This window comes from Tauraco erythrolophus, chromosome 6 (genome assembly GCF_009769465.1).
Source record: "Tauraco erythrolophus isolate bTauEry1 chromosome 6, bTauEry1.pri, whole genome shotgun sequence".
Classification (NCBI taxonomy): Eukaryota; Metazoa; Chordata; class Aves; order Musophagiformes; family Musophagidae; genus Tauraco; species Tauraco erythrolophus.
In genome coordinates, this window is record NC_141470.1 from 29,600,916 (window position 1) to 29,669,208 (window position 68,293).

The 68,293-nt window shown below is 47.1% G+C and overlaps 3 protein-coding genes and 1 long non-coding RNA gene across 4 annotated transcripts; 3 read left to right on the plus strand and 1 right to left on the minus strand.

Moving 5' to 3' along the window:
- Positions 1–4,716: 4,716 nt before the first annotated feature.
- On the plus strand, positions 4,717–16,135 carry ZFYVE19 (zinc finger FYVE-type containing 19). Its single transcript, XM_086614059.1, has 11 exons — positions 4,717–4,804; positions 5,322–5,443; positions 7,257–7,310; positions 7,838–7,998; positions 9,231–9,376; positions 10,274–10,388; positions 10,943–11,152; positions 11,659–11,738; positions 12,468–12,578; positions 14,074–14,216; positions 15,606–16,135. Exons 1-11 carry the CDS (start codon positions 4,751–4,753, stop codon positions 15,676–15,678), a joined length of 1,269 nt encoding a protein of 422 aa, XP_086470185.1. The 5' UTR covers positions 4,717–4,750; the 3' UTR covers positions 15,679–16,135.
- Positions 16,136–20,935: 4,800 nt separating this feature from the next.
- Positions 20,936–27,759, minus strand: PPP1R14D (protein phosphatase 1 regulatory inhibitor subunit 14D). The gene is made up of 4 exons (XM_009988274.2): positions 27,577–27,759; positions 23,303–23,398; positions 23,057–23,089; positions 20,936–21,166 (listed from the first exon to the last, which is right to left on the minus strand). The coding sequence occupies exons 1-4, from the start codon at positions 27,757–27,759 to the stop codon at positions 21,098–21,100; spliced, it is 381 nt and encodes a 126-aa protein (XP_009986576.1). The 3' UTR covers positions 20,936–21,097.
- LOC147528592 (uncharacterized) lies at positions 20,937–29,042 on the plus strand. The gene is made up of 3 exons (XR_015222223.1): positions 20,937–20,956; positions 27,097–27,285; positions 28,934–29,042. It is a non-coding gene; the product is annotated as an uncharacterized LOC147528592 (long non-coding RNA).
- Positions 29,043–37,452: 8,410 nt separating this feature from the next.
- On the plus strand, positions 37,453–55,547 carry SPINT1 (serine peptidase inhibitor, Kunitz type 1). The gene is made up of 10 exons (XM_009988275.2): positions 37,453–37,891; positions 46,485–46,636; positions 48,101–48,239; positions 49,348–49,518; positions 50,216–50,242; positions 51,209–51,334; positions 52,274–52,324; positions 53,046–53,216; positions 53,943–53,999; positions 55,152–55,547. Exons 1-10 carry the CDS (start codon positions 37,468–37,470, stop codon positions 55,346–55,348), a joined length of 1,515 nt encoding a protein of 504 aa, XP_009986577.2. The 5' UTR covers positions 37,453–37,467; the 3' UTR covers positions 55,349–55,547.
- The last annotated feature ends 12,746 nt before the right edge of the window (positions 55,548–68,293 follow it).

Here is a 68,293-nt window from a genome sequence, read left to right on the forward strand (position 1 = left end):
ATATACACATCTATTCCCATATATGCACATACCTCATGACACAAACAGGTATTTGACACTGTCCTGCACAACATCCTTGTCTCTAAATTGGAGAGACATGGATTTCATGGATAGACCACTCAGTGGATAAGGAATTGGCTGGATGGTCGCACTCAAAGAGTTGCGGGTTGGTATTTGGACTGACGCTGTTTAACATCTTTGTCGGCGACATGGACAGTGGGATTGAGTGCATCTTCAGCAAGTTTTCAGGTGACACCAAGCTGTGTGGTGTGGCTGACATGCTGGAGGGAAGGGGTGCCATCCAGAGGGACCTTGACAGGCTGGAGAGGTGAGCCTGTGCGAACCTCATGAAGTTCAACAAGGCCAAGTGCAAGGTCCTGCACATGGGTCAGGGCAATCCCAAGCACAAGTACAGGCTGGGCAGAGAATGGATTGAGAGCAGCCCTGAGGAAAAGGACTTGGGAGTGCTGGTGGATGAGAAGCTCAACATGAGCCGGCAATGTGCGCTTGCAGCCCAGAAAGCCAACCGTGTCCTGGGCTGCATCAAAAGCAGCATGGCCAGCAGGTCCAGGGAGGTGATTCTGCCCCTCTACTCAGCTCTCATGGACCCCACCTGGAATACTGCATTCAGCTCTGGGGTCCCCAATACAAGAAGGACATGGAGCTGCTGGAGCAGGTCCAGAGGAGGGCCATGAGGATGATCTGAGGGCTGAAGCACCTCTCCTATGAAGACAGGCTGAAAGAATTGGGATTGTTAATCCTGGAGAAGACACCGGGGGGACCTTCTAGCAGCCTTCCAGTACTTAAAGGGGGCCTACAAGAAAGCTGGAGAGGGACTTTTTACAACGGCATGTAGTGATAGGACAAGGGGTAATGGATTTAAACTGAAAGAAGGTAGATTTAGATTAGACCTAAGGAAGAACTTCACTCTGAAGATGGTGGAAACACTGGAACAGGTTGCCCAGAGAAGTTGTGGATGCCCCATCCCTGGAAGTGTTCAAGGCCAGGTTGGATGAGGCTTTGAGCAACCTGATCTAGTGGAAGGTGCCCCTACACATGGCAGGGGGTTTGGAACTAGATGATCTTTGAGATTTCTTTCAACCCAAACCATTCTACGATTCTATGATTACCTTAATTGCATGCAAAAATAGATTTGTGCTGAGAGAGATCCACTTCCACAAGCCTGTGCATGTGGAAGAGACAAAAGTGTTTGTGTCCATATATTCCAATCTTACCTGCTTTGGGACCATCCAGGTTCCTATCTGGGAAGCATATCAGGGCCTTTGAATAGGATGCTTTTGTAATCTATAAGAACCAGAAGAGAGATCTGTCAGTTACTGCTGTAGGAAAAAAAAAACAGCCTGGAATAAAGCACTACAGAAACACACAAAAAATGTACTTCTCAGAGATTTTCTTTGTGTTTAATTTAAAACACATTTCCCTTACAGAAGTAAATAACTGTGGTTGTGATGACACTTACTTGCATGACTAGAACCCCAATGCCTGACAGAAAATGAGGGCAGCTTTTGGCATGCTGATAGCAAAGTCAGTCCCTCATCTAGAAAAAAATTAGCCTACTGAAACAGCAAAAGAGTACTGAAACACTGTTTTCAGTTTCACTATGGTGATGATCTGCCCTGTTTATCACACTGAACTGCAAGGAGAAGCCTGGGAGATTTAGTAGGCAGATGGCCACATTTTGAATTAATTTGAAATTTTTCAGACCAAAAGTTTTACTCCTAGATACATTCCACTGTAGTAATCAAGCCCCAAGATTATCAAGGCCAAGTCCAATACACTGGGGCACAGTTTCGCAGCAGGTTAGAGAAGAACACAGGATTTGCAGCTCTAACTATGTAGGACAGAGAACATACAACTTCCTGTGCAACAACTGAGTTTGGCAAGGAGAAGACATATGAACCAAAGACCATTTAATCTCTCCTACACTTCGAACAGAAATTGAAAACCTTACGGGCTAAGCCATCACATCGTTTTTTGGTAGTCAGAGTTCCTTTTATCATGGGAAACGTGCAGGCAAGAGAAGAAATAAAGAAAAGCTGCTGCTGTTCAGTTGCCAAGTGGCCTTCTGGTGCAGGAGCTGAAAGAACTGCGGGGGCCGGGCCCCCTCTGGTGGACACCAGGAGGAAAACGTGAATGTGCCTCGTTCCTCTTCTCCAGTCACCAGGGAGGGAGGTCGTCTCCTCCCACGGTCACAACTCCCAGTTCCATCTGGCAAATTCAGCCGAGGCCTTTCTGAATAGGTACGTTCAATTTCTTTAACTGTCTTGCTCCCTCCCGCGCACCTCTACTGGTGGTGATCGCTCATATGAAGTTTTTTTGGGTCACTGCTTGCATTTTGTATTAAAGAGCAGCACTCCAAATTGCACCTGTCAATTGGTAGGTTGCACTGTAACATTGATTGAAATTTCCTCTTTTCCCACTGACCAGCTCAATAGTGAAGATAACATCAAATCAAGTCTTTTATTTCGGTAAATTCTGGTTTATATTTGTCTCGATTCCCTGCTTTATGCCTACAGTACCTGGAATTTCCAGATCATCTCTAATACAATTGCTGGACAGGTGCAAAGTTTAGCTTCCAAGTTTTATATAGTTTTTTATATAACTTGTCTTTCTAAAGTTATTTACCATTAAAAAACCCAAAAGCTTGAGAGGGGAAACCCCAATTTTTTTCCTTTAAGTTTAGCTTTGTTTGGATATTCATGAGTCTTACTTCCTTGAACAGATCAGTCAGTTTCTTAGTTTAATTGTGTAGGTCTTTACAGTGTGGACTCATCTAGTAAACTGGAAAGAATGCAAATGTAATCGCAAACCCATGCAATTAACAAGATGACTCATGGGAACCAGTGGTACCCAGAACTACACTCAGTAAGTTTTTTTTGCAAACACTGTTAGACATTCACTTCTGAAGGAATGCAAACAAACACTGTCTGAAGTTTTCATAGAATCATAGAATAGTTTGGGTTGGAAGTGACCTTAAAGATCATCTAGTTCCAAGCCCCCCTGCCATGGGCAGGGACACCACTACACCAGGTTGCCCAAAGCCTCATCCAACCTGGCCTTGAACACCTCCAGGGATGGGGCAGCCATAACTTCTCTGGGCAACCTGTGCCAGTGCCTCATCACCCTCAGAATGAAGAATTTCTTCCTTATATCTAATAAAAATCTACTCTCTTTCAGTTTAAAGCCATTGCCCCTTGTCCTATCACTACATGCCCTTGTAAAAAGACCCTCTCCAGCTTTCTTGTAGATTCCCTTTAAGTACTGGAAGGCTGCAATAAGATCACCCCGGAGCCTTCTCTTCTCCAGGCTGAACAACCCCAACTCTCAACCTTTCCTTATAGGAGAGGTGCTTCAGCCCTCAGATCATCCTCATGGCCCTCCTCTGGACCCGCTCCAGCAGCTCCATGTCCTTCTTGTATTGGGGACCCCAGAGCTGAATGCAGTATTCCAGGTGGGGTTCACGAGAGCAGAGTAGAGGGGCAGAATCACCTCCCTCGACCTGCTGGCCACACTTCTTTGAATGCAGCCTAGGACATGGTTGGCTTTCTGGGCTGACAGTGCACATTGCCGGCTCATGTTGAGCTCCTCATCAACCAACGCCTCCAAGTCCTTTTCCTCAGGGCTGCTCTCAGTCCATTCTCCGCTCAGCCTGTACTTGTGCTTGGGATTGCCCTGACCCACGTGCAGGACCTCACGCTTGGCCTTGCTGAACTTCATGAGGTTCGTATTGGCTGGGAATAACTGGAGTTTTGCAGTTCAGCTGATTTAAAGCTCTTCTGAATCAGGATCTCACCACAGGTTTAAGAAAAAACAGAGCAACATGAACGCAACCCCGTCAGCATCAGCAAATACACTTTTTTGTCAATGTTACTAACATCCAACGACAGCTAATGGGCAAAAATGCAACACCCTGCTAAGTACATCTGGTGTAGCGGGAGTGTGGCACACATCGGTGTACAAGGCAGCGATGCCACCCAGAACTGCTGTAAGCAATTGCTTAACGACATAAGCAAAAACCAGTGGAGCACCCAGCCTGCCGCTCCTCCCTCTCCCACTTCAAAAGCGACAGTGTGACTTTCGCTACGGTGGGAACGGCGAACACCAGAGAGACCTACCCCGGGGCAAGGGGGTCCCTGATGGGCGGGGTAGCTGAGGCAGCCCACCCCGTGGCGCCGGGCCGGCCGCCCTGTGTGCCATCCCGGCGAGGAGGGGCGCAGGGGAGAGGCGCTGCCAAACCGCCCTTCCTCCCCGACCCGCCGCAGGGCGTACGGGGCTAACCACTCCGCCACCATCGTCCAGACGCCGGCTGTCCCCTCCGGCCCGCCCGCCGGCGCGCTGCCTGCCGGGAAATGGAGTCTTCCCGCGCCCCGACCGCGCCGTCCCGCGCTGCCGGCAGGGCGGCGGCACCAGACTACAGGTACCACAATGCATCGCGCGGAAGAACCGGATGTTTTTGGGTCCCGGGCAGCGACGAGTGGCTCCCGGCAGGCGCGGCGCCGGGCGACGGTGCGTGGTCTTGGGCAGTGTAGTTCATCCGCGAAGGGCCGCTTGGCGGCTGGGGACGGGAGGGCGGCTCGAAGGACTACAACTCCCGTCGGGCCCTGCGCCACGCCGGGGCGGGGCGGGGAGGGGAGGGACGTGGTGTCGCGCGGTGCCGACCTGGCGTAGGAGGGGGAGGAGGGCAGAGGGCTCGTCCTCGCCGGTACTGGCGGCGCGCTCCGGTAGCGGCATGGCCAGCCGGTGCTACGGGTGCGCGTCCAAGTTCTCTGTCTTCAAGAAAGAGGCAAGTCCGGCTGAGGGGGTTTCAGGACCGGCCGGTCCCGCGGGTGCCTCCGCCGCAGAGCGAGGGTCTGAGCGGGGAACCGGGGAAGTGCCTCGCCCGGCGCCGAGGCGTGCTTCCCGGCCAGCAGCGCAGCGTTGCTGACCATGCTTACTGAGCTCTTGTGGAGCCTGCCGAAAAAAAAAAAAAAATCGTCATTGGATGTTATTCCTCTTATCCAATATTTGGTCGTCTTGTCAGAGAATTCACACATTCACGCTTTATTGTGCTATGGGATGAAGTGGTCTCTCTGCTTCCAGCAGGGGTGATGTGGTGATGCTCAAAGGCTCTTGAGAGCCTCCGTATCTTCAGCAGCAGCTAATGATACAGTTCTCTTAAAAAATCAGCATAACCCCAGCGTTGTTTTTAGTGCACCTTGGCATGGGCAGTGTTCCTGCATGCAGCCCGCCAGAGCCATGGGGTGCGTATGGTGACTATAGGTGACGAAGCCTTGTCCTGCCCCTGTCTTGTGTCTCTGCAGTGTGGGTGCAAGAACTGCGGACGGTCGTTCTGCTCAGGCTGCCTTAGCTTCAGTGCTGTTGTTCCCCGCTGTGGAAGCATTCAGCAGAAGGTGTGCAAGCAGTGTCATGGAAAACTAACTGGGTAAGACAGGAGTGTTTCTTCACCTAAAGACAGTGTCCTGCTTTGTTTCTTCATTTTGCATCCCGGTGTTGCATTGCAGATTTCTACGTGAGAGCTGTGCACGCACACTGCCTGTACGCCGCAGTTTCAAGCCAGGCCATTACTGAACTGCTCTTACATGAGCTGTGCAGTCCAGAGTAATCAGGATTTATGAGGCTGTTCTCTATGGTGACAGAGTAGTCTGAAAGAACTAGGTTTAAATCCTAATGGATGGACACTGAATGCCTGTGGATATCTTAGCTGCACAAGACCAAGTTAAGCCCCACCATGTTTTTGCCCAGAAATCTACGCCTCTTTGAAAGCACTGGCAGTCTTTTCAGATGTGTGGTTGTGAAATGACCTGGCAATAAGATGGTCAAAATGTCATTACTTCTGTGGCCAAACGGTGACACAAATCGTCATTGGTGAGGGGTCTCTGCTATGTGTAGGCTGAAGACTTAAAATTTTGTAGCATAAAATTGGTTTTCTTTTAAAAGAGAAAAAAAATATTTGCAAACATAACATGTAGATTGCCTGTTAAAAAAAAAATGTAATTCAGTAGCAGTATGGTTTATACATATGAACAAGTAACACTAGAGCGCAAGTGTACACCAGAACCTCTCCCAATCAATTCTTCTGTGTCCTCTTCCTTCACTTGCATTTCTCTTACCTCTCTTTGCCACTTCTCTCCTATGGCAAGGAATTTTCACCAGCAAGTGGGGAATTTTCTGGCTCTGCAGGTGTCTAAAGGAGAAGAGCCTCTCGTTAGCCAGAGGTCTTCATTTCAGAAACCGTGGCTTGTAAAAACAGTGTGAGCTATTAATGGTGAAAATACAGTGTTCGATATTTCAGTTTTGAAATTTTCTGATTTCCCTTTACAACTCCAAAGCCAGTAAGAAAACAGGGCAGCCTTTTTCCATGTTTTTTTTTGTGGTTTTTTTTTCCTCATCTGTTTAATATCAGTATTATAGAGTTACAGCAGAAAAAAAGTCCTCCCTGCCTGGATAGCAGGTAGATAATACAAGTAGACTGCAGCTCTGTAAGTTGTGTGTATTGTTGTTCTTCATGCAAATAGCTTTCAGAATTGAAACCTTAGAACTGGAAGACAGTCCAACAATGTTGCATTCATTCATTACTATACAGGCCTCAGTGCAAATGTGTTTGTAGCTGTGACTTCTAAGAATAAATAAAATATGCTAACTACCTTAAATAAGTGTGTAGTTTAGCTGCTCAACCTAAATTAGCAAATTAGAAGATAGTTACACAAAACCTATTTGTGGCGTGCAGTGTTCAAGTGTGCTAGATGTCGTTATGATACTGATGGTTATATAATAATTCTTGTAACATTTTATTCAGCCTATGCATTATATAATTCTGTGTTTGTTGCATGCCGTGGCTCCTTTCAGAGTGCTCTGCTGTAGGGAAGCTAATTACACTGGGAGTCTTACCTAACTATTCTCTATCTGGTCTCTGAACTGGGAGGTGCAGGCTGTGGGAGGCAAAGGTATTTCAGCCCCTCCTCCTTTGGATCACTGGTGACTGTATTAAATCACATTTTGTCCAAATGGAAAACAACTGGACCAAAGGACTAGAAATTAAGTCCCTGCTGTCCCAGGCAGCTATATTATCTTAATCCCTTCCATAAACTGATCACTCTCCATATTAATGAGGTTGTGAAAGGGGCTGTACCAGGAGGTCGAGAAATGTATACTGATTCCTCTTGAGTTGAGAGACTAGATAGTAGAAGCATTGCCGATATCTTGAGTGCAGAGAAATCATTGCTTTTGTCTTCCAGGGAGGGATCTCAAAGCAGTTCAGCAAAATGGTCACCACCAGAAAACTACAAAAAGTGAGTTGCACTTGCCAGCCAGACAGTTGTTTCTGCTGTAGGGTAGCCTTTCAGGCCCTCACTCCTCTTCCCCTATAGAGACCAGCAAAAGTGGTAATTGTGATGTGGATATTTGCTTTTTCAGAATTAGATTAAGGATGGGGCTTTTGTTTTGTTGTTTAGATTGTTCATTTGTTTGATTGGGGGGGCAAGGGGTGTGCTTTTTCGAATAGACTTCTGAACAGCCACCTGTCTACGTTTATCTTTGACAGTTGTTGGGTTGGCTTGGAAACAGGAATCTAGTGGTGAAATGCTCCTTGTCTCCTTGGAAATAGTGCCAGGTGTGCTACTCCTATGAGTTAAGGTTTTCCTTACTCTTGGGAGTACCTCATTGTGTCTATATGGGAGAGCCTGGTACAGGAGGGAGTGGTTTCTGTTCGGTTCTACAATGACATTCTTCAAATAGCCTGTTTGGTTCACAGAGGATGTTTTCATATTTCAGGGTTTAAACCGCTCTTCTCAATTTACATGTCTTTTTTCCATCGCAGGCGTGTAGCAGCTTTTGAGGCTAAGCAAAACCAGCTGAAAGAACAACAGAAGGCAGCTGGAAAACCCCCAGGTCAAGTAGACTCCAGATACCAGGGTCTCTCAAAAGAGGACAGAGCTATTGCAGAGAGACTGGAGAGGCTCAGGGAGGAAAGGAAACCGAGTGAGTTTTGGGGGATACTGGAGATACCTTGGGTGGGAACACTGCTACTTTGGAAACATGAAACCTGGAGAGAGAGGGAAGTGCTGGGCTTTCAGAGCCTGCCTTTTTAGGGAATTGAAGGGTTAGAATTGGACAGAGCATCCACATCCTCTGCCACAATGGCCAGATTCTACAATGATTTTAATTCATGTTCCAGTTTCTTTTTGCTTCTCCAGGTTTCCCTTGAAACTGCTTCTCATGTTTTGGGGCAATATCTTACCTGTAAATTCACTTTCTCATTTTCCCTTGTTTGGGATAAAATCCTGTGTCAAGCCCAATAAGAGCAGAATGAAATGAGGGTCTTTGGCCAAACTATTTTGCAGAAGGTTTTCTGTGGGTCATTGTTCTGGGCAACAGGAGTGCCAGTCTCTCTGGGATTATGTTCTGGCCAGCCTTGCCTCACAGAGGAGAAAAAAGACTCTTATCCCAGTCTACAGCTGTCAGGTTCTGGGACAGCCTTGTGATGCTTGTGGAAGAAGAAACTATTCTAAAAAAAATTGTATATGATCTCTAAAAGGGAAAGAACACACTGCAAAGTGATTACCTGATTATCATAGAATCATAGAATCATTTAGGTTGGAAAAGACCTTTAAGATCATCAAGTCCAACAGTAAACCTGACACTGCCAAGACCACCACTAAACCATGGTCTCTAAGCGGCACATCTACACGTCATTTAAATACCTACGAGGATGGTGACTCAACCGCTTCCCTGGGCAGCCTGTTTCAATGCTTGATAACCCTTTCAGTGAAGAAATTTTTCCTAATATCCAATCTAAGCCTCCCCTGATGCAACTTGATGCCATTTCCTCTCATCCTGTTATGTGGTGGGGAAGGGTTTCAGTCCAATACGCCTAGGATCACATTAAGAGATGTGGGAGCAATGGACTGTACTGCCTAAATGACGCTTATTTGTCTGCCTGTCTCTAGTATCCCAGGTATCCTAATAATCGCCTTACGGCTGGGAAATAAACTGTGAAGGAGACAAGGACTCAGAAGAAAAAGATAGCAGTTAGCATTAGGGTGCTCTCCAAGTTACTGCAATATGACCCATCATTCATGTCAGGGGCTGAGAGAGGTTTTTGCTCAGGTTTTCAGAGTCTGAAAGAAATACATTTCTAAGAAAAAAAAATATGAAGCCTTTTGTTTTCAATAACAGAGTAATCTCCTCCCTTGGCTTATTCTGAACTGCAGAGTCCATCCCTACTCAGGCTGAGATTGAAGCTAGGCTGGCTGCCCTGAAGGAGGACTGCCGGGGACCTGTTCCATCCACACAGGAAATGGAGGACCGGTTGGCTGTCCTGCAGGGGAGAGATCCTCCTTCCCAGGCTCCCAGACCTGTAAGCTCCCTCAGCTCTTCAGTCAGCAATGTATTCTGAGCTGACATGGTAACTGGTGTCCTGCATGTTAGCTGTTCTTCCTTCTTCAGCTTTTTTGTTTCCAGGTGTCTCCCTTCATAGATCTCCATTTCCTGTTTGTGTCATTGCTCCAGAAGCAAATGGCCAGCCTTTACCAGTTCAGTGCTTGAGTTTGAATGCAGTATGTTTCTTTATGTCAAATGTAGTTCATGTGTTTATTTTTAATATTAGATGCTAAGCTTTTTTCTCTCAATCCATTTGTATATCTAAGTGGTCTGATATTTTTTCAGAGCTGTTTGTCTGTGTTTGGGGCTTATCAGCCCTATGTTCTAATTGTATTTTGTTACTGCATCCCAGCTGGGCAAAATCCTGTAAATTATTCCAGCAATGGAAGCACAGAGTGGTTAGTCTGAGATTGCAGACGAATGAGTTGGACATATGCCTTCAAAACCTACATGAATGATTGTGTCCCTGAGAAATTGTTTTTTCCTGCTCCGTTTTTGGAAGTGCTGCACAGCCAGCTGTTGTCATAGGCCTCAGCGGGGCTGCTGGCCGGCACTGTTGAGAATGATGCTTTATTTACATTGGAGGTAGTGGCATAGCTGGGGTTGGGAGCCAGCAGCATGTGCTCCTATACATTCGGCACTACTTTGCCTTGTTTGGGAGACTGCTTTGAGAGCTGTGCGCATTCAGCACCTCTGAGAATGAAGCCCTGAAAGTCTTACACCAGATAACTGTAAGCCGAGACTCTCAAGATCAATGGATGCTTTTTTTTATGCTGCTTCCACCTAGAGGTATCTTGGTTACCAAACTTTTCATTTGATTGAGTATGCCACTTTCCTCCCGTTTGCCTTTTACTATGCCCTCCTTGTTTCTCAGGTACACCAGCCTCCTGATACCAGAAGTCTGGTACAGCAAACAGATGACCTCTTAACTCAACTGTCTGAGGAAGTTGCCATTGATGAGCGTTACAGACCAAGAGTCCAGCCTCAAGGTATCTATTTTGGCTTCCAAAGATCTGTTTCTAACAACATATGTGCTATTGTAAGAAGGAAATATGTGCCTCCCTGTCTAGCTTACAGATGAGCTGAGTGTCTAGTTTGTCCTTATCTCCCCCCTTACAACTCCCGAATTGACCAAGAGGAGCAGTCTGACTCCATACTGAGTCTCATTGTCTTTGCTTGGGAGATGGATCCTTCTTCTCAGGGTTGTATTACTTGGATAGCTCCTCTCTGTTTCTCTAAGGTGACCCTTCCCTGAGGAGGAGCTGTTGCTACTCCCAACACACCTGTGCTCTGTTACAAAACATCAGAATCTGGGATGCCGTTATCTTCCTAGCTGTGGTGCTTTCTCTGTAATTTCACTATAAGCCACAGATTAGCTCACTTCATGTACAGTGCGGATCCCACTGTGGCACGCCTTCTGCCTTTATTACCCAGATTAATGGAGAGCAACAAGCTGCTCTCATACCATTGCTTTAGTCGTGTTGTCTGTGCCCAAGGAACATTGCTGCTGAGTCACCAGCATGTTCTATGTGCCTGTTTGCAGCTGTTAGTAGCCAAAGTTTGAATGATCTCAATCGGGAAAGTGAAGATTGTGTTTGCCCTGCAAATCTGGACCCAAAGCAGCTAGAAGAAGAGAAGAATAAACTTCTGGCAGAAGCTGCTGTTGAGCTGCGGGAAGAGAACACTAGGCAGGAAAAAATACTACAAGTTGCCAGGAGATTGGCAGCACTCAGAGGCGAGGACCCAAAGAAAGGTGAGTAGCCAAGTAACAGTGCCAAGAGAGGAACCAAGTTCCTGTGTCAGAGTGATTTTTTTTTTTTCTGAGACGCATTAATCCGTTTAGTTCCTCTGTTCTGCAAGAAACAGACTGAGATCTGGTTCTGTCTGTAAACTTGTACAGGTTGGTTCGTCGTGAAATCAGTATGGAAGGTCTTAGTTGATGGTAAAAGCCGGATCTGTGAGGTCAGACTGCTTTGTCTTGCACCCTTCTTTGAGATAATTCTAGCATGCTCTAGTGAGGTTAACAAAGCTTTTAAAAGCAAAGCTCTGGTTTTGGTGGGGCTTTTTCCTTCCCTCTTCCAATATTAAAAAAAACCAGTAATGCCCTTTTTGAGGAGTCCCCACCTGAAAAGGATCTGCCTTTTTCAAAACCAGAATGCCAAAACCAGCTCATACCACAAAGGATAGTCTCTGCCACATAAGTGGGCGCAAGGTTTGAGGCAGGCATGGGTTACAGTCTCCTGTCTCTTGCTCCTGCAGTTACGCTGGAAACCTATAAACTCCCTGACAGTGATGAAGAAGTGGCTGAGGAGGAAGCCATTCGCAGAGTGCTAAAACAGGTCAGAAGTGGCAACTGTGGCCTTCTTTATCCTTCTGTCAATTATTCTCAGTGTTCATGTTACCTGGTGAGTGTGCAAAGGATGTGTTTCTGTTCCTGGGCAGAGTTTCATTCCTTCCCCTCCCAGTGCTTTTCCAATACTAGCTCCTATGGGCCGTTCAGCCACAGGCAATTGACAACATTACTTCTAGTCTGCCACATTGTCTTTCTCATTCATGCTTAGTGTCTCTTGTAGTGTGTGTCTCCTCTCCAACCCAACTCTACTGGTACGTCCTTACTTCTTGTTTCATCCTTTCCCCCACCCAGCTAGAACATGGATGATGAGATGTGTGTTGTTTAGCACAGCTTATGCCTAGATTTTTCTCTAAAATGTCTGTGAGTTGTCCTGCAGGCAGACATGGGCTTTCTGTGCTTGAGTTTCTGCCTGATTACAGACCCCAAACATACGATTAGCGTGATGTTGAGAGTCTGCTGATAGCTGCACTGCAAAGCAGAGTGTGTAAACTGAAGGCCCGGGCTGCTACACTAATGGTTCACAACGTACACACAGTGTTCAGAGTGCAAACAGAGCAAGCTCATATCTGTCTGTCTGGGTAACACCAGATGTATTCAGACTTGTGAACTCCTGTTACTGCATGAAAGCAAGGAGAAGGGCAGGATGTTTAGAGCCTAGAATGAAGCTCCCAACTGTATTTGAAACAAGAGGCTTCTTGCTTTCTATTGTTACCAGCTCACAGAGGAAGCAGCCCTGGATGAAGCAAGTGGATTCAACATTCCTCCGGATCAGACCACCCAACCAGGACCCTCACAACAGAACCTGCATAAGAAAGCAAAGCAAAAGGTTAGTGAGCTGGTCAGGATCTCCTGAAATGACATGTTCCAGGGTATCAAGAGAGTACAGTTCTGCAGCAAAAGTTTGCTGTATCCTAGGCTTGATGTACAAGAAAACAACCAACCAGCTTCTCCAGAGTGGACAAGCTGAGTGGCTTCTGCAAGGCTGACCAGCCCTGAGCACAGCTGTGACTCATCCTTGTGCTTTTAAAAGGAATTGCTCCCTCGAATATAATTCCTTTCAGGCTGGCTTTCTGCTGAACAGGATGGTGTCCTCTAAATCCAGAGAAGTGAGCATAGACCTCGCAAGATGGATATTTGAGAAGGGGTTTTTAACTCACCGATATAATTAGACCAAGATGGCCAGGGTCTAGTACTATACAGGCTGAACCAGGGTAAGTAGGAGGTTTGCCAGTGCTTTCAGCATGTGCAGAATAGAACCCCTAGATAGTAATCGACTGTCTATGTTCTCATATAACATCAGAGGAAGGAATTAGTAACAAGATATCCTATGCTCAGAATGGATTCCAGCCATATGGAAATACATAGACCTTCTGTAATGTACATTACAAGAATTAAATGGACCTGTGTCTCACAGGCACTGACAGGTCTGTTCCCAGTGGAAGAAATTATTTAATTGTAAGCATTATTGAAAACATCCATCTCATAGGTATGCCACCTCGTGCTTCTGGGATTACTGATGTAAAAGATAGCACCATCTTATTGCTGTTGTGTTAGGAAGCTGCCTTTGCCAGCATCCAGACGCTGTGTGCCAGTGTGTGTATAGCTATTCAGTTCCACAAGAGTTCTCTGTAAAGCAGATGGAGATGATAGATGGCCTTATGAATAGATTTTAGATTATTATTTCAGAAGATATTTTTGGTCCAACTTCAGGATCAATAGCAGGGGCCTTTTGGCAAATCACTTCCTTTGTCTCTCAGTTTTCTTTCTATAACAGAGAGAAAACAACCCCCCCACCTCCCCACTGCTTTCCCTTCCCATAACTGCTTTCAGCAAAACTGCTTGATCACTTGCCTTTACAGCAGGGATTGTCAGTCACTTGGTATTACTGTGGTGCCTGCCAGAAGATCGGGGCTTCATGCCCTTAACACAGTATGGACAATGTTGGTGTATGTCACTGTAGACACTAAATGAGGGTGCATACCTGTTTACCTTCCACGCAGCATAGATTCATGAGCAAACAATAGGGAGTGCCTTGGGTTTTTCTTTAACAATCTAGATCCATATGGAGCCTGTCCTTGGGAGCAAGTTCACCTCACAGACATAGGATCTGTGGAAGGTGTCCCTGCCTGTGGCAGTAGGGTTGGAACTAGATGATCTTTAAGGTCCCTTCCAACCCAAACCATTCTGTCATTCTATGATCAGCAGAGAGTGAACTACGGACCATGTGACATGTCACTGTGGCTGTCATGCATTACAATGAAAGTCCTGTATTGTCTCTGCTGGGGTTTGAATTCTGTGTCTCTGTTTTCTTTGTGAATCAGAGCCAGACTCCGACCACCACAGCTCTTGCCAGAGCAGATGACAGTGATGAGGATGAGTTACCCTGGTGCTGTATCTGCAATGAAGATGCCACTTTGCGCTGTCACGGCTGCGACGGGGACCTCTACTGCCAGCGCTGTTTCCGGTAAGGCTCACAATTCCTTTTTGTCTGAGAGGCGAGTCACAGGTGAGCTTGGCCGCTTTTGTTTGTTCTTCCTTTTGAGTGAAAAAGCAGGTAGTAGAAGGAAGGATTTGAGGAACCCGGATTTGACCCGAATGCTAGTCATTACGGAAATACTTCATGCAATCAGTAGTTATCCCAGGCTTCAGGGACTAAACTGGTCCTAAGCAGAAATGTTCTGTCTGTACTGCTCCAATGCATGTTTGGACACATTGTCTGAGGGTTCTCTGAAGCAGCTGATGTGCTGCATTGAGTGGGATGGGGTAAGCGAGACCATTGTTTAGCAACTCCTATGGCTTGTTAATGACATTGGTGGATGATCTGGGCTGGATTCCAATAAAAGGGGAGATCAGATAGTATAAATTCCTGAGGCTTTTCTTAGGTTGAGATTCTGCAGTCTTAAACCATATAAAAAAAATCTTTGTTGAAATATGTATGGGCAAACCTTTTTTCCTCAGTCAGGCCTTGCAGCAGCTATAATCTTGGTTCTTAGACATCTGTAGCTTGATTTTTGACAAAAAAGTTGCATGTCTCAGATTTGGAGGGTTAATTCCTTTGAATACGAAACTACACAGCTTGTGTGGCTTCTCTTTTTCATGCCTTAAAAGTATTGGGTAGTTGGCTGGGTTCTCAGATGACTGTTGGATGACGTTTAGACAGCAGGATGCTAAGAATCTGGTTGGAACAGTAAAAGATGCTTTTGTGTATATTCTCTCATTTCCTGCAAATATTTTTGTAGAGAGATGGAAATGGAGTAGGGGAGAACATATGAAAGTGGTAAGAAAACATATGACTGGCAGTGTTAGATGATTAAAAACAAAACAGACAGACAAAAGTATCAGACAGCAAATATCAGTAAAGGCAGAATCAGCAGACTGGCAGGTGACTGAGTGTATTAGTTGCATGCTGCAGATGCAAGCTTGTGGCTCACTCAACACTACCTGCTTCTGAGCATTTTGGCCACAACAGTTCTTTTTCAGACTTGTGTGGAGCAGACTGTCATTTTGACTGTTGTCATAGGAGTTGCCAATGTGCCTGGGAATCACAGACATGGTGCTGAAAATGAGCCACCAGTTACATCAATCTCTCAAAGAGGGAAAGAAACAGAGGGACCTATTGTCTTTTCACATACCAGCATGCAAGGATGAGCAGACCCTTCCACAAAGCACCTCAGAGGTTTCTGTTACAAGCAAATATCTTAAGTAGTCCACATGGCTGCCAGTCAGGTCCTCACAGCTAATCCTTGGCATGGGTTTCTAGTTAAGGGCTGCCGGGGACATCTGGTGCAGTGGCTAAGGGTGAGTTCTCTGCCTGGGTATTTACTTCTGACTGCACTTTGTGTTTGCTTCTCAGGGAAGGCCATGATGAGTTTGACCTGAAGGACCACCACACCTCCCACTATCATCTTCCTTGCAAACAGAAGTGATCATGCTCTCCACGGGCAGAAAAGGAGATGGAGAATGGGAAAACAGAGGAGTCAGCCAGATGGGAAGAGTGAATATGCAGCCAAAACGGGTGATGTTTTGGACAGTTAAAGGATGTGCTCTAATCTAAGAGAGGCTTGGAGGGCATGTGACTTTGTCCTCACAAATACAACTAGAGAAGCGCAGGGTTTGCTGTGCATTCTTGGGGATAAACGAGGCCTTGATGTGAGGAGGTGGATACGAGTCTATAAATACATGCGGTAAGGCAATGCAGGTAGCAGTAAAGATAATGTGTGTTTAAGGCAGTACTGACTGGTTGATAAGTAACCTCCTGCTTTTGCTAACAACTTACACACTGGTTCAACAGGCAGCAAAGCACTTTGCACTAAGAAAACTGTCTACATCGTGATCACGTGTGTGATGAGAACTTCAAAAGCAAAATAAAAACTATTTATGGAGGCCTGTGGTTAAAGTCTGTCCTGGAAATGCCTGATAGTCCTTTACAAAGTGTTGCCCTCTTGTAATGGTGTCTTAGTCCTAATGTCAAGTGGCTTAGGGAAAGAAATGAAGGATCATGAAGTCATAAAAAATGTTCTAGTGGTCTGGCTGGACAAGGTGCTGGGGCTATCCTGCCTTGATGAGCAGTGTTGCTCACATACTTGAAATGAAGGCTGCTTGTAAAGGTAATCTGCTATTGTTGATGCACAGCTTTGTGATCTGCAGTGGCTGTGCAGAGGTTCCATGTGGTCTGTAAGAGCAGAATGTTAGTCTGGAAGAGTTGTGTGTTAGTCTGAACTAACTTGTGAGTTAAGGTTTAGCTCTGCTAATTCTTTGGTCCTCTGGTAGGATAAAGATGTTACCTGTGTGATGCTCTTTATCTGGCTGTGAGAGAAGCTCAGTTTAATGTGCTCACATCCCTCCCTGGAGACAGTCCAGATGCAAGTTGCACTTGCCAGTGACCAAAGCACCCAGAATTGCTTCAAATACTCGACTAAACTTGCCTTACATTGGCTCTAATATCCCATCAGGATGAGCTCTTTCCAGGACTATAATGTGACTTCTGAGACAGCTCTCTAAAATTGGCAAATTCCAATGGCAAAAAAATCAAGGATTTGCCTTTGACAGGGAGTTTCCAGTGAATCTTGCCTGTCTGGTTCGACAGTGCCGCTCCCAGCTGTCTGCCCTGCCCCTGTGCTAAGGTCACTGCCTCTGTAGGTGACTTGACAAAACAGTGTTTGCCTGCACCTGAACCACCCCTTGTTGGAGCACAGTGAATAAATTAAACTATTGCTGCAGATCATTTTGTGCTAACACACTGGACGGGATCAGGCCCTTTAACAGAAACCTGTGTCAGACAATGTGGAATAGTAATACTGCAAGTTAACGCACCAAAAATTGCAAGTGTATTCAGCAGTGCCATCAAAACCCTTTGTTAGGAAGAGGCAGCAAAATCTGACTCTTGTGGAGGATCTTCTTTCTCCTAGCAGTCCTTGGTTCACCAATTCCTGTCTCTTTGGGACAGGTAGATAGGAAAACTACTTGAATGTACAGGAGAAGATGCAAATACCTGTTGTTGTATCTCTTCTAAGACTGACCCACTCCTTTGGGCTTCAGCCTGTGTTCCTTCCAAGCAGTTAATAAACATTTTAATTCTTGCTTTACAGCTGTTTTTTTTTTTTTTTTTTAGTGTTTTAGTATGAGCTGGTGCATCACTTACATTTTGAATGCTTTATCAGCCACAATCAAACTTTGAGCTCCTCGTGCAGTTAGGCAGCGCAGCCAGTGTCTTGTAAGCTGAGCCCTGTTCACATCAGTAGTAAAGGAGCAGGTCACAGCCGGAAGTTTACAGTTTACCTAGTTTCCCAGATTGGTTTCTGTGGGGTCATCCCAAGGAATCCAGAAAAGCACCCAGCCCAACACCTGAAATAGAACTTAGTCATACATGGAAGACTCTCTTCAGTCATACACACACATGCTGATGCTTTCCCCGCACCACTAATGGACATTTTTGTGGCTGCTGAGCTTTCTGCATGTAATTGGCTGTTTTAGTGGCAGCCCAATCACTTTCCTCTGAAAAGCCATTCCCACTGTAGCTGTTGCCTTGGTGACTCCGTGTAAGAAGGGTAGAAGGGGTATCTAGATGAGCTGTCTGCAGGAAGCAAATCTAGCTGAATCTGTTATTGTGAAAGAGGAATGCTGCGTGACCTTTAAGTGGGCAGTGCACTTTTAACTGTGTTTCTTACTCCCTGTCCTTGTCTTTGAAAAGGTGCTGGTAAATGAGTAAAGATACTGGTAAACAATCAGTTCCTGACAGGCCAGATCAACTTCAGTCATAGCCATTCAAGGACTGAAGAAAGCTTGGTATCTTCAAGGAAGAGAATCAGCTTCTTTGCTTCTGTATTTGTAGCATGTCATGAGGGCAAGAAGACTTTCTTTCTGTCTGAAAATATTTTTGTATGTGAACTATCAAATGCAGGCTCTATCTCAAAAAGAATTCAAAATAACACCACCACAAGACTGAACTCAGATTAGCTTACAAAGAGAGGTCTCAGCTTAGTTAAACTGTGTTATTTTGTATTTGCTGTGGTTCATGAGCATGCACCTACGTTGTCTCAAGTGCTGTTAACATGGTCACGTGCCTAAATGTAGCAGCCACCATATTTTTAAAGGTACTATAACTGTTGATCATAGCTAAGGGGAAATTGCATTAAAGGTTATTTTGTACACCTTCATAAACCTTCAATTAGAAAAGCACGTGAACTTTCATACACTCTGAGTTATCTTGGTATAATCAAGAGGGCAAAGTTCCTTTAAATAAACATTCTCGCATAGTATCTGCACACCAAACATTACAGCCTTATGCTAGTGATAGTGCTGAGAAACAGCAAAGTTAACTGGAAGCTGTGTTTTTTTTAAAAAAAAAAATTTAGTCTACCCTTATGGTCTAGGCTGAAAACAGCAAAAAAAAAAAAACAACACAAAAACCAAGTATGATTTACTACTTTTAAGAACTAAACAAAAACAATGCTCTAATTGCCTTACGTTGCTTTTTCTTTTGCAACAGTGAGCTGACAAATCATCTAGCAGTGGCCACATCTTGCTTTGTTCCCCATGATCACACTGTGCTCACTTGAAGTGCTCTCATGTGGTAGGGATATCCTTATGTATCAGAACCAACTGCACATCATAGGGGCTGCAGCTTACTCCTTTACTGCTACTTGCAGTAGGAGTTTGACAAAGACAACTTCTGTCGAACAGAGTTTCAAGAACATGCTTTTTCCTAGGTTGTACCAATGTCTGCCTCAAGGCACAGACAAAAATTCTCTATGCATCACTCCGTATTGAGGAAATACAGAACAATGCCCAGGGTAAAGAAGAATCTATCACTTGGGCCAGAGGAGAGGCATCTCACGTCTTTTTGCTGTCACAGCCCAGCAGAATAAAACAAAGCCTCTTGGTAGGGTGTATAATTAATCTGGAATCCTATGCACTACTGTGCTGCAGCTAGTTACAGTCTTAGGTTAGGACACTCAGCTCCTGGCCTGTCCACCTAGATCTTCCACCTGAACTTCTATTTGAACCTAGTCTGTTTTTAACAGTGCTCAGAGCTCTTTGTCAGTGTGCGGCTCTCCTTTCTCAAGGAGTGTGTTACGTGAGTCTTAGCAGGTGTCAATCCATAAGCAATGCCAGATCTACAGGCAGTGTAGCTCTGGATTTAATTTTGTGGTTGTTATTTTACTTACAAAGTTGAGATTTCAGGAGGGCAGGCATGTCCTATTAGCCCCTTACTAAGCCAAAAATGGCATGTCCCTACAATAGATATATACAGACTTGATAAAGAAAGACCATTTCTCCAACCTAGTGGATGAGCCTCTTGGAACAGCCTTAGGACAAGGTATGAGCCACATGGCTTGCTAACTTCCAGGAGGCTGTTGCATACAAGAACAGCATGCAAAGGGAAGCAAGCCCTTTCAATCACAGTTATGACAGCTTTGATTTTGTCCTTTCTGAGATATATGCACAGCCTACAGCTGTTTCACTGACACTTCTGCTGGAAAGAAGTGAAAGGTAATAGTCATCACCTTGTTACTGATGAAGATGAAAAAACTAATGCATTTAAGATATTACTGGTCCAGCCCAAATCTTGTTTGTCGTTGTTAGCTAACATGCACATCACTTTTGTTCCAGAGTTGGCCCCTTCTGTCCCTGTCTGACAAAACATGACTCAAAAGCTAGCTTGAACATACTCATTGGTACATAGGAGCCCCTCTGGATGTGACTCAGCAATTCATCTCTTGTGTTTGAGTGGCAGGCCTGCGAGCGTAGGGGCAGGACATAATGTGAGAGTCTGCTCTGCCTAAGCAATCAGCCTCCATTTGCCGTCTTATTTTCTATACACACGTGTCAAGTTACTTGACTTGCTGAGAGGCTGGATGTAGTTTCCTCTGTATTTTTCCAGCCATTAGTTGTAGCCAGAAAAGTTTGTGCAGCAAGACAATACATCCTACTTCACTTCTCATTTGTGAGACCTACTTGTCTGCAAAAGACTCACTCTGAGGAGCTTCCTGCAGAGAAATTGGGAACAGGTATTTTTTTCAATTCAGTTTTTCTTTACTGTCTAAAAAGAGACAAGGCAAGCAGTGCACAGCTGGTTTTCTCTGTTTAATATACAAAAGAATTTTTCCAATATCTTTTTAAATGATGAGAAAATCATTCCCAGACTGTACTCATTTAGAAGACGCTTCTGAATCATTAAGTCCTAAATTCCACAAAAAGGAAAATCAGTCTCTCTTCCATTAGCGTTAGCAGCTGTTTCACTAACTTCCCCTTAAGTAGACCAGGTGCACTCAAACATTTTCCTTCCATCCTACTGTATATTTTCTGTCCAACCTTCATGAATAGCAGAGGCTTCATAAGACTTACGAAGTACATGCAGTGCTGTAGTCAGGTGCAGCAGTAACAGGCAGGAGATCACAGCTGGGTCCCAGCCAGACTGAGACAGGGCGCAGCTTAATGGTAACTGATTTTCCATGTCGGTGAATGAGTGATAACCAATGCCTTGTTTTCCTTGCAGTGGACGGAAAGAAAGAAGTCTTGATCAGCTCCTGAGAACTGTATTCAGTGCTCCTCAGCCAGCATGGAAATTCCTAGAAGAAACTAAAGGCAGGACATCTTGTCCTGCTCCCCAGGTTAACATGCCCTTTAAGAATCAGGAAGATGTACAATCTAGCTTCCTGTTGTGTGCATAGATCTGGAAGGAGTGGAGACTTCAAACCACTGGTACAAAGTTCATAAACTTGGTGATGTTTCTCAGTAACATAAGTCTTAAACATGTTCTGAAGTGGTGTTGCTGATCCTGGTTTTTGTGGGGAAGATACACATTTCCTCATGACCAAAGCTGGGTGTTCCATGGGGACACGGTCATTTCTTCTGAGGATTGGTGACTCTCCGGAGACCTTTCAATCGACTAAGCAATTCTGTAATGAAGTCCTACAATGAGAATTGGTTGAAGAAGGATGTCATGTTAATTCCAGTGCTCACCAGCCCCAAGAGTACTATGGCACTTGCATTATCCCCACATTTGCCTTCATGATGTTGAGCAGAAACCAGACCATCTTGACAGATATTGAACAAACCTGTCTTTTAGCTTAGGAAAGGAGACCTTTTGATGGATGAGAAGGGTCTAAAGCCCCTCTGCCTCCCTTCCCCTGGCTCCCGCTGGAGCAGCTGTGTTTACTTTCTCCACAGGAGCCAGCCTGCCCCTCTTCATCCCAAATGCCTGCTTCTTCCACCTTGAGATGACCTCAGGATGCTGTTGTCCTCTGCTAGGTTCCACTGCTTCCTGTTGCCAACATAACCTCCTGCCCACTTCTGCTGTCCTCCCAATCTAGGGCAAAGCAAGCCGTCCCTCTTGTTGAACCTGAAAAGCTCCATACAGTGGATTGCAAACCATCTCGGAGCTGTGCCAATTCTACAAGGAAGTGGCTGGCAGAGAAGAGGTGGAGCAAAACACACTTAAGACTAATGATAACCTGGAGCAGGGGTTGAGGACAGGCAGAGCAGATAGATGGGCAGGTAATGGAGATAAACTCCGACTACTTTGCTGACACAGGCAAGGACTATGAACTAAACTGGACCATCCGGTTGTTCCGAGCAGAAATCAATGTGACTAGTGCAAACTTTACCCTCTGCATGACAAGTAACATCACCATAAAGGAGCACGCGGCCTTTCTTTACCCAGAGAGTGAGCTACATGTCCTTGTAATTAGGTAAGAGCACTGGAAGTATTGCAGCTTGTTACCATAGATGCTGTGTGGAAGCCCATCTTCCTCGCTTGGGTGATCAGAGGTTGCCAGCTGCAGCACAGTCTGGGATCATGCCTAGGATCATACATGCCTTTTCAGTCAGTCTCTTCAGAGGAAACCAGTTTGTTTCCTCTATCTACTTTCTGCAAATAGGTTTCTGGGATCTTTCAAGGGGACTGGATTCAAGATCACCAAGGTGAAAGTACATATTTTTGCCAATGGGGCAGCAGTATCTCTTTGTAGTTAGCAAGTACCATGCTGTCTGCAAGACACTTTCATGGCTCATAAAAGAGTTTGCTCTACTGATTCAAGTTACCTGTCTGGGAATGTGGGGTTTTTACCTAAGATCTGAAATTTAGACACTCTGAAAACTATTTCCCTATTGCCAGCCTTGTCTACTGAACCCCTGCTGGGAGACTACCTGTGATGATTGCTACACCCAAGTTTAATTTCAATGATAGTTGTGCATCCACCTCATTTTCTGTATGTTCATCACTGTACAGCTATGTAGGTTTAACAAGATGTGGAGGCTGATGAATGATGAATGATGTCTAAGCACAGTGTCCACATGCAAGGCATGTGGCTGAAGCAGCAATAGGGGACCCCATTTTGCACAGGTACGCAGTTCAGTGAAGGCAATTGCTGTGTGATGATGCTCCACTCCTTTGGACATTGTGACCAAAGCTTGTGGGATTTCTTTAACTCTTTAACTCGAAACCAGTACTTGTAAAGTTCACATGGGAAAAAACACGTGTAGGACTAACTCACGTGGCAACTGCTCAGGCCTCAGCCTGGTCAGCTTAGGATGCCTAAAACATGAAACAAACTTTTCTTTGGTTATAAAGCATAACTCCTTATTTGCTCCACTGCTCTGCCTTTGGCTCACCCACGTAGATTTACATGTATTTTTCTAACACAGCAGAATACAGTGGCAAACGCCTCCCATTGGGAATTAAACAAATCCACAGCGTCATGTTGTTAGGCACAGTAATATTTGGCTATTCAGCCAAGCAGCAACAAAGACACACTGTTACAGCACAGTATAACATGTATATATTGCTGGTGCTTCACTCACCTCTGTAGGGCTGGAGCACTCATGGAGAATTTCCTGAAAACCAAGGAGGAGGCATTTTAGTATTCTATGAGTTGACCTATTCTCCCCTTCCTACAAAAACAGTATATAATCTTACTACATTTGACAGGCTAAGACACAGGGAAGCATCATGCAACACTATATACACATATTCTGTACCCCACACAGCTCTACTTCTCTTTATGAAGGAAGTCCCTAACTTAAAGTCACCAAGTCCCTCTATCTGACCTGTAGTTTTAATTTCTGTTCTTCATTAGGGACTTCCAGGAGATCTTCAAGATCAATTTGTGGTTCAGGAGCTGCTGCCTCTGTTTCTTCTCTTAGCTAAAAAGAAAAAAAAAAAAATACACAGTTAATAAACCTTCAAACTTCTAAGAACTCTAGAGGCCATCTTTAAAGAACTGAGCAGCAGAGAAGAAACTTGTTACAATAAAACTATGTTGCAAAGTTGAGGTCAAGATATAAATTGTCTCAAAATAAGGAGGTTCTTATAAAGAGGACATAGATTCCAGCCCCTCTGTGGTGTTTGCTACAGCCACACATCCTGATGTACACATTCTTCATCTTTTCCCACCTCAACACTTGATACCACTGCTCAGGGATCATGGTCCATCATAAGAACCACCTTTCAAGAAGATCCAACAGCAATTGCCAACTGCAATGCAATGTAAACCAGCCTGGGACAACCCTCATCTATGAGGAGTGTGCACAAGCATTCACCAAACAGAAATCCAGCAGGCTTAATCTTAGATAGACACAACTAATGAAAGGAGATTTTAGGCTAAATACATTCACATAGTTGGTATTTATAATGAGGCTTTTTGCGGTAATGGAGAGAAAAACAATTACGCTTTTGAAAGGCCTAACAATATTTTGCCAGCTTTCTCCAATAGATACGAGAGGGATATAATAGTCTCCTTCAATGTAAGACAGACCCCAAGCTTTGGTGATTGGAATAATAATCTTGTAATGCATGGGGTGTTAGCTGGAAACATTTGTAAACTTGGTCGCAGATGCGTTTTACCTCCGCATGTCTCTACAAGGCTGTAAGGACAGCAGGCTGTGGTTTCCAATGTATTTGAAAATTGAATCTTTGATAACACAACACTAGTATAGTAATCAGCAGAATAAGGATACTGAGTGAACAGCGCAATACCTGATTGCTGAGTAGCATTTATGGAGCTGTATGTAAAACATTAAACAATAAAGACAATTCTTATAGGAAAAAAAAGAAACTTGTTCTGGGCAGTCTCTGATGTCAAGCCAGAGAAGAGGTAGAAAACTTTTTTTCAGCTTTACTACGTAGCAAAAAATAGAGTTAGAAAACAGAGTTAAATATATTGTACTGTGATCCACACAGCATTTCTTCTTAAAAGTAATCCAGCCTGACTTTGTCTCTAACTAAGAAGCTGAATAGGCCAGGAAGGAGGGACAGAGTAGGAACTCTCTATGGCTTTCTGATCCTAGAATGGATGGTCTTCTGGCTTCCACATGCAGAGAATCATCCTGAAAATCAAAATTGTCTCCTGAGTTTTTGTTTTGTTGCAAAAAGCCTCATGATGGTAAATATCATAGCATTCAGATTATCTATAGCAAGAGGCAGTGTTTGAACGAACCTTGCTGGCATTTGAATCTGCAATGCTGTTTATTCTGACTCTGGCACACAGGTTTCTGGAAGAGAAATTGTGCTGCCAAGGACAGGTGGAGCAAAGGAAGAAGCTGACAAAGAGACAATGTAATGGAAGTTGACGCATCTAAGGAAGCCCAGACTAGCAGGGCTAGCTAAATAGTCTTGCCACAATGCACAATTTAACCCCTGTTGTACCCTATTAATGGTTTCCAACCTGTCACAGCATCGTATTATGCAGTTCCTGGTAGCAAATCTCTTGGGTTGGCCCAAATATACCAGGAAGTTGGGAAACTTGTTGTGCTGGAAAGGTGCTAGTGAAGGCAAGTCACTGGCAGCCCATTCCTATAAGGGCATGGCTGGATTTCTCACTTGTGCCTGCCGGGATTTTGTAGTAGGGCAAAAAAAAAATCCCCTTTAAGCAGCTACTCTCATGACAGTAAACAGCTCCTAATTCTCAGAAAGCCAGAAGCGATAACGTAACCTGACTTGTTTTTCTAACACCTTTACAAGTGTACATCTGTAGACTTGGGCAAGAAAGAGTAGCACACAGGGAGCCTCCTCTTGGGTCATGTTACTGGTGGTACCAAATGATTCTTGTTCATCTCAAAAAAAAAAAAAACCAACAAATCCAAACCTTCTCTTTAAAACTGCATTAACTCCTCAAAGGGCAAGATGTTCTGTTACTCAAAGCAGCAGCCATTCTCCTTGCTTATCTCTAGCAAATCTCAACAGTCAGGCTAAGGGCTCTCTGAACTGATCTACCAGCTGCAGGGACAGTCCCGTAAATACCAGTGCAGGTATGGCTGGCAAGCGAGACTGTCGACTGTTGCTGCTGCTGTTCTTTTGAACAGCCTTCACTCACCAGGACCACCACTCTGGCACTTTGCAGACATACTGAATTTTGCCTATTTGACTAGGTCTAGTGATAACATCTGTTCCTATATACACTATATAATGTTTCATAATGCATTAGCAAGAGGCCTAAGATACAGCTGAGAATTCATTACTATCATTTTATAAACTAAAGAGAACAACTGGAAATTCAGAATTAAGTCTTTAAGAGATTATGAGCTTTTATCCTTTGTCATTTTTACTAATCAAGCTCTAAAATTGTTTGAGAAGTCTAAAGATGTTAATTAACAGACAAGAGCAATAATATACTCATTTTCAGAGAGGCCGTGCATTTGGAACAGGAAGAATGACCTTTTTCTCTATATTTGTTTTCTATTGCATGTTCTTTGCATATGGCATAAATTAAAATAGAAATTAACTACTTTTTCCCTCCCAATATGGCATAAGAACCCAGTCCATTCCCATGAATACCAAATAGAAAACAGTCATACAGAAAATGATTATAACTATGATAACAATACACAACAACAACAGCAACAACAATAATAAAGACAGCCTTAGAGGCAGTTCCTGAAGTCTGGCTCTTCAGCCGTGGAGCTGACATCATTCTTTGGCTCTCAGGCCCAGAAAATCTGCCTGGAGCTCTCCCAGGGCAGACAAAAGCTTCTCTGTACCACCAGGGCATATAGCACAAAAAAATCTCCTTTCCTGGCCTATTCTAACATGTCCACTTGCACCATTGATTGCAATTTGAGACTGCTGATGCTCAGAGTGGAAGACCAAGCAATCATCAGCTCTTTTTGACTTGTGTCTCAAAAAATGGGCTTAATGCTGTGCTGGAGTGCAAATACAGAAAACAGGGTAGAAAGGGCTTGATAGTTCATTTAGTCCCTCCCCATCCAGGACATGAATAAGCTGGGTTTAACAAATTGTGTAAAACATCTATGTCTTCTGTTGAAGATGTCCTGAGTTGTGAGTCAAGAAAGCGATGTTCTCTTACTGAAAATCATTGTCCTACGGATAAAAGCAAAACCCTTAGTCAAGCTATTTTAATGGGTTTAAGACTGTGATGTAAAATGTGGGCAAATCCTTTCACCTTTTCCTGTACCACACTCCAAAGGAATTATCTTAAACATGGCAAAGCACTTCCCTTCTGAGAGGTCCAGTATAAGTGCCATCTTATGGCACAAAATATGAATAGAAGCGATACTACCAGGTTAAAATTTCAGTGTATGCAGCCAGTGCTGGACCTTGACTTAAATGTCACACCACTCTGCAGAAAAAAATGCCACGTACCCTGCAACAGCTCAAGTAAAGACTGGTACCATTCAGGTGCCAGACGTAGGCACTCCGGCATCTTTCTTAACAGGACAGCTCTCAAACGCAGGAAGAATTGAAGAGCAACTGTTCCTGGTGCAAAGGGAATCTCAGATAAGGAAGACAGCTCTGGAGATTTGTGAAGATGAAGGCATAAGATCTCTACACACATCATTTCAGTATCTTTTTTTTTTTTTTTTTTTCTTTCTTCCCTTGCTGCCAGTAATGTGTCCAGACTCTGCAGCTACAGATACAGCATCTTCTGGAGTGTTTCACTCAAATAGCAGCTATAGCTACGCTGTTGTGAACAAAAGGAGCAAGGATGCACTCATAACTCCAACCCAGCTAGCTTAGATGCTGCTGGCAGCAAAGCTGCTCATCACATGGAGCTCAGCAACAAGAAGCATCCCAGGTCTGTACATCTATGAGTTCTGCTACTCGTGCTGAGCAATGGCTGACTCCCCAGCAGGTGCAAGACCGGGCAGTTTATAGCTAGTTGGATTATACCCATGCAAGCTCCTCTGACTGCAGACACACCAGTCAGAGAGAGTGCTGTAGCAGGTAGCAGTTAGACACCTAATGAAGACTGAAGATGAGAAGCTATTTCCAGTAAGGCAGAGCAAGCAAACTTCTGTCCCAGCACACAGGGCCTCTAGTCCCATTCGCTTGACGAGTGAGAGGCTAGTTTGCCCCAGCTACTCACCCGGCATTGGTATAGCTCCTGCAGCTGGGTGTTGATCCATTCCTCCAGGTCTAGCCAGCGCTGTAGGTCTTTGCGGTTGTATTTTATGGTTAACTTGCCCAGTCTCCTGTGTGATGATTCCTCACCAGGTTTCTCTGGCGTCTGGAAAGTCACCCGGGGCAGTGCGCTGGAGTCGCTGGCCATGCTCACTGCTTCCTTCTCCTCTGACAGCAGGAACTCGCCTTCCCGTGGGCTCCCTCACTCCTTTTCTCCGTCTTCTTCAACCAACACCTCTGCCACTAGTGTCTCACAGCATGAGCTACTCACAGGCACCAAAGGCAAGGCGATCCCAGGGAGAGAGGTGAGGGAGACCACGCAGCCAGGGCAGCAGCCAGGCTCTGCAGCAGCAGATTCTTGGGCTTCACCGTGTGCCGTACCTGACAGGAGCAAGGAGGCAGGTGGAGGAGTTGTTGTAATAATATCTGTTGTTAAAAGAAGGCAAGTGAACCAGGGAACTGATGAACCAAGTTCGTTAATATTTAACGCAAGTCAGCTCCAAGAGGTGGGGAAGAAGGAGGTTTTAAATTACTGTTTTCCTACAGGCATAACTTATGTGCATGTGCAATTCCAGAGGGCTGATCCATACATAATGCATTGAATCCTGCTGTGTTGAAGCTCCATGAGCCTCTGTACGCTGCTTTGCCTGCAGCTACAGGGTTTATCTCCCATTGAAATGGTATATTTGGCATTTTCCAGCTAAAACACTGGACTCAGCATAGATAAGGAGAAGCGGTCTGGAGTCAGGTGGCCAAATCCACTATTTTACAGGGGTGGGTACACTAGGTCAGTGAAGATGTAAGCCAAACTTGGACTCAGCAGTCCCATTTTACATTGTTCTACAATCTGTAAATTTATTCTAACTTTCTCAAAAATTTCTGTAGAAATCCCAGTGTCCTGAATTTGAGATCATTTGAACAAGGCGCTTCTGAGATAAAATACCTGTGCTCTTATTTTAAAAAAAAGTACAGTATTTGATGTGACGACACTGCAGGGGAAGGCCTCTAGGGATATAGCACAGATATATCTTCTTCCTTCCCACAGAAGAGTACTCATGGTAAACAGGTTCTCCTGCTGAAGAATCATAAACCACCGTCATACTATGTATTATCAATGCTTGGTTTACAATCTCTTTCTTACTGAAAGACAGGTTAAAGGTCTGTAGCATTATTGCCCCATGCCATTTTAGAAGGATAGGTGTGAGCAGCGCTGTTGAGAGGAACAGAAGTCAGGCTGGCTGTGTTTGCTGGGTGCCAGGGCACTTGGACACCTGCGTTCCCTCTGGACGCTGTATCACACCTCTTTATTCATCTGTTCGCAGAGCCCCCAGCGACCTGCCGAGGGAGCTGCCCTATCCAATGGATAAACCAGCTGAGACTCTCCACCATGAAGCAGATCTAATAGCCTCAGTCTCATGACTTACGTGGAAAAAGCAAGTAAGTCTTTGCTGCTCCTGGCAGCCAAGGTACTTCCAGTTTGGAGAGCAAGAGCTAGATAAACCAAAGGAAAAGCAACCAAACCTCCTCCCACCGAGATCTGCTGCTGGACAGTGTGGGGCAGTCTGCAGGGGGGCTGGTCTCCTCTGGAAATCCTTCCCAGTCACCCCGCCAAAGCCACATTTCCATGCCCAGAGGGATGGTAGTACAGCCAGCCAGAAACATCTTGTACACAGGGTGATGGAAAAATAGGCAGGGCCATTCCAGCCCTTCTTTTCATCCTGAATTTGAGGAAAAAAAATAGAAGCTTTTTCTGACAGAAAATTCCACAAAATGCTGATCTTGAAACTTGCTTCCATATCAGTGAAAGATGAAGTATTAAAGTATACCTGAAACTGGTATAATCTCCTCTGCTTTTCAGCCAGTCTAATGCTTCTATTCAGAAGAAAGCTGTTAGCTACCCAATTTAAGCAGCTTTACCCATTTTTCCTCACTGCTTAGCTGTATCGCCCCTCTAACCTCACTCCTAAAATTGTCTTATTTAGACCAGAATTTCCCAGAAAAATCCATGTTGTGAGAGGCTAGGAGCAGGGAGGACAGATTTTTCAGAGCTTCTCAGCTGTTAGAAACCTTGCAAAACCCATTAAATATCCCATAATGTGTTTACAACTATTGACTTTTCAAAGGTTAACGTGCTGGCCCAACACGGGCAGATTTTCACAAGGTAACTCTGGACCAAAGGACACACACTGCCAGGTTCAAGTTCCTGTCTCCAAACAAAAGTGCTCTGTTTTGCTGTTCAAGGACTTATATTTATTAACAGGGGGAAACAACCTATATTTTCCTTAGTCCCAAGAAACTCCAAACTGGCTGGCATTAAGACCACAGAAAAAGGACCAGACTTGTACGAGAAGTTACCTGGCAGCCCTGAGTCAGTCCAAAAATTCGCAGCAGCTGAAGAGCTGGCATGGAAATTGCCTCCTTCCTCCATCCCCTGCGCTGACTCTGGTGCTTTTTGTTGAGCCACTTCAACTCTACATGGAGGATGGGGTTTACCTTGTTAGTCTTCTGCCAGCATGGTTGAATTTGTGAAGCCCCGGATCTGGAGGTCACAGGACAGGCGTGGGGAAGAGGGAAAGGGGAATATAACCTGCCCTAAAAGCTCTTCAAACAGCTTGAGCCGCTCTTGTAACCTCACTTGAGCTTGAGCAATGTGCTGAGATACCACATCTAAGAAGGTCCACAAGCAGACTCACCCCACCATCCATACTCTATCGACAGTGTAATGAGCAGTCCCTGGTAACCTCATGCTGCTCTGTCAATGTCACCCTATAGTGGAGTAAGACACTCAGAAGGGAATGTCAGAGGCCCTCTCAGGAAAGCTGTAAACCAGAATGAGCCAGATTACAGGATGTTCAAACTGCTTTGGATTATAGGAGTTTAGTCCTCAATTCTTTGTAATGAAGAGGTGGCAACATAGAAATAAATGTTTACAGATAAAGTCAGCCTCCTGCACTAATAAATTATTTTAATCTATGATTAAAGCAAGAGGAAGAAGCGAAAAGACTTTGTGCAAGATCACTCTATTAGGGTGTGGTAGAAGTTCCTGCAGGCACAGGATCAGGTGCCTCATGCAGGAAAAGTGATATTGTCTCCTCTGAACAAGAGGATACCTACAGGTGCACCAGCCACCTGCTAGGGCTGGTAAGTGCCAGCTGCCACCAAACAAGTGGCCACATGGCTCTTCACAGTGCTGTACCACACCCTGTCCTTTTCTTTGCATCACAGCAGATTCAGGTGGCCAAAGGGACAGAAGAACATCCACCATTTTGTTGGGGATCTCAGAGATCTCGGGCATGGCTGGGAGATGAGATCTTATCTCTCCTCATAGTCTTGGACATACAACCTGAACCAAAATTTCAGAAGTGAACACACAGACTTGGGCAACTAAGTCATCTAATCTGACAAACTGTTTTTTCACAAGACCTGAGCACATGTAAGCTTCAGTGGACCTCCTGCCACAGCTGCTGATGATCATGTCCTCTGCAAATCTGCTTATCATTTATGTAGGTGAATAAAGGGCGTTTAAAAGTGGGCAGCATGTTTGAGCGTTAGACTGAAACACTGTGCCTCAGTTACCATGTGCATGACCTGGGGTTGCTGCTCCCTCCAGGCCTGCCCTAGGAATGAGTTTTTGCCTCTGAAAGGAGGGAGGGATTCGATACTGTGAATTTGGGTTTTTGTGACTGTCTAGGGCCCCGGAACCAAGCTGAGCATCTGCATCATAGTGCCAAGCAGCTGTGACAATGATCCGGGCAGCAGAGCAAACAAGTGCATGAGGCAGATCCAGTTACGCTCCCCTGTTCTTCAAGCTAATAATCTCTGTTCCACACCTGTGACCTAAGCTAGTGCTTCTCTTTCTCTCCAAGCTGATGACTGCAGTGCATGCTCAATAATTCAGCAGGGCCCCAACTCGTCTTTCTAGAGAACCAGGTCAGCCTCTCTCCCTTGAGTCCCAGCCTAGAGAGGAGCGTTTTCCTTCAAGACAGTCAGAAGTCACTCTCCATCTGCTTTAGAAAATAATCACTTTCCCTGTGGTTGCAAACGTGGTAGTTAACACAAATTAAACCACGAAAGACAGCAGAGGTGACTATACCAACACCACGTTGACACCACAAGGTAAAGAGGTTCTACATCTTCTCATGAGCAGGAACAGGCCAGGGCTGGAAATTTATAAAAAGTCCAGAGCCCTGAGTGAGCAGCCTCAGTACACTCAGTATCCTGGGTCCCTCATCCACTTCCCTCATCCTCCAGTGTCTCCCCTGGAGCATGGAAACCAAAAAGGCTGCACTGTTGCCCCAGAGCTCTAGCAAGAAAAGCACATCACCTCCTCTCATCTTCAACTCCTGGAGAGTTAAGGAAGCAGCCAGGTGTTTCCAGCTCACATAGTTCCCACCTCTCATCCGGGCAGTACTGCTACCTGCCCACCAGCACGCAGGGAGGAGCCTTTAGAACTTCGGTCAGGCAATCAGTAATCAGTCATACTCCTCTACCCCTACAGTCTTCGCCTTTCATACATGAGGCAGCGAAAGGGCAGTGAGAACGAAGAATGCCAAGAGAGGAAAACATTTCCCAATTTAGTAGTTGACTGATCAACCCAAAACTGCATTATGCAGCACTGTCTCAGAAAATAAGCAGGCCTCAGCAACAAAGCTCAGAGGTGAGATGAGCTGCTTTGCCTGCCTGCCCTCCCTCCTGCCTCTGCTACTGGCGGTGAAGTGTAGAGGCTCACAGATCAGCAGCAGCCAAGAAGGGTAAATGCGAAATAGTTGTACTTACTGCTTTAGCACACCAGAGAAGTACCAAGCCCTGGACTCTCTCCTTATTTAGGCAATTAGTTCTGCTTATCTTGTGCCCACCCTCAGACATCCTGTAGGTAGTAGGATGAATAAGCATCTCCACTGAGGAGGAATCTCCCCCCCATTGAATACTTAGGTGAAGCTGACAACTCAAATTAGATGCTAAAGGGATTATATGGAGATCTCTGAAAACCTGTCCATGTTGTTTTGCTGCTCTCCCTCTTGTATTGCTTTGCTGTTACCCTACAGAAAGAGGCCTGCAGCACAGAAAGCAGTATCAGTGTTTTCATGTGGCACAGAGGTTTCAGCAAGTCCTTGAACAGTAGAGTTGGAGACAAGAGAAGCACTGGTTGAATAGATGAAGGAGATCTTCCTTGTTTTCCAGCCTGCTTTCAACATTTCAGGCTTGCAGAGGCCAACTGTATAGTTCTTTCACCAAGAAGTTTATTGTGACCCAATACCCTTGAAAGGGTGCAATTACATTTGCAGGGACCGCACTGCTCGCACTCGTGGGGATATCACCATCGACAAACCCACAGGAGAGCAGCCTTTCACAGGAGGCACTGGCAGCTGGCCTGAAGGTGTTGGAAGTCAGAAGGTTCCCAAGGATGCAGCCACTGCAGGAAGTGATGGAGAAGGAGGGGCTGCAGGGAACCCTACAGCCGATTCTGTTCCATTTAAAGGCGTGGTGAAGAACAGATCTGGTTGCTTATGGGGACTTCAATGAGAGATGTTAAATTTATTCTGCAAATTGAAGGTTCTTTGCTTCACATGAGGAGCCATCTCCATCCCTATCTCTCTGTAAAAGCCTAGTGTAGGCAAGACAAACGCAGATACTTTCTCAGTGTAACTAGTCTCAATATTATTTTCCCTTCTTCCCTTCCCAGTGTTCCTGCCCTTAAGTGTTTACCTTGACCAGCAACATTAAAATAAAAGCCAGTGCCATTCAGGACTGTAGACAAGAACTTCCCCAGAGAAACAACATGCCCTCATTGTAACTCCCTTCCCTAGAGCTGCCCCTGATGCAATGGGATTGGCTCTTGGGAGGACTCAGCAGCCTGTCATCCTTTCCCTTGCTTTGTTCCACAGGACTGGTGGTTAGTCACAGCCCGATGAGTTCCCTCCCTGTCTCCTTCCTTTGCCACATCTTTGTGCCGTCACTTGCATCCGGGTCTCACCCCTTAACCACATCAGGAGGTTTAACCTGAGGCAAATACAACAAAACAAAACAAGCAAGCAAACCTGTCTCCCAAGCGTTAATTACAACACACAGAGTGGTTCCCAGGTAAAGCACAGCAGAATGGATTCATCTGCAGCAGCAGGTGGGACAAGTTGCTGTCAGGAAGTCATTGCAAGCAGTGATGCCATGGAGCTGGGCTGCGCAGCAGAACAAAGGGGACCTGGACCAAGTCTTCCTTATTTTTCTGCCTGTTGGGGGTCACTTCCTTCTGGAAGGTGGGCAACCACATGCCGAAGGGTGCTGGGGTCTCTATAGCAATCACAAAAAGGCAGGTGACGCAGGCTCCTGCACCCAGTGTGTTACAAGCCACGTGTGTCTAAGAACTCTAATAATCTTAGTCAAATATTAAACCACAGTGCAGTTTACCCCCCCTGAGTCATCTCCTCAATAGTTATTGCAGGACTGAGAGCAGACACCGCTCAAAGACAGACGAATGTTAACTATGACTCAATGTTTCAGGACCCCTTAAAAAACACTCCTAAGTCATAAAAATCACACACCCTACTTTCCCTTCACACTAATATGAACACCACACAGCTCAGCTGAAGTCACAGGAAGTTGTTAGTTCGGCAGAAGAGGAGGGCTGCAATGAGATTTCTAGGTTAGGAGGGCACGGAGGAGGTTACTGAGTTGGAAGGAAAGCTGCCTAGTAGAAATCCTTGACCTTGGAACTAATCTCAATTAAAATTTTAATAACTGAACCTCTCCAGAAGAAACCAGGCAAATTTAGAAACTGTGCTACCAGCAGAGGTAGGATGCATCATCCTACAGTGGAGGACCAAAAACATGACCTTTACAGGTCAAACCAACAAGCCAGACCCATCTGCCAAGCAGAAAAAAAAAAAAGAGTCAAATTTAAGAATATAGGGAATATAAAAAGTAAGATCACATACTTAGGAAATTGTCATTAAAATTTTAAATGAGGGCTGATCAGCTGAAAATGGCAGAAAGAACAAGACTAAGATCCATAAAACATGTACTGTTCATAAGCTGGCTCTGCAGTGAGCCTATGAACGTACTAATACAATCCTAAGATGTATTCAGCAATGTATTTCCAGCAGAGACAGAGAAGATTAAATACTTGGTAATGGTGATCGGTTTAGACTGTGGCATAGAATTCTGTAACACATATCTAGTAATAAAAACCCTGAAACTGGAAAATGGGCAGAAAAAAAGGCCATTAGGATAACAAAGGGGAAATGCACCCCCTCTGCCATAAAAGAAGTGATGGAAAGATCACAGCTCACTCGCACTAGCAACCTGAAGACTGAGTTAGGACATGATTTCACTAAAATAAACACAGTCAAAGAAGACAAAAGGAGAGAAGCTTTTGAAATGAAAGGACAATACTGCACAAGAAACCCACATATAAAGCAACTATATCTGGGGTGAGCAGCAGAAAACTTTGCAGCAGGACATTAGCACAGCCCTCTGCTGAGAGCAAAAGCTATTAAAACCCCCCACTCTACGATTTATCAGCTTATGAAGGGGCTCATCCCTCCGTATACATTTCAAAAAATTAAAAAAGGCTAGAGATGCCAATCCAGGAGTCCTCCCAGCTCTGCGTTTGTAGGAGTTACATTACCTGCACAAGCAGGAGACGTCATGTCTTTCAGGTTTGCAGGAAACCCTTGACAGAGACTTTGTAACCCAACATTACTGCTGACGTAGATTGGATTATTGCCAGTTAGACAAAAATATGAAGCCACACTGTTCAGGGCAGTTCTGCCAGTGCGGAGATCCAAACTGGTTTGTGAAGGGGATGGGGCCAACTGCTCCCAGAGTAGCACACTTGTGTGTCGGGGAATTGCACTGAGTCTCACCCGGGTCCAGATCAAAATCTTTAAATATTTATTCAGGAAGAAGTCTCCTCCAGGTTAAATATAAGAGAGAGCCCTTAGCAAAGCGCTTCAGGCAGTGCAGGATAAAAGAAGGAGACAACCTTGACATCACTTTTATTTCTCCTGCACGTATTTAGAAGACATGCAAGGCAGTGAGGCCGGCTTTCCCTTTGCCAAAGGCACGGTCTGCAGGTGGGCCCTAAAGACCTGGTATAGAGATGGGGTCTGAGAGTGTGGAGTGGGAGACACCCATGCTTCTTCTGATAAAGATTTGTATAGCCAATAAGGAAAACAAACATCTCTCTGCTCTGCAGACATGCATGTTTCCTACTGCCCTGCCATCTATTTTTATGGTTTTGGCTTTGCCTATACCTTGTTTTATACCCTACCATAGCCAGATCAAAGCAATTCCCTTTTCCAAACAGAAGTCGCTACTATACACAAATGTCAGCATCAGGTCACAGAAAGTCATGACGGGTACTGAAAAATAATATTCCTACAATATTACCTTCCCATTCCCTTTCCATTACCTTACTCTGTGACAGCCAGGAGGAGGAAATATATGTCTAAGAACTCTCAATAAATATAATGAGCTTACATGAGGCTGGATCAGAGATACAGAAAGAAGCAACAAGAACTGAAGCACTGGACACCAGAATGGTTGCCAAAACTGCAAAGCCAGCAGGCTGCTTAGCATGCATCTCTTTTTGAAGCTATACCACTCAATACCATCTCACATTTGCTGCTGTTGTTTTAAGTGATGCAATATTTCGTTACAAATAGTGTCTAAGCAAATTACAAGCACTCCCTGCTCTCCTAAGGACTATGACAGAGGGGTAAGAACTGCTTACCCAGGGGCTTTAGGACTATTTATAGACAGAGGGGGTAGATGACACCAGTATATCTGTTCAACAGATGAATTTGATCACAGATCTGCAGGCAGAAGCAGGACAGGAGAAAATACATGGAAGTTACAGTAGGCAGCCTTTGTGCTCCCGTGGCCCCAAACAGCACCGTCCTGCAAGGCAAAGGCACTATAAACCGACTGTGACTGATCTATATGAGATTAACGAAAGTAGTGAAATGCTGGTCATCAGTGTGGAAGGGGTGAGTTTTCACTGCTGCTGTGCCAGAGCTCCTGTCACACAGACAGCCTTTGGGCACGCTATCAAGCGCCTTCACTCAAGAGGAATATCACGTCCCAAGAGCAGGGAATTCACCGTTCCAAGATGCCTGCACTGAGCAGGAAACCACTCGCAGCAGCCATGGCAGCAGGCGCCGTAGACATGGCTGCAAGGTTGACCCATTGAGGTTAGCAAGACCTGGGCCAACGGTGCTCTGCCCCGCAGCTGGCCACACCGGAGGGCGAGGGCTACCCCCGGAGAACACAGACCAGGTGCTCCCCGGCCTTCGGTGCCTTCGAAGCACCCTAAGCGGAGGGACACGGCCAGCACCCAGCTGGCGGGATGCTCGCCCCGAGTGGGTCCTCTCGCACCTGCGGGAACGAAGCACCGCCCCGGGCTGCGGCGGGGGGGGAACCTCCGCTCCCTCGGCCAGAGGAGTGGAAAGTGCTATCGGCCCCGCTCTCCTCCCCTTCCTCTGACGCAGTTCAGCAGGCAGGGGAGTGACCTGCTTCCCCCCCACCTCTCAGGGAGTTGGTTTTCACTTCCTGCGCTCTCGCTGCCTTTGTCTCCGCTGGACGCGGCTGAAGGCACACCTCGGGGGTGGCGGAGCGGGGGCACGAGGGGGACACTCCGCTCCCAGCATCGGTTTCACCTGAGACCGCGCAGGTGGGGGGCTGAGAGCGCGTGCCCGGGGATGGGGGGAGAGCGGGACACGACACTGGCCACCCTACGAAGGGCTGAGGCTTACCCCGGGGTGGTACGCACCTGGACACCCTCCCTCTTAGCTTCTCCTGTCTTCTCTCTCCCTTTAGGAAAGGCTGAAGGTCTCAAGGCGGTGAGGATAGAGGCGCCGAGATGGCTGGAGGGAGCCCTGCGCCGTGGTTTGTGCTCTGGCTCTACCTGGCGCCAGCCGTCGGCGAAGGGCAGGTGGGGAAACCCTTCGGGGAAACGTGCCTGGAGGAGTTTACGGCGGGGATGCCGGACTTGGTGCTGGATACGGACGCCTCGGTCCAGAACGGAGCCACGTTCTTGTCGTCCCCCATAGTCCATCGGAGCAGGGAGTGCGTGAGAGCCTGCTGCAAGGAGCCCGCTTGTAACCTGGCTCTGGTGGAGCAGGACCCGGGCACGGACGAAGACCGCATTCGGGGCTGCTTCCTCCTCAGCTGCCTCTACGAGCAGGCTTTCGTCTGTAGGTTCGCCGAGAAGCACGGCTTTCTCAACTTCTTGAGGAAAGACGTCTACGAGTCCTACCTGGCGATGCAGGATCTCAGACCTAGCGGTAAGGTGCCTGGAATGGATCTGTGCAAACAGCGGGGTGGAAGAGCACTAATGGCCACCGGTGCCGGCTCCTCCAGCTGTAGTTTTGTGCAGCCATGCTGCCAAAGGGTTAGGATAAAGTGGTGTTGAAGATAGGTTTCTACATGCACCTCTGCTGCAAAGGTTTTCCCTAGCTTTGGTGAACTCACTTAAGACTTGTGCCTTAGTTTACCAATTATTAAATGGAGAGGGAATCATTCTTTCACCTATTTGAAGCAGGTGGAGCAAGTGTTTACCAAACACGGACTGAGTTTTTGATACTTGACAAAGTAGAGAAAAAGATACTGGTTTTCTTCTCCCTCCCCCCAAGGCCTTTGAGGTTGGAAAGTGAAATCTCTAAAAATCTACACATCACCATGTTTTAAAAGGCTGCATTAATCTTTTAATTGCTCAGGGACTAGAGGCAGGACACAATCCACTTACCTTTCATTTTGCCACAGCCTGAATCTTGTGAGCACCAGCCTGAATGGTGAGATGTCTCAGTATCACTCTGCTTGTAGAGGCTAGTTCTTGCTGTTTGGGAGAGGCTGATTAGAAAACTCCCCCTTTGGAGGCGGGTTTCTCTTCCCCAATCCCTGATTCCCTGCTCTGATTGATTACATCTGGACCCAGAAAACCAAGTGGAAAACAAACTAATTTGGAGCTGGCCACTTGCCACACGCTCTGCCGTCGGCGAGGAAGTGCGATGTGTTCAGAAAGGCTGAAAACATGGCAATTCCTCCTTTTGCTGCCTCCTTCCGTGTTTTGGAGGAAGCCTAACGAGTTTTGGAGGAAGCCAAATGAGACCAGGATGTCTGTAGCCTGGCTGAGTCTTTGGCAACCATAACCAGTTTATTGTACGTTGATGCGCAGGCCGGGCTGTTAGGGGATATCTGTACGGGTAGTCCCCCTCATGCCCATGCATGACAAGGACAGAAAGGATCTGTGAAGGTGACAAGCAGCCGGTTGGGCACATGGGCTTAGGCTGGACTGTGTAAGCTGAATAGGTCTTTGCTCTTCTGCTGGGATGTGCCAGCCTGCAAGGCTTGTAGGTGCTGGAGGTGGGAAATGGCACCAAACCCCACATGGACCACTTTCATCCATCTTAAGTAGCAGCACAAGAGTTTTGGAGGAGGGCACGGCTCCTCTGGAGCAGCCCTTGGGTGTCGCTCGTTTGAGCAGCGATGTGGCAGTAATGGTTCTCCTGTCCTCTGTCCCTGCTAGTTGCTTCCCACCTCATTTTAGGGCCTTCTGGTAAATCTCTATCTCACTGTTGTGGTAGTTGTCCTGCGTCTCCATTCCAGGCTCAAAATCCTTTCCACGGGAGCTGCAGTTAGCGAGGAACTGAAGCCCACATCTCCAGGACTGGAGTTGGCATGCTGGCAGCTGGCTGAACTCCTACATGCTGTGTTGTAGGAGGAAAACGGAATGCATCATGTCCAGTACATCCTGATTTCACAAGATTAGATTAAAATACAATGAACTGTTGAGCAATTCAGTCTCTTCACCTCAGTGGACCGGCGCCCCGTACAAGGAGACCGCAACCCCCCTCCTTCCTGGACTGGTTGCAGGGCCTGGCATGGCATGTGTGCGAGTCTCTAGAAAGTGTCCCTGGGTCACTGAACTCTCCATGCCACCAGCAGCGCTGTGTTTGCCGCTCCATGGTGCCTGGCTGGAGCGTTCCAGCCACCGATACACAGGTGCTGCCTTGCAGACCATCTCTATGGCTACTTTCACAGGTGCTGGGATGGCTGCGGTGGAGCAGGAAGACCCGGGAGGGCTTATCAGTGAGAAGTGGAAAACATGCCAGCAATGCTGTTAGGGATGCTCTGCTGAGAGCCTGCCGAGGCGGGCTTGCCCCTCCTCGCTCACGTGAGGCTTGCGCCACGATACCGCTGCAGGTGTAGGAAGGGCTCGGTCCCTTCTACACCCCGTGTTTGCATTCTGGGAGGGCACAGGGTGCCAGGCAGGTCCCCGGCCATATCGACAGGTGCTGGGAGATTCGCTGCTCCGTGTTTGGATCAGGCTGCAACGTTTGTGCTGTGCATCAGTGGGAAATGCTTTTCCCTCCTCTCTTGAAATTTTTAGGCATTGCCTTTGACTGATACCAAAAGCTTTCTGAATCGCCTTGAATGGCATCAGAGGGCTGACAGGAAAAGAAACGAAGGACTATTACTGTTTATTAATCCAGAGCTGAAAAGGAGTTATTTTACTAGAGAAATAGTGCGTAATAACAAGGGCTGAATCAGACCGTACGAGCTGGGACGTCCTTCCCCCAGCAGATGATGAGACGCTTAAGAATGCAGATCTCGATTGTCGTTCAGATCCAAGCAAAAAAATTCCAAAACAGCTGTGATGCTGGAAGCAGGTCCGCGCCAGAGAAACGGGCCTGCCTGGGCAGGCAGGCGGGGGCTTGGCTGCCACTGAGGCGGAGAGGGGAAGAGCACAAAGGTGCAGGTGCAGGAGGCCAAATTAAGGAGCCTCTGGGCACTGAGCATGTCCACCTGGCAGCAGAAGGAAGCTCTACAGCATTTTTACTTCCAGACCTTGGAGGATGCCTGAGGAGGCCAAGTGAACCAAGTGTTAAGGAAGTGGTTCTTGGCATGTCAGATTTTCCTCCCAAATGTTTATAGGCAAAAAATTTTGGCCCAGGCTTTGCATCAGAGGCACAACTCTCTTAGTCTTCCCACTGTTGTGCTGTATTGCTGTTAAAACATGAAGCTTTGTGGCTGCTCTGGTGCCTGGGCTATTGTCAGTCCCCTGAGACTGGGCTCTGAAGGTCTGCGGGAAGCTTATATGCTGCTTTATCATCCATCCCGTTCCTTTATGTGCTGCTGTCTGATGTCCTAGAAGCCTTTAGGGTATGCCTGTGTGGCAGTCTCCAGATGTCCTCTGCAATAATGAAGAATGAAAGCATGTTTTTTTCTGATAAGTAGTGAAATATATATTTAGCGGTCCCAGTGGGTGACATTGAACAAAAAAGCCACATATTGCAAGACCCACAGTACTACTAGAGGGAGCAGACCTGTTGAATTGAGAGGTTTGTATCTGTTCAGGAGGAGACTAGCTAACGCTTGAAAGAGAGAGTACAGCTTGGGGCTGCTGAACAGACAGCATTGGAGCGTTTCCTGAGCCTGGTAGAAGTAGCTGAAAGCTGGGAGAATGTTACGGGGGAAAGCATTGCATATTGCTTGTATGCTCTTGCTCTTGCTTGAGCATCCACAGTGAGACTTGGAAAATGGATGCAGGGATGGAGGCATCCTTGATCTGACCCACTGCAGCCACTCTTACGGTATCAGGACTTCAGAAAAACCTGTGGGTACAGGCAGCAATGACTCCAGCTGAAATCTAGCTTCTGCAGATCATCTGAGTATATTTTCAGTATTTTGGAAAACACGAGCTTCTGAGTCCTGTATAAACTGGTGACGACAGCTTGGCTCTGTCTCTCACCTGTTCCAGCTAACGTACATCCCGGAGTCTCTGATGTTATTGTTGAAAGGCGGTATCCTCTTCAATGATTCCCCAGCCTGAACTTTGATGCGAGTTTTCTGCCTGGCTCATGTGGGAGAGGCAGGCTCACCACGCACTTTATTGGTAATAATGGAGCCCAGTGTTTAAGTAACTACCCCGAGCTTATTCTGGTCTAGGCAAACCAGTTCTGTGTGTGAAACTGGAAAATAACCTCCCTGAACCTTTGTCCGTTTCTTGAACTGAATGTTTTGTGGTGGTTGTGAAATGCTCAGTGACACTGTTCTCCGCCTGTTGAATTCAGGGCTTGTGAGTGGGAGACAGGAAGCGCTGGGGAAACCGTGGGGTTCAGGATCTGCCTGCTCCTGCCTCACCATGGAGAGAGATTTGCAGGTTCAAACTTCAGTAATGCATTCAAAAAGGAGAGCTCCCCAAGTTTGAAGCTCATCCATCTTCAAAAGTTTGGTCCCATGCTGGTTTCTGTTTTGCAGGTATGCTGCAACTAAAATGAGCGGTGCTGGTATCCCTTCTGGGGCTGAGATGGGTCCGGTTACTGGTATCCCCTTGGCTGAGACAGCTGCTCAGCATCCTCCAGTGCCCAGCTCAGGCGGGGAGAGAGGGAATTGCACGTTCATGGATTCAGAGACTAGTGTATTCTGGAAGGGCCCCTGGAGACCAGCTGGCCCATCTCCCTCATGGGAGCGGGCAATAAGCAAGTTCCACTCACTGTGGAACTACTGTTTGTCACACAGAATTTACTGCAGTGCCGCACATTGTGGCTACCTCACGTCGTGGCTTGGAGCTATCTAAGGAGACCGGAGCAACAGACCGATCTTTTCTAAAATGGCATGAAGACCCGTGAGGGACTCTTTCCCTCGGCCCGCTAAAGCAAACCAGACTGGTTTCCCACACCGTGAGGAGGGATGGAAGGAGCCTGGGGCAGCAGCAGATTGCATTAATTTGAAAATGTAGTTCTTTCAGCCGTGCTGTGTTGTTTTAGAGCAATTAAGTTGACCTGCTGTCTGCACTTCTTACAAATCTCTACAGATAACTCTAGAAATTAATGCTGAGAGCTACTTGGCTCTGCATGAGTTTTCCAAAAACTATATGGCTTTATCGTGATGGCATTTGCCACCCAATCAGGATGAATCCCGACAGAAAGAGCTCGTTATTTCTCTTTCTCTTGGCAGTGTCTTACATTGCCTTGTTCCCTTCTCCCTCTTCCCCTTCTCCAGCAAAATAGTGCTGTGGCAGCAGGAGCTTCCTCCCTTACCTTTTCCTGTTCCTATGGAGAGTTTTCTCATGTTGATGGGTGAGATTTGAATGAATCCTTCCTGAAAGCTGTTTGCTTTTGAATGATTTCCTTGGAAACAAGGTTATAACAAAGCTTTTTGCATTTGGGGGTAGAGCCACGCTGCTGCCTGCCCCAGCTGCCTTCCAACATTTGAAATCTCCGAGGCTGTGTGTTTCATGGACACTGGAATTTGGGTGGCCTCATTTCTGCTCCCATCTCTACTACTGGCCTGCCCGGTGGCTTTGAGCAGCGGCTTTTGTCCCCAGTGAAGTCCTGCCCTCCGCAGTGCCCTGTGGCCGCAGACAACACCGGGCTGCAAGACCCCCTCCAGTGACCGTGAGAAAGCTTCCCAGCTCTTTCTAATGGCAACTTCAAATGATTCTGAGGTGTTTTCAAGCACTGCTTTACAGTCTCACGTACTTGGGAGTGTATCTGCATGAGCACTGGAATGGAGGAAATCTGGTTTTCTGTGAATTTGTGTCTCGAGGGCAAGAGCTGATATCGAGCTCCAGAAGAGAAATCCTGAAGCTGGGAGCTTTGCAAGTGCTTTCTGCTGCAGGATTTCACTGGTGCCTGTGTGCTGGTATAGTGAAGTCTCTAGTGGGGTCTCTCCCCCCACCTAGACGCTTACTTTTGCAGCGCTTGTAGGAATTTAGTATCTTTTAGATTCCTGTTCCACCATCAACTTTGGTTCAAGTTTACTCATTGTTGGAGGTGAAGCCAGACAAAGCACTGGCTGCATAAAGCTTAAAACTAAACGAAATTTTTAAAAAGCATAAAACAGGGACTGAGACCTGAATACACAGTGAGCCATATAAATTTATTTTTAAGCATTTTGGACTTACTCTATCAAGCTTTTCTCCAGGATCATAAAGAAAAGATATTTCCCCCTCCAATGTGTTTTATAAATGGAAGCTGAAGGCGTCACTTAAGGATGTGACTCCAGGAGCATGTGTTCCACAGTAAAGAGCACGACGCAGAACAGCATCATCATGCTTTAATCTCCCTGTTAATTACAGAGTTTTACAGCAGAAACTTTCCATAGTCAAAAGAGCATTATAGCAAAGGGAACTTTTGTTTTTCAAACAGACTTTCAGAGCAAATCAAACCGAATGGAGAATCTCCCTTCCACGAGCAGTTTGTTGATACTCACTCTGACTCAGTCAGCACTCGGTTATGAAGCTCAGGTGGAGAACAGCCACGTTGCCACTGAAGGCTCCATATAGTCAGTGTGTCAGAAATGCTCCAAAGTCACTGAGCTTTCAGACATCCTAAGAAGAAAAGGGAGACACTTGAAAATGAAGTCCTTAATTTCTAGTGGGAGTTCCTCCTTGGCGGTCACTGCAGATAAGCAAATACTCTGACTATTTTTCTGGAGGTGAGGAGAGTCAGGGAATCTGGCTAATCAGAGGTGGGATCTGGAGAAGTTGCTGACCCCTTGATCAGAACCAAGCTTTTACTTCACCGTGAAATCCACAACCCCGAGTAACTAAATTGACCTGTGGAGAAATGTTTGGCCTGCAATTTATTTTTTTTTTAAGTGTACATGCTTTAAAACATCAAAGAAAAATGCGATTTGGAGTTGCTGAGTTAATGAGCAGCCTCTGTGTTGCTGAAGAACTGGTCTTTCCCTTGTGTGATTGCACCCATTGACTGGGCTCACCCTGGCAGGGGGGTGGCAGGAAGCCAACTGCTTTTCTCCCAGGCAGGCTCATGGCCTTTGCCTGGCAGGAATGGCAGGAACATGCTCCCTTTCCAGAGCTTGTAGTGCTGTGTACGAGGTGCTTCTGGGCTGTTTTCCCCTGTTCAGTTTGGAAGGTGTCACCGACTCCAGTCATGGCTTTTGCCTATGAATGTTCTCATGGCAGGACTACTTGAAAATAAAGAAAAACTCCATTTATTTGTTCTACTGGCCCTGCTCAAAGCCAAGAGTTGCCAGGCTCTCTTGGCCCTGCTTGGTGTTGTTCAGAAGTCTTTGTGCCTGACTGAGACAGGACCCGTCGTTCTGGCATGCAGACCTGAGGGAGGAGGGACAGGGACATGGACATGTTCCTCACCCAAAGGCAAGAGGACATTGGAGTGGGCATCTCCGCTTGTGATGTGGGTGTCGTCTTCCTGGCCTCTTTCAGTCCAGCTGGGTTTGCTCTGCCTAGTTTGGTGGTTGGGTCAAGCTCAACAATATGAGCTCAATCCCGTATTGTTCCCACCCAATACTTCCATGAAAAGATGGAATAAAAGATAAAACCAGGGAGAGACTGCAGAGAGCACGCAGACTGCTGCGATAAATGTAACCAGAAGCCCTGCAGCTGTGCAAGCTGGAAGCAGCTGACCTCTTCTCAGACAGTAAAACCACAGCCTGGCAAGGAGGGAGGTAAGCTGCAGGGCTGCAGCTGTGGGGAGCAGGATGCAGGGGGAACCTTAGAGCTGGTACGCACATACCCTCCCCAATTCTGCAGCCAAACAGGCTGAGGGCAGTGCTCGAACCTGTAAACAAGGGAAGGTTTAATTCATCCGTGAGTTTCCCATGGCAGCGGCGTTTGTAAGACCAGGAGAGAATGAATATGTCTTCGTTTGGTAAAAGATACTCGAAAATAGAAGAATCTGGGTGGATTTGTGGTAACTGATCTGGAATACGTGTTGCAAAGCCCTCTCTCCTGCTGAATTTAGTGATGAAAGAACTAAAAAGTAGCTTGTTTTCAATGTCAGGTTTTGTCTGTATTTGTGCCTTATATTGAAGGTCCCTTCAGTAGTCTCTAGCAAGAGTCAGCAGCTGGGACCTGAATCCAGAAACACTCCAACAGGAAATTAGGAGCAAGCCTACAACAGTGAAAATAATTAGCTATGGAGTATTTTTCTAAGGGGTTTAGGCACTAATCCTCTTCTTCAGTCACAGTCGATACAGCAGCGTAATAGCAGAGTGGTTTATATCTGGCTTATAAATGGCGATCGATGCCTTTGCAAAAGACTCGGGTTGAACTTGAACGTTGAGCCTTGGACTTGGTACGGGCGCTGCCAGGTGGAGTTTTATGGGCCGAGCTACGCAGGAAGCCTGCGATCGGAGACGTTCAGGCCGAAAGGAGTTATGAGTCAGGCTCAATGGCGTCATTGTAGGGGCTGTTCTTGCTGGCATGGATAGGGATCGGTTTCCAGCTTACAGTCTGGAAAAGCGTTCAATGGGTCATGGAGGCTGCTGGTAAGCTAATCCATGGAATGGCACAAAAATAACCATCTCCTGAATGGCATTTGTGTCCTTTTTTTAAGGCATGTATGTCAGAGAGCGGGGTGGAAGATGAGGTGGAGGAGGGGTGTTTCCCATCCAAATCTTGCATTGCATAGCTCTGGTTAAGTATGCTAACACAGTGCTCAGAGATGGTGTTAGGAATGATGAGAGTTGGTCCCACATTCTTCAACACCCACACCAGGTCATCTCCCTAAGTGGAGGGTGGAGATTGCTCTGTGCTGTTTTGTGAGGATGTGGTCCGATGGTCAGAAGCACAATGGCTGTGGCCACAGGGACACCCTCTCACCTCAGTTCCTGTAGGCAGAAGTGGCCAGGGAGCCATCTGGCTCAAAGGCATTGCCACAGTGGGTTGCAGAGTTACTAAATTAGTGAGGACAGTAATAACGGTATTGATTGCCTGTTGCTTGCTCAGGCTGCAAGAAGCACAGCTGCATAAAAGTGTTTTCCTTTCAGTGCTTGAAGTCCATATTGATTTAGCCTGGAGGAATCCTCCTCTCTTGTCTTCTTGTAATGGAGACGAGGACCAGACTCTTCAGCCTCTTACCCAAGCCTTGCTCTGCATTTCTTCTGCAGATGACCGTCCTCCGATAGCCCGCACTGCCATGGACATGAGGGTACAGCCTGGGGAACCAGTGATGCTGAGAGGCATAGAGAGCACGGATGACCGAGGAATAGTCAGCTATGACTGGAAACAAGTCCTTGGCGACCCCTCCGTGGAGATGAAGGTAAGGAGCTACAGGAAGGAAGCAGCTTGCTCATTGTCACCTGTGATCTGCACTAGGTCGGGCTACCACAGCCACTGACTTAAAGGTTGCCTTGTCCTTCCCACCTCATGCCAGTCCACCCACGAGCCTGTTTCCAAAAGCTGTGGAGCACTCCCCGCGATTGCCCCCTCCCTCTCGCACACTACCAGGATGTGACGTTTCAGGTCTTGGTCTCCCAGCATCAGGATGCCATCTCAAACCTTCCTGAGCAACACCTGATCTGCCTGGGTGGGAGCAGCCCTGCAAGAGCTGCAAGAGCTCTTGGAGCCTCTGCTCCCGAGCTCCTGTAGTTCAGTGAGGCACCCACCCTTAGTTTTCCTCTGCTCCACTTTGGTGCTTTTTCTCCTCTAGTTCTGAATAATCAGTCTCAGGATCTACCTCTGTTCTTCTGGGGCTTTTTCTGGACTTTGCCTCTCTTTAGAGTATAGGTTCCTCCTCCTGTTTTAGTTGAGCTGGAGCAGAAGTCACGTCTCCTGACTGGCTCCAAGATCTCTGGGATGTGAACACTGTATCTTACAGATGTTAAATGTGAATTGTGGCTCTAGGAGAGCAAACGATTACTGTTAAACTTCTGCAAAATGCTCTGGATAGCCTTGGACCTCGTATGGAGCTCTTGTGGCACCTTTTGGAAGAATTAGTAAATAAGTGCCTCAGGCTTACACCTGATTTTGAAGACCAGCAATGTCTGAGTGCTGAGGGGGTATGGAAACCTGGAAGCGCTCCTTCCCTTTTCCCTTCCCTCTAGCCTAACCAAAGCAACTTTCAGGAGAAAAAAGAATGAGTTCTCTAGTCTTATGCTTCATTAACTATATTAAGATGATATATGGCAACACTATGTTCTCTCAAAACTTAATCAAAAAGGCCGATAGCATGGAAATGGAGGTCCAATGTTGTTAACAGAGATAGAGGAAAAGTTTGTGTCAATAATATCACAGCTTTCTACTCTGACAAAATAGTTCATTCTCTTTTAAAAACATCTCAGCAGGCAAAGAATTAGGCATTCATTTCCACCTTTAAAAATAAATATATTTGTCGTATTCAAAATGAACAAGTATATATTTCTTAAATACACCTAGCATATTGCCTATGTGCTAAGTAAATTATTCATAATCATTTTCATTTTTAAAGAAGTAAAATTAAAACTGAGGAATTTCAGTCCTCTCCAAAGGCTTTTATTTTTCCACATGCCTTCACAACATCCCAAAATATAAAATTTATAATTAGGCTTGTGGTATCTTTTATCTCTGCTATTCCATAGATTTGTGGGGATTGTATAGCACTGAGATGTTTTTAGTGCTAGACTTCTGCTTGGGGGTTTCCAGCCAAGCTCCTTCTTTCCTAGTGCAGAAACGTGGGCTGTATGTGGCTTCACTCACTCCCTCATTAGAGGTACCTTCTGCATAAGCTTTTCTTTTACATTCTCAGAAGCACGAAGAAGACCAGGTAGAAATCTCCAACCTACAGGCGGGGACTTATGTCTTCCAGCTTACTGTCACAGACACTGCTCAACAGCAAGACTTCACCAACATCACCATCATGGTGCTGAATTCTGAGCAGACTGAAGGTGAGCCTGAGCCCACAGACATCTACCTGAAGCCTCCAAGCCTGGGTGCTGCTCTGGCGTTACTGGTGCTCTTCTAAGAGGGGTAGATGGGAAAAGGGCACAACCAAGACACCACACTTGTGTGTCAACTTTCCCAGTAAAAGCCTTCACCTGGCCAGTAGGGAAAGGTCTCTGCATTCGTAGTGGTCTATTTTAGGGTTTTTGCATCCTCTTGCAGAAGAGGTGGCCTGCAAAAACCCCATCCTACCTACATGTCATTGCCCTCTGCTGGGTGATGCCAGAGTGGCCCAAGCCAAGGGTGCAGCTGAGGGTGTAAGACAGGAGAACCTGAAAGATCTTGTTGACTCCATGGTTTTGCTGTGAAGGCCCTAATTCCCTTAAGCGGCAGGATAGGTGGAGCTGTCTGCATGACATTCAAAGTGTCCCTGGCTTTATTTATGTGTTTTACTTTAATGGCTGCGTTTAATGATCAAAATGTTCATCATTACAAGTGCATTATGAGCAAGGAGTTCTTGGACAAATGGTTGACTAGTCCTAAGCAGGGAATTTCTCCTTCTATCACAAGTACCACAAAAATATAAGAACAGCCATATCAGGCGACTCTAATGGTCTGTCCAAAATTCAGTACACTGCATCCAACAGTGTCCAGAGGTTAACACTTTGGAAAGAGTACAAGAACATGACGTGCTGTCAATAAATCCCTACTGTCCTCAATAAATCCTCAGGCTGGTCCCTGAGGAATTTGCAGCTGGGAGAAATTTTTAAGCAGAAGATGGTGTCTTTGTGTTCAGCAGCCATGGATGAATCCCTTTTTGACCTCATGTAATCTTGGCACAGCAGCAACATCCTGAAGCAAGGAGTTTCATAGCTCAACTATGTGCTGTGTGGAGAAGCAGCTCCTTTTGTTTTATGGTTGTGGCACCTTCTAATTTGATTTTGTGACCCTGCCTTTCATATGAGAAAATATATACCATGATTCCCTACTCAGCTTTTTCATGCCACTCAAGATTTTATAAATCCTTCAGAGTTCCCTTTGGAAGATTTCTCCTTTGTATACATGAAGGCAAAGCTAGCTAACCAAAGCCTTTTATGTTAACTTCTTTGATAGAGCATTGTTTGACTCCTAAGAAGGTGGGTTGGTGTCGGGGATCTTTTCCACGTTGGTTTTACAACCCGAGTCTTCAGCAGTGTGAGGAGTTCACTTTTGGCGGCTGCAAGCCCAACAAGAATAACTACTTGCGGGAAGAGGAGTGTAAACTTGCCTGCAAGAATGTTAGAGGTGAGTCTGTGTCGACAATCAGCCTCCTCTTTCTCATAGGATTGGGATGACCCTGTGGGCAGGTGCTGCAGCTTCTTGGCTGGCAGCTAGTTAGAGTCCAGAGAGCTGAGGAGACCGGGCTAATTATGGATGGGGAGTCCTGGTCTTACACTGCCAACATATCTGACCCAGCTCCTGGGGCACTGTTCCCCTGGTCCGTGTCCCTGGTGCGTCTGGCTGCAGAAACCCTCACCAAATCTCCATGTCAACATCTGAAACCTAAACTCAGAGGGTAGCATTGTGTTGCGGGGGAGCCAGAACTGCTTCACTCCCCAAATTAAATGAATCTTCTCCTTTGGCACTCTCTTAGCCAAGTCTGAGAATAACTTAGCACCACCTCAGATAAATGGGCTGAGCCTCTGCCACGCCCTTTGCAGTGCACAGCTTAAGGAAGGAGGCAAAAGCCTCCGAAAAGAGAGACCGTTTGGGCATGGTCTCACTAGTGGTGGGAAGTTCTGTGCTCCTCCGGGCCTGCTTCACTTGGGTACTGCTCATCTGGGATCTCTGGGTGATGGGCACCCATATTTCCCCTCCCTTACACCCAACAGGGCTTCCAGAAAATATGTACTTCTTGGGTGAGATATGAAAGCAATAGAAAGCCGATCTTGAGCTGACAAAATGATGTGTAAACATTTTATTTTTCCCCTTGCCTTTTCAGGTTCTGTTGGTGGGCGACAACAGCCAGGTGAGCCTCCTGTACTGCTGTGTAATCCTGCTGTGAGCTCAGGCTCAGTGTCTCAAGTCCATTCCTGTGGCTTTTGATTAGCATTCAGTCAGTGTGGAAAGTGGGGCACTGGAGACTAATTTCTTTACTAAGCCTTTCACTTTCGTGTCATAGGATAATTCAGGTTGGCAATTACCTCTGGAGGTCATCTGGTCCAACCCACTATTCAAAGCAGAGCCAGCTTTTTGTCATGTTGGGTTGCTCAGGACTGCATCGAGTCCAGTTCTGGATATCTCTGACGAAGGAGATTTACACTTTCTCTAGTCAGACTGTGCCAGCGTTTGATGACCCTCGTTATAATTTTTTTCCCCATATATCGAATCACTTTCCCTTGTTGCAGGTCTTGTCTCTTGCTGCTCATCCTTTTACTGTGCACCTCCAAAACAAGTCTGTCTCTGTCTTTTCCATAACCTCACACTAGGTCTTGTGCTCCAGCCCCTTGCTGAGTCTCTGCTGGGTTCACTCCAGTATGCCAATGTCTTTTGTGCCCTGGGGAGCTCAGAACTGGGCACAGCACCCAGCACTTGGGACAGCCTCTGGAGCAGAGGGGAATAACTGCTCTTCTCCGTTGGCTCTTGCAGCCCGGTGTGCAGGTTTCAGTTTGGCTTTCCTACTTTAATCCCCCATGGTTGGGCAGTGACTCCATATTCTTCCTGAGTAGTTCATTCTTGCTTCCACCTTCTGTGTATTTCTTTTTTGAGTGGAAGCATGGCTGTTCCCAGAGCAATGTTTCATGTCTAAACAAGAAATTATTCTTTTTTTTCTCTTTTTTTGAGTCCATGATGGCACTGAAGAGAGACCTTAACCAATCTGCCTTGTTTGGTGTTTGCCAGCCCTATCAGCAGTTTTTAAATCCTTCATAAAGCATCTGTGTGGCAGGGAGAAAGAATGAATTTTAATGAGCTCTCTGAACTGTTTCTGGTGCAGTGTGCAATGGGAAGTGTCAGACTCCCTTCTTCAGGTGCAAGGACGGCTGCTGCATCGATGCCTATCTGGAGTGCGACAAAACTCTCGACTGTGCTGATGGATCGGACGAGATGTATTGTGAACAATGTAAGTACTTCAAATTCTGGCTTAGACAACTTAGTATTCACTCAGGGATGAGCACAATGTAAGTTACAGGTGTTGACTCAATGGTTTTTGGTGCCTTCTGTTCTTACCTTCTGGCCCTGCATTACCTCTATCCACAGTATTATATTTGCAGGTTCTGCTGTCTCCCATACCTCTGCTGACTGCAAGAGCTGATCTTCCTTCTGAGATGTTTCCTGCCTCTTAAATACTCTTCGACTCTCCTCTCTGCACATGTCTGTAAGACTTCAGAGCCTGGCCTCCCCTCCCCTTCAGTTATTTTTGTCAGTGAATGACCTTACTTGCTCTCTTAGAGTTGGGAGATGGGAAATGAAACCATTATTTCTCCCAGTCTGTCCAGTGTCACAGTCCCCTTAACATCCTTATGTTACGCTAATGTAAATGCTCAGTGGTGAGCTGCTCAAGTCTGTAATCCTTCCCTCCTTCCCTCCTGACAGAATTCCCTCCTTCTCTCCTGGCAGAATTCCTATAATCTCTTTCTTATATGTGGGGTTTTTGTTGCCTTTTTGGGTTGCAAGCATATGATTGATCTCTCTTCCCCTGTGTTATATCCTACACTAGTGCTCTTTCAAATTTCTTTTAACCTGGAGTGATAGCAGTTTCCCCATACTTCTTGACAGAAAAAAAAACCCTAAGAAAGCAGCCTTTGTTTTCCTTAGTTTTGTCTCTGTATTTGTGAAATGGAAATTTGGAATAGTTTCTTCTACTTCATTTCATTTTTCCCGTGTTCTTCTCATAGCTTTGAGATATTTAAGAACCTCAAATTATATCTCTGTTTCCCTGGCTTGCGGTAGCAAGGGGATATGCGGGAAAGCCCTGTCTGCCCATGTCTGCATGGGCAGAGGCATTTCTTTTGTATTCACCTGGTGAAAGAAATTTTAATATGAAATGTTTCTCTCGCAGATGCCCGTGAGTTCAACAGGCTGCAGAAAATCAATGTCACACATAAGCAAGGTACGTATCGTCCAGAGCACCTAGGCTGACATCTACCAGCTTTTCTTTTTTTCTTCAGTCTGTTGTTTCGTGGCAAAACTGCTTCCCTGTATAATTCCAAAACCAAGCGTAGCTAAAATTGAGCAAGGGCTTGTTCTCTGACCTTGAGGACAGCTGTTTATAGCAGGCTTTCACTCTCTTGCCTAAACTTTTTCCACCCAGGCAGGTCTGTACCTGGCCTGTACAAAACCCTGCAGCACTTTTTTGGAAATAGCACAAACCAAAGCAGTGTAGGGGACACAACAGTGCCATAATATGAATAATCATACACCTGTGCTCAATCCCATACCTTGGCCTTGTTTGTACTATTGTGGACAGTGGCACTGGCACTGGGCTAAAAGAGTATATCCCACATCAGCTTAAATGCAGCTTGCTTGTAGGGGAGACCCAAGCCAAACTGTAGTTTCTGCGTGTCCAGGTTCTTCATGTTCCCTTCTGCCTCCCAAGAAGCACAGGTTGCTTCTGCAGAGGATTGAATCTAAGGTCTAGCATGACTGCATGCTCTGATGTACCTTTTTCCTCCTTGCTAGTTGGGTTCAGGTGGCAGCTCACCTTGGCAATGCCAGTTCTGGCCATGGATTCCCTCTGCCATGATGCTTGTGCTCTTCTGTTGTGAGCAGAAAATGTTGCCACTCTGAGAACACACCGCTTGGGCTAAAGTACCTCTCCCTTGATTTGCCAGGTCACTGTGTGGACTTGCCTGATGCTGGACAGTGCACCGAGAGCATCCCGCGCTGGTACTACAACCCATTCTTTGAGAAATGCGACCTCTTCACCTACAGAGGCTGTGGTGGCAACAAAAACAACTTCAAAGAAGAGGAAGACTGCATGAAATCATGTTCAGGCATCACAAGTAAGCAGACATAGGGAGGGCTGGAGTTTTACTGATCAAACCACGACAATCACTACAGGTTAAATTCCGTGGTCCCAAAGAAGCAGTGACTTGAGAGCTTTCAGTCAAAGCAGCTTGGCTCTCAAACCCTGGCCAGGCCTTACAGTGTTCTTCAGCTTGACCGATGGCTAAGGGGGAGCGGTGTGTGTCTACAGCATCTTTCGGCAATGCAGTCTGTCATTTCTCAGAGCTGGAAAACATTTTGGATGCTGATTTTGAAAAAGGGACAGAGGAGGATGACAAAAATAATCAGAGAGATTGTATGGCCTCTCTAAAGAGAATCTAACTTTCTAGCTTGGCTCCAGTTCTCCCCAAGTGGGAGGGAAGAAATTAAGGAAATCCTCAATGACACATACTAGGCTGAAGTTTTAAACAAACGAGGGAAAGGTTTACACTGTAGAGCTCTGTACATGTTGCTGTGGAGGCCAACAGCTGAAACAGGAGGCATTCTGTCAAACTGTGTCTGTTAGGAGGCAAACCGTTCCTGCTTTTCTAAAGAGCTGCCCTCAGCTACACTGTGCCTCACAGCCTGCCCTGAGAGCTCACCACCGGGACTGCTAAGAGGGATGCTGTATGCGTTCATTGACTTCAGAGCACTGGAAATATGCTCCTCAGAAACCTGTCTTATCTCTTGTTCCCAACCTTCTTTGTAAAACTTTTTTTTCCCCCTCTCTGCTCCCAATTCAGAAGCAGATGCCATTGGCCAGAGATGGGAATCACATGAGTCCCAAAGTGCTGTCTTAAGTGAGTAACAGTTTTTGCTACAGATCGTGCTTGTTGCTTTTAACCCTGTCCTGAAAAATGTTTTGTCTTTCCTTGCAAATAATAGCCTTCTCTCCCACCCCTGTTTTGAAGCTGAGGGAGCAATGTGGGATCTGTGGGATGCTAGCAGTGGCAAGAGACGCTTCTGCGTATCCATGGTCCAATTTCTCCTTTGTCTGTGACTCAGTAGCTCATAACAGAGGCTCCTGATTTTCCTTCCATCAACTTGCATGAGTGCTCCACTGTTCAACATCAAAAAAAGGGCAAGTAAAATTCTTCCTAAGGAACAAGTTCACATAAGTACCACTAACTTCTGCTAGAAAGAAGGCCCAAGTGGGTATGTGAATAATGTTGGGTGGTAGACTGTGGGGAAATCTGATGACCCTGTACACCCTTTCTACAACTGTAAAAAACCACCGAAGTTACTGAATTACAAGTTCTTTAAAGAATATGACATTAAGGTTGGTGTCCTTTCACCACAGAGCTATAAGGCCTCTTTCTTCCGTAGAGAACTCCTGAAACAAGGAACTTCTGTTCTTCAACCCTAGAGACCGATTTAATCTTCAAATTCACACCAGCTCTCAAATGCGTCATGTTTGACTGTCTCCAGTGATGGTGCAGGAGTTCAATTGGCTGTAGAGGACCAAGTACTCACAGCACAGCTACAAGCTCTTTCCCCACAAACTCAGCCTATCCACCATAGCTCGCTATGACAGCGTTATCCCCAACCAGGAAGTGTTTTTCTGCCACCACCTTTTGGTGGCCTCCCTGTTGACATATGAAGCAAGGCCAGCATTGCAGAAGGGCTTGATGTGGGTGTCAAATGGCCAAGGCTGCCGAAGTCACGGAATAGCCTTTAGAGGGCGTGGTGCATCTGGGAATAGATGGGAACCATAATTTGGGAGAGACAGGCTAGCTATACCATAGGCATACCCTTATGCCATGCAGTTGCCTTCTTTCTTCTTCGCCCAGTTGTGCAGTGACCATCCTGCTGTCAGGCTAGCTATCGCCCACCTCCTCTCTTTTGCCAGCACAGCTTCTGCAGTGGCTTTTGTGCTTGCTTCTTCCTGACCATTCCTGCTGCATCAGTGCTCGTGGAGCAGCCAATCTAATGCCTTCACCTATCCCCCACAGGTGCCTTTGAGGTAGTGATTGCCGTGCTCCTTGGGATCTGCATCATGGTGGTCCTGGTGATTATCGGCTACTTCTTCCTGAAGAACAGGAGGAAGAACAGCCGCCGCCGTCAGCCAACCACGGCTACTAACTCAACCCTCTCCACCACAGAGGACACTGAGCATCTGTTTTACAGCAGTACCACCAAACCAGTCTGACCTACAGCCTCTCTCTCCAGCCCAGCACTGGGGCACACTCCAAAGCTTCTGGAGTTCTGTTTTTAGACACGGGCCCGTGCCTGAAGGACTCTTTCTCTTTAAAGGCATTTGTAGCATCAGGCCAAGATCTAGCCATGATTTGGCAGTACTAATGTTTGTGATTGTCTTGGCTAAATGGATGCTCTGGAAAGTGAGGATCTGGGAGCATTTTGATACTCTCTGATGTCTGTCCTTTCCTAACCTCAAATAATCCAGTGAAACTCTGAATTACATCTTTCTTCCTGCTCAAAGCTGGAGCACAACTCCACTCAACTTACTGAAGGACCCTGGGACTGAATCTGTGTAGCGTTCACGTTACTGAATGATGTGAGCTCACCAGAGCCAGCAATTTTTTGTTCACAGTGCCACTTTCTTCCACCCAACCTTGTATTTTCCTCCCTTTCCCCCAGTCCCCTGCAAGGTGGCCCTCCCTCCCAGCAGTCCTTCTGGTTGTGGTGAGCCTCTTGAGGGCTCTGTGATTCACGTAACCATCCAGACCTGTTCCAAGGGCTCTGTGACGCTCTCCAGTGATTCTTGTTTTCGAGGTGGAAGGAAACAAAAGTACCTGCTTTAATAACTAGGCTTTGCTTTTTAACAGAAAAGCACACCTAGACATTTTTTCTGCCCGGCTGCCATCTTACAGCCTCATATGTACAGTACATGTCCACCATTTTCTCTCTGTGAGTTGCCCTGGTTGCTTTTGCAATGTTAAGCCTGACCCCAAACACCTTGACGCAATATTTATTCTCACATGAAAGGAAAGGAGATGTCCCTACTTTTCCTGCTGATGGTGAGGGAAGGATGGAGGGACTCAGCTCCCTCTCAGTTGGACTTTTGCTGCAGCTTCGATTTTACTGCGCTCTCCTCCGAGCACGCAGCCTGACCTCAGTCCTTGGCATCTCTCAGAGCCCAGGAGCGGGCTGGGTACCACCAGCTGGTGTTCCTGAGCTTCCTCGCTCCTGCTGGCCCGTCTCTCCCAGTGCAAGATGAGCCCAGCCCTGGGAGGTCCAGAGTTCATCCCTGGCCCTGTGGCAGCATGTGACATCTCCACTTCAGCGAGGTCCGCTGTGTCCCCCATAAGCTGTTTGCAGTGGGTTGCTCTTCAGCTGCGTACTGCTGCATCTCTGTCGTCCAGGCTTGTACCTCTGGGAGCTGAGGACTTCTGTTGGGGGCAGAAGCTGCTATTTCTGAAGTGCCTGGTACGCTTTGTCAGCTGTGGGATTGGCATCAGTCCCCAAACTCCTGGTGCCTGCTGCTCTTGGAAAACTCCTGCTGTGAAGAGAGAGGAAATCAGTGTGTGTGTGTTTGCATGTGTGCATGTGCATGTAAGAAGCATGAATCTATGTACAGATTTTAGTTTAAATGCTTGGACCCTTTCAGGGCTGAGGGCAGAGCGGCTCTGGAAGGCTCTGGTGAAGCCATGCCCAGCTTGGGGCACAGCTCAGGTCCTCTCAAGTGCAGCTCCAGGAGAGCTGCCTCATGGGGCCAGTGCCTGGGCTGGAAGGGAAGAAACCGCTGCCCACAGCCTGCTGGCAATCTGACGGCATGCTGCTTCCTGTCACAGGCATCTGCCTCAGTGTCCCTGGGGCCGGTCAGATTCCTCCACAGTTTTCGTGATCTGCCTCGTATCATGTCTGCCATCTCTTTGTTTTTCCCACAGCCTATGCAATAAATGTAAGATCTTGATTTATTTTTTTGTGTGCTCACTCTGATAATACAAGTTGCAATAAAAAGGAATTGTTTGTCTTATCTGACTTGGGAGTGGTGTCTGAGAAGCAATGACCCGCAGAGGGGGCAGGTACTGTTCCCATGCCTGCTATCTCGCACCCTTTCATCTGCCCTGACTGCGGTAACTCAGGGGAGAGCTCTCGGGTGCTGCTGCAGCAGCAGTACCATGATTTGGGGAGGGCTGGGAAGGGGGGGGGAGGGATGCAGCCTGTGCGAATACCTGGAGAGACAACTGAGGTGTGCTAGGAGTGAGATCATTACCCACTAAGTCATCGAGAGAGCAAGGCAGGGTGTAACCTGAAACTGGGTTCCAGCTGGTCAGACTGGTTTGGGTTTTGGGTCTGAAACTAAAAGCAGACACCATTCTTCAAACAGGAGTTGCTCTGGCTGTGTCTCCAAGCCGGTGATCGCTAATCGGCAATGTATATGTATGGGAACCATGCAAACCCGCCCCTGCCTTGCTGACCTGGCAGCACTGGGCCTCCAAACGCTGCTCCACAGCGGGAAGGCTTCATTCCCTGTGCTCTGCTCTGGACCATGGGGTTTGCTTTGTCACTACCACCTCTCTTTTCCTCCACTTCTCACCCACACCAGTTCTCCTGGCCATTTCCAGCTACTTGCACCTACAGTATTCCCCAGGTCCCCTGAAGAGCTGCCCCAGGAACAGCTGAGCCGTGCTGTGCTTGGACAATGGGGTCACCAGTCCTGGCACAGTGCAAGTAGCTGCTGGTGTGAGAGTGCTGCCAAGGCTGCTTCTCTTGATAGTCTCCGAAGAGAGGCGGCTACGTATATTACCGTTTCTCTCGCTTAAAGCATATCTCTCTGTCTCCTAGTGGAGTCTGCAGGTCCGGCCAGAGCCCTCCCCTTTGCTTTGCAACTTGCAAAGCACTTTCTCCTTCTGCCCCAAAAAACAGAGGGCATTGAGAAGGGGCGTAGGGGCAGGCGAAGGGGCCAGATCCCGCTCCCTCTTGGCACCTTTTGCTGCAAGAGGACCAGCTGCTGCTGGTGCTCCTGGGCGCGGGGTGGGGGGGGACGACCCGGAGGGCCATGAGCAGTGCCACCATTTCGGTACAGCGGGACCCAGCGAAGCTCAGAAACAGCAGGCAGCGGTGCCGCGCCGCACGCCCCACACCGGGCGTCTGCATTCCCCCGCTTTTGCCGTGCGGGGTCACTCCGGCTGCACCGGCAGCTCCGGCTGGGGCGGCTGGGGAACGGCCCGCACCCCTGTGCCCGGCCGGGCGTCCCACCGGCCGGCAGCCTTCGCACCCCCCCGCCAGAAACAAGGGTGTCCGCTCTCTGGGAAATCCCCGCTCTTTAAAATGGATTTGCTCTTCAGACGGGAACAGGAGCCCACATCTCCAAACTTTCCGCAAAATGAAAATCCCCCTCCCCCCAAAAAAAAACAGAAGTGAAGACTCTCTCCCTGTCTGCTGATTAAGAAATAGATTTTTTGGTGAAAACTGGGCTGCCTTGTTTCACTGGCTGTGCCTGACGGTGAGCAAATCATTGTTATTCCACCAGCTGGGGCCAGAAACAAGCAGTTCTGTGAGGCTGCTGGTTGTTTTTGGGCAGAGCTGCTCCTCCCGGCTCAGAGCTCCCCAACCCATGGCCCATGGCCCCAGCACAGCCCCTGTGGTGCAGGAGGCTGCCAGGGGTCTGGGGCTGGCCTCTTGTCCTTGTAGTGGGTGCAGGCAATGTCTTCTTCACTGTTTTCAATGGGGTTATTTGCACAGTTTGTGGAGTCAGGCTCCTGCCAAGCCCCAGGAGCTGCTGCTCACTGTGCGGATCCAACGAGGGAAACCCGCTGGCTCTTCGTGAGTGTCCAGTCTGACTACTTAGTAGCCTCCACCTCTGCAGAAGGAAGACCATCAAGCCTCTCATCGTCTCTGGGCCAGCAAAGCCTTTTACCTGCCTTGCTCTGACCAGGACCTCTCAGGCTTTGTGTGGCTGCCAGCCTGGATGCAGGAAGCATTAGCTCACATTGCTAAATATCCGGTGTCTCCAGCTTCCCTGTGGCACAATGACCCTGCAAATAAACACAGCAGCTGCCTCGGCACGACAAGGGATGGCTCCACAGTGGCAGGCTAGAATATTGTCCCCCACACAAAAGCCACAGTGATGTGATACTTTCTGATAAGTTCCTTTAGCTCTCCAGCCTAATTTATTGCTTAAGGAAGAAATTATTTTGGCTTTAAGGTCAAACAGTTCATTCAGATTAAAAAGAGCGCTCAAAAACTGAGGGAGGGAAAGGAGGAACAGGGTTGTCTGCAAGTTCTGCATAATGTAAAGAGAAATCTTGACTGTAATTTTTCCCCCTGCTTACTGCAAGCATTAGGAATGACCAGACTTGCTCCTACTGAAACATACCTTGAGCTCCTAAACGGAGCAGATGCAGATTTGAAGTGCCATGGCTAGACCAGAATGTAGTAAGCAAACATAGCTTGCTAAAGTAGTGCCCATGCAGGAACTAGCTTACAGAAACTTTCCAGACACTCTTTTTTTTCCCCTTGAAGAAATGACGAGAGGAATTGGAAATACTCTGCCTTGGTCATCAAGCACAGAACTGCATGTTAGTGTATTAGCTTATAGTCACAGAGAAATACAGTCAGCTATAGAAATTACAGCAGATGCAATCTCTTCTGCAGCACGTAAAAGGATATAGAGGAACCTTTTTCCAAGGAAGCTTGGCTGACCAGTGTCAAGGGGAAATGAGTGTTTCCTGGGCAAGGTGCCACCTGAGGCGTGACAGAGTTTCTGTGGCCCTTAGTCGATGATTGCCTCCTCGAGATGTCCTCATCTCCAGCTGTGTCAGGAGTTTTGAAACTCACCATCAGTTCCTGTAACAGCTCTAGATTTCATGGAGGCCAGACCCAACATTTAATTACTGTCTTCACTAAGTTGCCCAGAGCCAGTCTACATGAGAGGGTGTACAAAATGACAGCGAGCATTTGACAGGAGCTGCAGAGGCCAGGAGTCCTTGCTGGAGCCAGCCAGGCGCTCCAGCAAGAAGAAGGGAAACTTTCCACAAGTCTCAGTGCAGACAAACTGTCTGTGCCTTTGTTCTCTGCCCTGACACACCTGACCCACACGCTGGCTGCTTCAGGATTGTTAAAAAATATTTGTGACCGGTTGCAGCGAAGCATTGGCCTAGGAATTTGAGCCGCTGGGACTCCCCCAGCCAGAAACTCTTCTTTTAAGTTAGACAATGGTGTCCCTCTCACGTAGGCATCGTGGGAGCACTTCCCTCCACCAGCTGCACCCCTGGGGGACCCGAGCTCTGCCTCCTGCCTGCACCTCCACCACTGCCTGCAGGCCACGCGGCTGCATTTCTTTATTCGTTATGGAGTTATTGTTCAGCCAGAGAAGCTGCCCAGCATACTTTGCCAGCCCCTTTGAGGTGTCCACAAGAGCGGGCCACGGTATCCTTACGTCTCACCTGGTGCAGCCTGGGACACTGAACAGTCAAAGCAGTAGGGACTTTGACGGCTGCTGGAGTTGAGTGCTAAGATGTGAGATGCCCAAAGCCCCTCTGAGCCCTGTAAGATGTGAGGTCCTGTTCCTTTCCTCCCCATGTGTGGTAATGCTATGGTCCATGTTACCATATCTGAATTGCCCCTGGTCTCTTAATCCTCGTGCAAGGCAGGGGAGAGCCGGTACAACCTTCAGAAGAACAGAGAATTGACCTGAGAAGTCCTAAGCCTCTTGTGGGTCCTTTGTGCCCTGTGTCTGCTTCCCCCTGGTTTTGTGTGAGTTGTACAGAGCCAGCTCCAGCTCCTCGGGTCACCAGTGCTTCCAAACTCTAGAGCTCCTCGGGTCACCAGTCCAGCAACAAACACTTGTGAGTGAGACTTTTAAAAAAAAATATACATGGATGCTTCTCCCTCTTGTTTTTATCTATTTGGATCCATTTCCCAGATTTTTTTCTGACTTCTACTCCTCCCTCCAACACATACACGACATTTTGACAGAAATAAAAGACTTTTTAGTGTAATCAGAGGACTTCAGGCAGTAGAGCCTTCATTAAAACCAAAGCAAACCAAAACAGTCCTTTTGTATAGTGTCATCAAATTCGGAAGCTGGTAGCGTGCCTTCCAAGCTTTGCCACACAGCCCTTTTCTCTGCCTTGGAGGCAGCGGCAAATCTCTATTAGAGGATGAAGGGGCATTTGTGACACACTCGAGGAGTCGTAATGACAGAGGCAGATGCTCTGGGGAGCTCTGGGCTTGCTGCATGGATCGTGTGGCTCTGCTGCCAAGCAGACAGGAGCTGCTGCCGAGGATGCAACACTCTTATTCTAATATTTTCGCTAGAGGTTTTTGGTGCATGAAGTTTCTGTTAAACCAGTTTGAACTGGTTCTCTCATATTTAGAAACAATCCCTGCTTATGCTGTAGAATTACAAGCTGTCGACAAAATTTCCTTTCCCTTTCATCCTAGTATTTTGGGAGAGGGGGAAGTCTTTTCCCCTTTACCCCAAAGCCTGGGCTAATCTGTTTTAAATGGAGAATAGATTTGCCCAGGAACTGCCTCTTGCCTGCCATGTCTTCTGCTAACTGATCCTTCCACCACCCCTCTGCTGCTCAGCCATGCAATTCCCACCCTCCTTGCACTTATCTCCTCACTGTTAAGGGACAGATAAGAGACAGGATCTGCTCAGAGCACAACCCGGTAGATAAAGGGAAGAGCTGGCACGAGGTGTGTGCCCAATATCATTCTTCCCATCACCTCCTATATGCACATTCTCAGCCAGCAAGGCTTTATCTTCTTCCTTTTCTGTTGCATTCCCTTCACATTATGGTCTTAAGCATGCAAGGCTGTTAAACCCATGCAAACACCTCACCTTGCCATCAAGAAAACGAGTAAGCATCTGAAGGACTCTGCTTGGAAATAGTCGATGAAGGCAGATACTGCCATTTGAATATTAAAAGCCTTGTGAACTGGGGAAACTTCCACTGTTGGCCAACTCTGGGCCAATGGGTGAGGTCCAGAAGGAGGCCCAGAAAATAGCTATTTGTTTTCATCAGTCTTTTTTCACCAGTAAGGTTGTTCTTCCTCCCCGAGGCCCCGGATGCAAGGAGCTGATCTAAGATCTCGAGTGCTGCACCTCACAGCTCATGTTCCACAGTCCACTGCAGCTTCTCCCAGACTGTGGAACCTGTTTCTCTCCGTGTGCTGGAGGTGAGCTGGGCTCCCTTGTGTGGGTGCTGGTCCTCATATCCCCAAGTGCCAGCCCAGTCTTCTTGGTGGAACAGGCTGGAAGGGACATTATGATTTTCTGCTGGGTGAGCTTTCAGCCGAGCTGTTCCTCTGTGTTGGTGGGAGCTTCCAGCCAAGGGTGCAAGACAGGGCAGGACCCCTGGGTGAGCAGCAGCCTGAAGAGCTGATGGTGACAATTGAGCCCAAAGGAGCAGCTCAGCATTACAACTCAGCCTGTCCTACAGCTTGCCCCTGCGGAAAGGGTAGGCCAACCCTCTGGCTGCTTTCATTACATTAGCACTGCCTCCCCCCACTCCCCCAAAACATCCTGGCAAAAAGCTATTAGCTTTTCAGGAATTTGAGTTTTTGCTAGTGCAGCTCCTTGAACCATCTCCCCAGGGCATCAGCTGAGCACCAGCACTGGCAGGAGAAAGCCTACAGGAGCATGCCTGGGAGAACATCGCTGAGGGAAGCTAACCCAGAAACATCAAACCGGACCCATCAGCCCTGACATCTCACCAGATCTATGGCACCGAACTAAGGGTCTAGAAAACTGCATCCAGCTTCTGCTTGTTCTCCTACAAGTCACATCCCTGCCCATCATCTCTCCATCAGCACATTGGGAGTAACGTTGTGGGGCTGGTGTGTGGGGCAGGCGGCTCACCGGCTGTCTTGCCTTCACCCACCTCGCTGGGGCTGAGGGGGCTAGGAGTGCTGCCCCAAACCGCCCTCATCCCCCCTTTCACATAGACCCATGACCTCATGAAAGGCTCCTTCTTCCCTGTGCCTCCAGGCTTTCTGTAAATTGCCTCATCCAGCTGCTGAGAAAAGGGGGCTTTCCCAGCTTTCATTTACTCCCCACTGGTTCAGATTTATGTTAATTGTGTGTGATTAACTGGCTGTGGGCTGGAAACTCTTCTGACAGCCCATTCCAAGGAGGCCATGAGGAAAGAGCCAGGAAACAGTGGTGGTGAAACCTGAATGTAAAACCATGGCTGCTTCTCCCTCGAGCCTGGATTTTGGCAGCAGGAGGAGCAGGCTGTGACAGCCTGGGAGTGTAGGCTCAAGCAGGACCTGTGTTTGGGGCAAAAGCAGCCACTGATTTTGTATATGTTGCCTGAGACAGCAGGCTGAGGACTGCCCGGTAGGGTTGTGCACGTCACCGTGGGAACGCCAGGAGAAAAGCCACTCCCAGAGCCAGGAAGAGACACCTTGGGCCCCAGCTCGCAGGGTCTGCATCCCTGGAACCACGCGCTCCAACATTTCGTCCACGTAGTCAACACATTGTACATAAAGCAGGTACAAAAGGCCACTTGGTCATCATTTCCCTTTGTATGAAAAAAAAAGTGGTAGCTCTGTGGTGGTAGCTCTGAATTGCTCAGCAGGTTTCTAGGCTGGAGGGGGCCAAGTCCGCTGTCCCTACTCCGCTCCAGTGAGGTTCCTCCAGAAGGCTTTTCTAGCTGGAGTGCTCTCAAGTCTGAAATGACCTGCCGATCAGGTACTCCAGCCTCCCTCCGCTTGCTCTCTTCAGCAGAAAAAAAGCAGAAACGCACATTTGTTTTCTCCAGACCTTGAGAAGTAACTGCAGAAATGAGGATTGGGGGGAGCACAGGATGCTTGTCCTTCCCTGGGAGATAACTGTCTTACCTGACTCCATCCAACTAATGCCCTTCCTACTCCATAGCTCCTAATGACTCTTCCTCCTGGAGTGGCCTAATTGATACATAACTAATGAAATCCAGAGCAGTTAATCTCAGGCTTGTAATTGGTTTTGGAGTCAGCTACTTCTGTTTCAAAATGGAGAAGGTCTCATGTGCCCAGGTGTTTGCTATTTTAGTTGAGTGCTGCCTCTTCTCACCAAGCTCAGAGCTTGGCCAGATCCATATAGTCTGTGAGGTAGGAGAAAGGCAGATGTTCTGGATAGGGGAGGTCGTTTCTTTTCTGTAAGGAGGGGAACAGATACCAAGCTGCGATGACTTGGTCCTGTCACCATGGCCTCCTCCGCCGACCCTTTTGGCAACCAGATGCACTCTGAGGTCAGCTGCAGGGATCACAGAATCCTCCTCTGTCACCATCTGCAATCGGTTGTTTCCCAACGACAACAGAGATGTCACATGTGAAGAAGCGTTTCCATTTTGGAGCCACTTCTGGTGCCCACGCAGGGGCCGTTGGCGAGAGCTGCCAGCTGACGCACTCATCACAACATGTTTCAGCCACCTCCCCTCCACGGGAACACCACCAGCAAACAAAACCCGCTCGTCGCTTCCCACTGCATTCACTGGGCCGACTGGGCTGTGGTCAGGCGGGCAGGTAGAACCGGTACCCGAGACGTGACGGGGCTTGTTCAGAGTATAACTTCCTATTGCTCTTGTTTGCCCCCCTCCCCTTCACTTTCCCATAAACTCTACCTTTGTTTGACTCTCAGCACTCCCTTCTTTCCTATCTTTTTTTATTTTTTTTTTTTCCCCAGAGACTTCTGATACCCATTGCAGGATGTCTGGAACTGCCAGATCGTGTGGAGTCAGGCAGGCAGATTGTGTCTTTCTCTGGTCACAGAAGCATCGTATCTCTTTGTACGTTCCTGGGATCCTGTAAACTTTCTGCACCAGACATAACGATGTCAGGAAAGGAAGTGGTAGTAACTTTTTCTGGTTTGAACCACTGAGATTTTTGTCACTGTACAAAGCACTCCAATAGCAGCCTGGGTGGGACATTTGCAAACCTTGCAGAAAGCACCATGGGAGTCCTAACGACTGAAAATGTGCCTTGGATGTAAAAAGCAGTGCCTCTGATTTCAAGAAAGCTAACTTCAGTTCAGTGTCCTACAGCAAAGTCCTACAGATAAGGAAATGTTCTCTCCAGTGTATCTACATGAGACCCACACCCCAGCTCCTAGCTGCGAGAGATCTCCAGCAGCTGTGCAGAGGTAAAAATGATCTGCCTGTCTTCTCACCCAGCGTAATGGTGCTTTTCAGCAAAGCTGAAGCAAATTGTCCTCTCCAGGGTGCCTTTCATCTCCTTGGATCAGAGGACAAAACAACTCCTGCTTGATACGTTCAGAGCTCGACTAGCCACCTCTTCATGACCAGGCTGCTGCCTCCGTGACATGGGTTCAGGGCTGTCTGCTGAGGTGCTGTGCTCCCATCCCTGGTGTGTTAGGTCAATTTATGTAAGCCCAAACCTATGTGTGGTTGATGGAAGCAGAGTCCTTATTCCAGCTGAGGCAGTAAGAGAACCAGCTCTCTGCCAAGTTGTCTCAGGAAGAAAGTGATGATCGGGAGGCCAGGCTTCCAACTGAGGACTGTTACGAGGGAAGAGCTGATGCAGATGTGCTTCTTAAAACTGGGCACTGAAAGCAATGAGACAAACCATGTTTGGTTCCTAACCAAGTCTATGCTTGTCTGTGCTGCAATTAGAGTGGAGTAATATGTGTTGTACATAGTATGGTCCGAATTTCTCATAGAGATGAGTGTTGTGGAGCTGGGCAAAGCTCGGGAGCCATCCCTAGCATGATCATAATTGTAAGGTACAGCACTCCTTTGAAACTGCTTTTGGACACAGGGCTGGAAAGGGCCACCTGAGTCATGTCCACTTACCTTCTGTTTTAGACAACTTTGTCATCTAGTAGTTTTCAGGAGCAAGACATGCTTGGTCTTCAAGGGGAGGGGTTTGTCCTCACACTTCCAGCTGAAAACCTCTCCAGAACCTCCAGGCTCTGTGACCAAGAAACCATTTGCTACTTTCCAATCTGTCTTGACTTTTGTCCAGTCTGTACCCATTTAATTTGTGTCAAAAATTGTTCTTTTGCTTAAAAAGTTCCTTTTCCACTCCTAGCATGAGCAAGCTGAGAATCTAATGCAGAGGCTAGCCAGTGGCTGTGTCTCAACCTCTCCTTGCAGTTTGTCCCAAACTGCAATAATTCATGTATCTGATGGTTAGAGTACTGGATCTTCTCCCTCCATAGGATTAGCAAAAAATCTTACAAAATAAGAGAGATTTCCGAAATCCTTAGGGTGCCTAATGAGGCTGACACTTGCTGATTCACCCTAGGACAAATCAGAAGGACTGCCCTGCTGCCCAAGCATCCCTGTTCCTCCCAGGTAAGGGTAGATGCCAAAGAGGATCGTGCCATGGCCAGTGACTGTTTCTAAGTCACTAGTTTGCCAGCAGTACTCAGCCAAAGTTCAAACAGAGTGAGAGGAAAGCAAATCTTGGTGTTTTCATGACAAAAATATACTTTGCATAGCAAGATCTATTTGTTAGTTTAAAAGCCCCTCTGTTTTCCACCTCCTGAGAATGGCAGGAAGCATTCCTGCACCTTTGCAATGCCTCTCCAGTCCCCGAGATTTAAAGCCTTATACGTTGTCACTGCTGATTTGAGGCAGCTATTTAAATCAGGGCTGGAGACTTCACTGATGCTGTCTGCTTCACAGATACAGAAGAAAGAGATCATCCCAGCTCTGAGGAGTTTATTAGCTGATGCAAGCATGACCCCGTACCATCTAAACCTCCTGGAAGCGAGTCAGATTGATGCTCCACTGATAAAGGCATCAGCAGCTGAGGAGCTGTGCGCAGCTCGGCTCCCATAATTACTAACTCCGGTTCAAAGGCTTTTATGCAAAGGAACAATGGGCACCAAAACAGTGTTGCAGCCTGTTACGCACCACGGTGTTTTGCTGTGATGGAAAGGCTTGCCCTGTCAGACAGGCCTGCTCTTCGTCTCCCTGTCCTCTTCATAACACAGAGGTAATTCCAACCCGTAAGGAGGCCGTTGTCCACCTTTTAAGAACAGGAGCTGGGGATGTACACACATGAGATGAAAAGAGGTTTTAGCAAAAAGCGAAGTGCTGGTCAAAAAAAGAGCTGTTTTCCTCACTGAGAATCTGTCCCTACTATCAGAAGATTTCCCTGTCACCGGCAGGGCCCGAGATGGAAGTGACAGCTCATTTGTTTGGCCCTCGCTGCCAAGAGTTGAGCACATCTGTGTGTGTCGTGAAGGAGCATGCAGAAGACATTTGCGTTTTTGCCTCATGTCCGTTTTCCCCCTCTGCTCACTGAGCTGAGATTAGTGGCCTTTGAAAACAAGTCTGTGTTCGGCATGATCTGGAAAACTTTGTGGGACATGAGCTGTCACCCAGCCAGCCCCTGCTACTTCAGGGTGCTCGCCCAGCCGCTCTTGCCGACTTCAGAACCAGCTCCTTCTTGTGCAACTTTGCAATCAGCGATGCGTATTATGACCAGGCAGCTTCCTTACAGCCAGAGCGCTGTTTATTTCGCAGGAAAATGCTTTGCATAAAGCAGCCATACCCTGCTCAGTCAGCACTGATGAGGTAGGACTCTGCGGGCAGCACTCCACGTGTGGGGTGAGTCCCCCCAGAAACTTCCCATCCCCTGAGAGAGGCAGGTCTTTTTCCAGCTCCCTGGGTTTTCAAGGGCTCCGGCCCTTCTGCACAAAACTAGATTATCCCTTAGTGCCTTTCACATATTTACTGAGACATGGGGTTTTTTCAGCCTGTTGCTTTCCTTCTTGCTCATTTTTCCTTCCCGACCCTAGAACATCAATGCAGCGTATTTGCACAGCAGCACCTCAAAGCCAGATCTGCAGACAGTGCATCCAAATTACTGCAGAACAGCAGAAATCTCTCCTAGCTGGTGGGCTGCTTGGAGAGGAAGGGAGGAAATAGATAGGAAGTGATCCTCAGGGAGTTATCCCAGTAGGCGCCCATCGCTTGTGCTTCCTCAACCTCATTTCATAGCATGATGGATGTGATGTGAAACGCTCTGCTCTCTGAGCAGTCAGAGAGGTTGTGCTGGAGGTTTGCATCCTTTTAAATCCAGAGGTACGTGTGCGTCGGTGGGCCAGGGCCATCTGAGTGTTTATTTGCAGAGTCAGGGTCTCTACGAGGTTGACGCAGGTTTCAGTGTGGATGATGCCTTCAGCCAACCCTCACAGAGAGTCTGTGTCAAGTGGACAGCTTGCTGA

Excerpts from the sequence above, each read along its gene's own strand:
- ZFYVE19 (XM_086614059.1), top strand. The coding sequence starts at position 4,751 with ATGGCCAGCCGGTGCTACGGGTGCGCGTCCAAGTTCTCTGTCTTCAAG. Across the intron at positions 7,311-7,837 it reads CCACCAGAAAACTACAAAAA|GCGTGTAGCAGCTTTTGAGG; the intron begins GTGAGTTGCACT and ends TTTCCATCGCAG. Across the intron at positions 11,739-12,467 it reads TTCGCAGAGTGCTAAAACAG|CTCACAGAGGAAGCAGCCCT; the intron begins GTCAGAAGTGGC and ends TATTGTTACCAG.
- SPINT1 (XM_009988275.2), top strand. The coding sequence starts at position 37,468 with ATGGCTGGAGGGAGCCCTGCGCCGTGGTTTGTGCTCTGGCTCTACCTG. Across the intron at positions 49,519-50,215 it reads TGCCTGCAAGAATGTTAGAG|GTTCTGTTGGTGGGCGACAA; the intron begins GTGAGTCTGTGT and ends TTGCCTTTTCAG. Across the intron at positions 52,325-53,045 it reads CAATGTCACACATAAGCAAG|GTCACTGTGTGGACTTGCCT; the intron begins GTACGTATCGTC and ends TTGATTTGCCAG.
- PPP1R14D (XM_009988274.2), bottom strand. The coding sequence starts at position 27,759 with ATGGCCAGCGACTCCAGCGCACTGCCCCGGGTGACTTTCCAGACGCCA. Across the intron at positions 23,399-27,576 it reads AGGAGCTATACCAATGCCGG|CTAAGAGAAGAAACAGAGGC; the intron begins GTGAGTAGCTGG and ends TTTTCTTTTTAG. Across the intron at positions 23,090-23,302 it reads AACAGAAATTAAAACTACAG|GAAATTCTCCATGAGTGCTC; the intron begins GTCAGATAGAGG and ends CTTGGTTTTCAG.